The sequence below is a fragment of the Budorcas taxicolor genome, chromosome 18 (assembly GCF_023091745.1).
Source record: "Budorcas taxicolor isolate Tak-1 chromosome 18, Takin1.1, whole genome shotgun sequence".
NCBI lineage: Eukaryota > Metazoa > Chordata > Mammalia > Artiodactyla > Bovidae > Budorcas > Budorcas taxicolor.
The window spans coordinates 53568741-53640559 of record NC_068927.1 but is presented as its reverse complement, the minus strand read 5'-3'; the positions used below and the strand labels follow the sequence as shown (position 1 = coordinate 53640559).

Here is a 71819-nt window from a genome sequence, read left to right as displayed (position 1 = left end):
GGCTGCAGAGCAACTAAGCCTGTGAGCCACAACTATTGAGCCTGTGCTCTGGAGTCCAGGAACTGTGACTGTTAAGCCCATGGACTGCAACGAGTGCATGGGAGTCCATGGAAGTCCATGGAAGCCCGAGTGCCCTAGAGCCTGTCCTCTGCAACAAGAGAAGCCACGGCAATGAGAAGCCTGTGTACTGCAGCTAGGGAGTAGCCCCGGCTCACCTCACCGCAGCTAGAGAAAGCCCACACAGCGATGAAGACCCAGCACAGCCAAAAATAAATACATGAGCAACTTAAAAATGAGGTAGAATTACAAAGAAACGAACACATACAGTAAAACTAAAGGCAAATAAAACTTTCCCAAAGAAACAGGCCAGAGGTAGACCATCTTCTCTCTTCTCTTCCCTTGTCTGTGTCTTGGTTTAGGTTAATTCACAAAACTTCCATCTTCCCCTTTCAGGAAATCATTAAACCTGCCGCCTTCCCCAGCCATCACCACCTGCAGTCTCCCAAAAGTCTCCTGGCCCTCCCCAGGCTTGGAGCTTCAATATTTTCTAGGGAGAAAAACACCAGTCTTAGGTCTCAGTCCAAGATGTCAGCTCTGCCACTTTCTAGGTATATTTATTATATATTGCTGTGTAAACAAATTGCCCCCAAAGGTGATGGTTGTTCAGTTGTTAAGTCCTGTCCGACTCTGCAACCCCATGAACTGCAGCACGGCAGCCTTCCCAAAGGTATGTGTGTCTGTGTGTGTGTGAGCTTAGTCACCCAGTCATGTCCAACTCTTTGTGACCCCATGGACTATAGTCCGCCAGGCTCCTCTGTCCATGGGCTTCTCCAGGCTGGAGTACTGGAGTGTGTTGCCATTTCCTCCCCCAGGGGATCTTCCCAACCCAGGGATCGAACCCAGGTCTCCCACATTGTGGGCAGATTCTCTACCGTTTGAGCCACCAGGGAAGCCCAAATGTAGCGGCTTAAATAAGAAGCAGTGATATCACCCCTGTGGGAGTGGCATGGCTAGTTGCACCTGTGTGAAGGGTCCTAAACCAGAACCACCCCACGGAGCCCCTCCTCCATTCCTGACCCATAGAAGCTGGGAGAGAGAGTAATGTTGTTGTTTCAAGCTGCTCGATGTTGGGGTAATTTGTTTTGCATCAGTAATAACTGGGGCACTAACCCAGGATGCCTTAAAGAGAAAAGGAAGGAGGAAGGGAGTGTATGCTAGGATGCAGCACCTGTTGCGAGAGGGGTCAGCCAGGCCTCAGAAGAGAACGGAAAAAGAAACAATGTCAGAGCACCATCAGTGCCTGCACTACCTCGCCTCTGTGTGGCTCTGTCCATCTTTCTCCTCCTTTCCTGCAGCTCTGCTTTCCCTGTCTGTCAGGGCCTGGCATGGAGAAAGCAGGCTTCCGCCAGCTCCATGTTTTTTTTTTTTTTTTTTTTTTTAGTTTAATTTTATTTGGCCGAGCCATGGGTTCTTAATCGCCCAACCAGGAATGGAACCCATCCCCGCTGCGCTGGAAGCATGGAGTCCTAACCACTGGACCCCCAGGGAAGTCCCCAGCTCCTGTTTCATAACTTCTCTTTGAGAGGCTGAGCCAGAATCTCTTGGTCTCAGCCCCAAATTCCCTGGGAAAGAGACTCTAGTCAGCCAGTGCCAGTCAGGTGTCCAGACTGGGATTTTGAAGTTGCACAGGTGTGCTCGCCCCTGCCCCAAGGTGGCATCTGGCCGCTACTCTCCCTGCCAGGCTGGAGATCTGATTCAAAGCTGGAGGAAGGGCACCGGGTGAGTTTGGCATCCCCAGAAACAGCGCCTATGACCAGGATTCAAGGGCATGTGGTTGATTTGGCTGCAGGATCCCCGGAAGCACCTGTAGAGGGTGGTGACATGGGAGGAAAGGGAGGCAACCCTAGGGGTACTGATGAGCAGGTGACTGCTGGGGACCTCTGAGAACCATAGCATGACATCCCCTCAGTCCCCTTCCTCGGGAGCAAGGTGGTTGTTATGGACAAAACCTTGCTCCCTGACCATGAAATTCATATGTTGAATCCCTCACCTTAAGGTGACTGTATTTGGAGATGGGGCCTCTTTACAGGTTCTCCTTTTACCCTTGGTCATGAATAAGTAACTAGTGGGGAGATGCTTTGATACTGTATAAATCTCCTGTTCCTCATCACACATTTGCTTTTTGAGTGAATTAATTTATTAAAATCAGTATTTATATATCAATATGGACATGTGGCTTCCTGTTGATCCCTTACATTATCATCTGCTATCATGTATTACAGGTTGAGGTGTGTACCCACCCCCAATTTAAAATCTAGTGAAGTCCTTACTCCCCAGGACTTCAGAATGGGACCTAATTTGAAAATGGGGTCATTAGTTAATATAAGGTCAGACTGAAGTAGGGTGGTCCCTAGTCCAACATGTCTGGTGTCCTTTTAAAGGGGAAATTTGGACAATGACCTATGGGGAGAATGCCATGTGAAAATGAAAACAGATCAGGGTGAGGCTGCTACAAGCCGAAGAAAGCGAAGACTGCCAGCAAGCCATCAGAAGCTGAGAGAGAGACGGGACAGATGTTCCCTCAGAGCCTCAGAAGGAGCCAGCCCTGCCAACGCCTGGATCTTGGCCTCCAGGCCTGTGAGACAAATTCGTTTCTGTCGTTTGAGCGACTCTATGGCACTTGGTTAAATCAGCTGTAGAAATCAAACAAGTTGCTATGATTTCTTTTGATGTCCCAGTTATCCCTTTTTAGGCCAGAGGACATCAGGTGACTTCTGCATCCTCTCGACATGACCCCATCCTTCCTTGTGCACGTCTTTACTTTCCGGCATAACAAGATGTCTCAGACTCACCTTGAACTTTTGCTGCCCTGGCTTTCCCTGGTGGCTCAGATGGTGAAGAATCTGCCTGCAATGCAGGAAACCCAGGCTCGATTCCTGGATTGGGAAGATCCCCTGGAGGAGGGAATGGCTAACGCACTGCAGTATTCTTGCCTGGAGAATGCCATGGACGGATGCTACAGACCACGGGGTCGCAAAGAGTCAGACATGACTCCCCTCAAAATGAGTCCATTCTACAAAGATCCCTGGTTCTCGTTAGTGGTTAATGGTACTTCGAGGCAAATATCTCTGTGCTGAATACTGTTTAGTGCACACACACGTTTACGTCACCTGTATCTCTTGACAACCTGTGGAGAACCTCAGGTCCACGCTGATGCCTAATTCCAGCCTACAGCCGCAGTGTCGTGCTGGCTTTCTCCCTTCCTGTTTCAGACCTCGCCACTCTGACAGTGCCCTGTAATCGTGAATCCATTTACTTACTCGATGGACCCTGCTGCATGTTATGTGTGGCCTTCTCCCATGCCTGCTCCCTGCCTCCGTGTCTCCTTCATGCTGGGCAGACTCTGACTTCCTTCTCTGGGCCAGCTGGCCCTCCCCCAGCCCCTGCCTACTAACTCTGTCCCACCTGATGGCTTTTGTCCCAGAGTGTTCAGGAAGAGGCAGGAAATGACCACTGTGGAATCGCCATGTCTACCAAGTGGATATCAGGACTCCAGGGGCACAAGCTGACCCGATGTCGGTTTTTTTTTTTTTTTTCCCTTCCTTGTTCCTGTGGATAACTACAAGGACAATTCCTCCATGCCCTTTGGACACAACATCAGGCAAAATGCAAATGTTTCAGATCCTCTTGAGTAATAAAAGGCCCTGAAACTGCCTTTTGTCCCAAGAGCTGTCTCAGCTCAGTAATAAAATTTTGCAGCACCATTTCATCATGACAGCTCAGAACATTACCAAGATTCTTGCTTCCCCAAGGCAGCTTCAGACTCGGAAGCTGAGGACAGAACCAAAAGGGTGGGTCTGCTGTGCAGTAGCTGCAGACAGCGGCCGCCTCAGTTGCGTCTGCAGCCGGTTGCCTTAAGGGACCTTGGAGACAGCCCTTTCCGGGGGACATTCATGACGGGCCTGCTGTCTCCGGTCTAGGCTCTAGACAGGTAGGTGCAGTGCCTTTGGGAAGCCCCAGGGCATAGTGGCCGGTGTCCACATTGGGCAAGTCATAATGTCTGTCCGCACCAAGATGCAGAACAAGGAGCATGTGATGGAGGCCCTCCACAGGGCCAAGTTCAAGTTCCCTGGCTGCCAGAAGATCCAAGACGTGAGGATTTACTAAGTTTAAGGAGGATGAATTTGGAAACATGGTATCAGAAAGGCGGCTCATCCGAGATGGCTAGGGGTTAAGCATATCCCTAACCGTGGCCTTCTGGATAAACAGCAGATCCTGCACTCACGAGAACCTTGGCACTGTCCCCTCCCTACACATGCTCACCAGTAAATCCTCTTCCCTGTCAGAAAAAAAAGAACGGAATATTCTCCTCTATTTTCTCTGCTTGGGATGCTGACCCGCTCTCTCCTCACTCCCTCTTTAGAGCTGAGCCCTGACATGCGCGCATGCTCAGTCGTGTCCGACTCTCTGCGACCCCACGGACTGGCCCTCCAGGCTTCTCTATCCATGGGCTTTCTCAGGCAAGAATACTGGAGTGGGTTGCCATTTCCTCCTCCAGGGGATCTTCCCGACCCAGGGATGGAGACCGATGCTCCTGCATTGCAGGTGGATTTTTTTTACTGGAAAGTTCTGGATGGCTGGGCCCAAGTGGGACAGGCTCTGGCACTACTGTTCTCCCCTCAGGGGGCACTGGAGTTCAACCCAGTCATCCAGCACCAGAACCCATGTGCCTGCCTCCACGTTATAATCACAATGATAAACAATATGCCAGGTACTGTTCCCAGCATTCCATGTGTGCCTCGGGCTGGGTGCTCTGGAAAGCTGACATCAAGACTGAGTCAGTAGTGCAAGAGGTTTGGTAGGAAGACACACCTGTGACAGGAGAGAAGAGAGGGACACAGACCATGTGCTGACTTGACAAAGTCCCAGCCAGCTGGGGAGGAGCTCTGGAGCCAAGACAGTCCCTTGAAGTCTTGCGCTGGGCAGAAATATGCAAGCTCCAGTGGCTCCACCAAGTTCAATCGCTGAGGATGACCATCCCTCAAATAGCGTAAGTGCAGTTCAAACCTGAGACAGAGCCTTCACACAGAGACATGGGCATGAATGTCCACAGCAGCGTCTTGTCTGTCCACGCATTATTCATGACAGCCTCAACTGGAAATCATCCAAGTGTCCGTCAAAAGATGAACAGAGAAACAAAATGTGGGCCATCCACACAGTGGAGACCTCTTGGCAGGAAAACAGAATGAGCTCTTTTTTAAAAAAATGTTTTTATGGAACTAGAGTTGATTTGCAACGTGTTACTAATTTGTGCTCTACAGGAAAGTAATTCAGTTATGTATATACACCTTCCGTGTTCTTTTGCTTTATGGTTTATTGCAGGATATTGAATATAGTTCCCTGTGCTAGACAGTAGGACATTGCTGTCTGTCCATTCTATATGTGACATTAATAGTTTGCATCTGCTGGTCCCGAACTTTCAATCCCTTCATCCCCAGTCCCCTTCCTCTTGGCAGCCACCAGTCTTCTCTATGTCTGTGGGTCTATTTCTGTTTCATAGAGAAGTTCATTCGTGTCATATTTTAGAGTCCATATACAAGTGATATCGTATGGTATTTGTCTTTTTCTTTCCAGCGTACTTCATTTAGTATGTTAATCTTTAGGACCATCCATGTTGCAAATGGCATTATTTCATTCTTTTTTACGGCTGAGTAGTATTCTATTGTGTGTGTATACACACATACACACACACATATATATGTACATATATATATATATCACATCTTCTTATCCATTCTTCTGTTGATGGGCATTTAGTTTGCTTCTGAATCTTGGCTATTGAAAAAAGTGCTGCTGTGAACTTAAGGGTGCATGTATCTTTTCAAATTATAGTTTTGTTGGGATATATTCTCAAGAGTGGGTTTGCAGGAATCCATAACTCTATTTTTAGTCTTTTGAGGAACGTCCATGCTGTTTTCCACAGTGGCTGCACCAATTTACATAAAACAGATCGAGCTCTTGATTCACAGAGTAACTTGGATGAGTCTCAGATGCGTGATGCTGAGCAAAATATGCTGGATAGGAAAGACCATATGACTTATGATTCCATTTCCATGAACTTTCTAGAAAAGAGGCCCCAGAATATCCCTGACTGTGGCACCAGCTGGCTTCAGGGAGTCGTTCAGTTCAGTTGCTCAGTTTTGTCTGACTCTTTGTGACCCCAGGAACTGCAGCACTCCAGGCCTCCCTGTCCATCACCAACTCCTGGAATTTACTCAAACTCATGTCAGTTGAGTCGGTGATGCCATACTACCGTCTCATCCTCTGTCATCTCCTCCCGCCTTCAGTCTTTCCCAGCATCAAATGAGTCAGTTTCAAATGAGTCAGGAAGTTGTATCTGGGACTTAAAACCAAAGAGTCTGGCGCCCTCTGGTGGCTGCCTTTCAGAGGCATAAAATCAGTGAGAAGTTGTCAGTGAGGATAATTAAGAATGTTAATATACACTACATGTACTATATGTAATTATATGTTATAGTCACACATCATATATATGGCAACATGAACTTGGGAAGACTCCGGAAAACGGTGAGGGACAGGGAGGCTGGTGTGCTGCAGTCCACGGGGTCGTGAAGAGTTGGACACCACTTGGTGACTGAACAATAGATGACAAAAGACCCTGATGCTGGGAAAGATTGAAGGCAAAAGGAGAAGAGGGAGGTGGAGGATGTGATGGTTGGACAGCGTCACTGGCTCTGGACATGAGTTTGAGCAAACTCGGGGAGATAGTGAAGGACAGGGAAGCCTTGTGTGCTGCAGTCTATGGGGTTGCAAAGAGTCAGACACAACTTAGCAACTAAACAACAACAAAAATATGACAACAAACTCAAAGCCGTACTGTGGGTCAGGCAGTGTTCCCACCAGAAGGAAAGTTAGTATTATCCCTCTTGTGTGTGAGAACAGATAATGAAACTGAGGGTCATAAGGGTATAGCAACTGGAGATCACACAGCTTGTGGGGTGTGAAGTGGAATTTGAACCTGATCCATCTGAGTTCAGGGAGATGGAAAGAAGCCACACTGAGGGTGTGGGGGCCCTGGCTGCTCAGGTCTGTGAGACCAGCCCTGTCCTGTCTTTGATTTGGAGGCACCCTTTAGTCTCCTGATAAACCTCTTTTCATTTGGATGACTTCATGTTGGACTTTCCTGTCCTGTGAGGCCAGTAGGCATGGGCCTCCTCAGGGACCCCAAACCCTGACTTGCTTTGGGTGCCCATCTCTGGGGGTGGTTTGATTCGTTGAATGTGGGGTCCATCTGGTGGGGCAGTTTCCTCAGCCTCTTGGGAGTGGCTCGCCTCTCCCTCTCTTGTGGTCTCATGGGGCCTCCTTGGTCCATTGCCCATTGACACCTAGTTCATGTCTCATGACCGAGGGTGTGAAGTGGGGATGACCCACAACACAAGAGCTCACAGCTTTTTTTGGAGGGGGACCCCTTCTCTCAGAAGGCCCAAGCAGCCTCGACTGGCACTGAGAGCTGGAAAAGTATCAAGATGTGTTTGTCGCTCAGTCATGTCTGACTCTTTGTGACCCCATGGACCGTATCCCACCATACTTTTCTGTTCATGAAATATTCCGGACAAGAATACTGGAGTGAGTAGCCATTCCCTTCTCCAGGGGATCTTCTTGATCCAGAGATCGAACCCTGGTCTCCCGCATTGCAGGCAGATTCTTTAGGGCTGTGCCTTAAAGCAGTCCTGGCTGGGTGTGACTGTTATCCTCCATGACCTCAGGATTGTCACCGAACCAAACTTAGGTCTGCTTACTTGAGCACAGGAAAGCCAATCTCCTGACATCAGGTTGTGCTGAGAGAAAGTGCAGCATTTACTGTAGGCAGCAAGCAAGGAGTACACCCAGCAAGGCAGCTAATGCTCAAAATACCCAAACTCTCCAGTGGCTTTCAGGGAAAGGTTTGCAAAGACAGGGTGAGGAAGTGGGGTGTGTGATCAGCTTGTGGACATTCTTCTGTTTGGTTGATGGGGAGGTAGTAGGGAGGTAGTGGGGAGGTGGGGGGTCTTCCCAGGTTGGGGGATGCTTCCCTGGTGGTGCTAGTGCTAAAGAACCTGCCTGTCAATACAGGAGATTTAAGAGACAAGGGTTCAGTCCCTGGGTGGGGAAGATCCCATGGAGGAGGGCATGGCAACCCACTCCAGTATCCTTGCCTGGGGAATCCCATGGACAGAGGAGCCTGGCGGGCCACAGTCCACGGAGTCACAAGGAGTCAGACACGACTGGAGCGACTGAGCACGCACGCACGAGATAATTGGGAGTCAGCATCAACAGCCTTCTGGTTCCAAACGGTTTGGAGTCTCTGTGCTTGTGGTCAACATGAAGTTAGCTTCTTCGAGGATATGGCTCAGGTTATTATCTGTAGACCCTGAGGAGGAACTAAAAGTCCTTGCCTTTGTTGAGTGGCTGCTGCTGCTACTGCTGCGAAGTCGCTTCAGTTGTGTTCGACTCTGAGTGTCCCCATGGACTGCAGCCCACCGGCCTCCGCCGTCCCTGGGATTCTCCAGGCAAGAACACTGGAGTGGCTTGCCATTTCCTTCTCCAATGCATGAAAGTGAAATGTGAAAGTGAAGTCGCTCAGTCGTGTCCGACTCTGAGCGACCCCATGGACTACAGCCACCAGGCTCCTCCGCCCATGGAATTTTCCAGGCAAGAGTACTGGAGTGGGGTGCCATTGCCTTCTCTGTGTTAAGCGGCTAACCTATTATTATTTTGTCTTTTTTGACAGTTTTCCTTTGTTTCCACACTTTTTCACATCTCTGATTAAATTTACTCTTTGGAACTTGAGGAAGACCTAGAAGGCTACCGTTTTTCTACACTTAAGAGGCAGGCAGAGGACTTCATAGGGGAGGGGTCCTGTCGAAGGAAGGCTCCATGGGGTCCTGCTTGGTGACAATCTCCCCTTTCTTTGATATTCCTCAATCTTGAGGGGGAACCAGTTCAGGAAAAGAAAGGGAAAGAAAGTTTATTTATTTAGTTATTTAAATTGGAGGATAATTACTTTATAACATTGTGATGGTTTTTGCCATACATCAGTATGAATCGGCCATAGGTAAACATGTGTCCCCTCCATCCTGAAACCCCTCGCAGGTCCCTCCCCATCCTATTCCTCCAGGTCGTCACAGAGCACCAGCTCTGGGTGCCCTGCTCCATACATCAAACTCACGCTGCTTATCTATTTTACATGTGGTAATGTGTATGTTTCAATACTATTCTTTCAAATCATCCTACCCCCTCCTTTCCCCACTGAGTCCCAAAGTCTGTTCTTTATGTCTGTCTCTCCTTTGTTGCCCCGCACGCAGGACCGTCGGTACCATCTTTCTAGATTCCATATAAATGTGCCTTAATAAACGGCATTTGTCTTTCTCTTTCTGTTTGACTTCACTCTGTATAATAGGCTCTAGGTTCATCCACCTCATTAGAACTGACCCAAATGCATTCCTTTTTTATAGTTGAGTAATATTCCATGCGAAGAGTTGACTCATTGGAAAAGGCTCTGATGCTGGGAGGGATTGGGGGCAGGAGGAGAAGGGGACGACAGAGGATGAGATGGCTGGATGGCATCGCCGACTCTATGGGCATGAGTTTGAGTGAACTCCGGGACTTAGTGATGGACAGGGAGGCCTGGCGTGCTGCAATTCGTGGGGTCACAAAGAGTCAGACACAACTGACTGACTGAACTGAACTGAACTGAATATTCCATTATGTACATGCACCACAACTTCCTTATCCGTTCATCTGCTGATGGACCTCTAGGTTGCTAAGAAAGGGAATAAAATTTTGAATAGACAGATGAATTATAAACTGGGCAGAGGAACTTGGTTTTAGGAGGACTTGGGTACAGGATTAATTCACACAGCTTGGGTGCATTCTTATCCCTTTCAGCTGAATGTAATAATACAAACATCTCCAGGAGATGTTCTCAGAGCTTTGCCGTCATCTCTTGGATGTTCTGTGGTGGACTTCCAGTGTGCATCTGGGTACCTGTGAGCTATTTTCTGGGCCCACAGAAGGTCACTCTGCCTGTCTGGGCCAGACTGGGAGTGCCAGGAAATTAACACCCTATGAGAATAGCCTTGCAGCAATAACTAAGAGAAACTGGAGCAAAAGTAGCACCCTTGCCCCTCAGGTGTGCGCTGGGCCCCTCCTCCCAGACTCTCCCAATGGCCTGCTCTCTGGTTACCTGCAGTGGCAGCTGGCAGAGTGACTACCCTTTATTATTTAATTTCCCTTCCCTGTATCACCCCACCAGTGCACTCTTTCCTGCACTTCCCAAGTTGACCGACTGGTTTCACTGTCATCTTCTGGGAGACTCTAAACTAAGAAAATAGCTGATACTTTTGAGCCCTTCTTGGTGCTGGGTCTGCTTCCAAGCACGTATGATTTCATTTAATTTTCGAGACAACTTCAGGGCTGAGTACCACTGTCACCTTCATCTGAAGGATGAAGAAGCTGAGGCACAGAAAGGCAACATCTATCCAGCTGTGCTCGGCTGAATAATGGCCCCCTAAACGTGTCCATGTCTTAGTCCTGGAACCTGTGAGTATCTTAGTTCACATGGCAAAAGGGACTTTGCAGATATAATGAGGTCAAGAATCTCAAGTTGGAGAGATCATCTTGGCTTACGTGGATGGACCCATGTGATCACAAGAGTCCTTGTAAGGGAAGCAGGAGGATCTGAGTCAGAGAGAGAGACATCACGATGACATAGAGGTCAGAGTGATGCGAGGAAGGAGCCATCAGCTAGTAGGTGGCCTCTTCTAGCAGCTGGAAGAGGCAGTGAGATGGATTCCCTTCTAGCACCAGAAGGAATGCAGTCCTGCCAAGCCACTTAAATTTCTGACTTCCAGAACTGAAATAATACCCTGGTGTTCGTTTAAGTCACAATGTTTGTGGCAATTTGATACAGCAGCCACAGGAGACTGATACAGCAAGAGAACCAGTGGAAACTCCATGAGCTTTTATAACCTCACCAGGAAAGTCGTGCAGTGTCAACTGTATCTTGGTCAAAGCAGTCCCGAGCTGGCCTAGATTCCAGGGGAGCGGTCCTCACCTCTCTGTGGGAGTAGTGACAAAGAATTTGCAGCCATTTTAATATCTTAACAACCTCATGATAAAACTATATTGTAATCTCTTTTTTATCAGATGAGGAAATGGAGGCTCGGAGAGGTCTCTAGTAATTTACCCAAGATCACTCAGCTGGAAAGTGGTGAGCCAGAATTCAAACCCAGAGCCCCTACATGAAAGCATTTCCAGTTTGCTCTCTGAATCAGTATGTTCAGAACCCTCTGCTTCCAGAAGCCAGGCTGTTGACACCTCTCACTTCCTTTTTAAAATTTTTATTTTATTAAAGTATAGTTGATTTACAATGTTTGCTAATTTCTACTATACACAAAGTGATTCAGTCATATACACATATATATATTTTCATATTCCTTTTCATTATGGTTTATCACGGGATATTGAATATAGTTCCCTTTGCTATACAGTGGGACCTTGTTTTTTTATCCATTCTATATATAAACATTAGCATCTGCTAATCCCAAACTCCCAGCCCTCCCCTCCCCTCTCTCGCTTCTTTTATTCCTTCCCTCCTAAGTGAATCTGGCCAGGTGCTGATCACACATGATTCTGGTGTCAGTTCCTAGAGGCCAGCCTCAGTTCCACGTGTATTTAGGAGAATAACACTACAGCACAAAGACTTAAGAAAGCCAGTGGCGTATAATAAAGAGAATGTCATCACCTGTTCCAAACAGCAGAATAACTGGAGCAGACAGTACAGGATGTGAATGAATGTAAGCTTGATTTTCTCTAGTAGATGACAGAGCGCGGGGAGTAGGAAGCTGGAGGAGCACAGTTTTAGAAGGACGACCCCACCAGAGGCATTTGTTGTGAAAAATATGACAGCTGAAATGGACATCATAGAATGCACCCTCTTCTAACCACTAGACTACCGGGAATGCCCTTGTCCTGCTATTTTATATCACTAGCTCTCAATTCAAAGTCCAGGGAGGGCAGGTCAGGTTGCCTGACCCCTGGTCATGTGTCTGTTTCCTGACTCAGAGGAGGATGGGAGAACAAGCATCTGACCTTTGAGGCTTCCATTGGAAAGACTAGAGATTGCTTCAAGAAAATTTGAGATGCCAAGGGAACATTTCATGCAAAGATGAATACAATAATGGACAGAAATGGCAAGGACCTAACAGAAATGGAAGAGAGAAAGAAGTGGCAAGAATGCACAGAAAAACTGTACAAAAAAGATTGTAATGACCCTTATAACCAGGGTGGTGTGGTCACTCACCTAGAGCTAGACATCCTGGAGTGTGAGGTCAAGTGGGCCTTAGGAGGCATTAGTACAAACAAAGCTAGTGAAGGTGATGGAATTCCAGCCGAGCTATTTCAAATCCTGAAGGATGATGCTGTTAAAGTATTGAACTCAATATGCCAGCAAATTTGGAAAACTCAGCAGTGGCCACAGGAGTGGAAAAGGTCAGTTTTCATTACAATCCCCAAAAAAGGCAATGCCAAAGAATGTTCAAACTACTGTACAATTGCATTCATTTCACATGCAAGCAAAATCCCTCAAGCTAGGCTTCACCAGTATGTGAACCGAGAACTTGGGTCAGCCATTTTTTGGGGGGGATGGGTAACTTTTAGTGGAGAATAGGATTAGGGACCAAGATCAGGGTGTACTCATTACTACTGGGGTGTCTTTGTTTCCAAGACATTTCAGGGAACAGAACTAGGCTTCCCTGGTGGCTTAGTCAGTGAAGAATCTGCCCATAATGCAGGAGACCTGGGTTCAAGCCCTGGGTCAAGAAGATTCCCTGGAGAAGGAAATAGCAACCCCCTCCAGTACTCTTGCCTGGAAAATCCCGTTGACAGAGAAGCCTGGCAAGCTCCACAGGGTCACAAGAGTTGGACCTGACTTGGTGACTAACCACCATACGCACGTACATACACGTATACACACCTATATGCATGCATCGTATATAAGTACACTTATGCATACATAGACACAAAACTATGTATATTTTCAAAATCATGAGTTTGCACCAATACCGCAAACTCCAGGTTCTTCCTTAACTTCCTCCATTCCATAATTGTGTGCCTCTTCTTTCACAGTGAGAGTGCTGGCTCCCAACAACATTAGCACACTTACTCGCATGTATGTGCGCCCAGTCTCTTCAGTCATATCTGACTCCTTGCAGCACTAGGGACTGTAGCCCGCCACGCTCCCCTGAACGTGGGATTCTCCAGGCGAGCATACTGGACTGGTTTTGCCATACCCTGCACTAGGGGATCTTCCTGACCCAGGGACTGAACTTGCATCTCTCTGTGTCTCCTGCATTGCAAGCGGGTTCTTTACTCACTGAGCCACCTGGGAAGCCCCAACACATTTACTTATTTGCTCAATATAACAATTTCCTCATGATAATGCATCTAAACTATTTTTTAATTGCTTAACCTATACCGCTACAAAAAAATCCTACTGAAAAGAGTTCTGAACTTATTTGCAATTCTCCTGCCAAAAAGGGAGCATATATAGTCAAATAGTATGTTTACAAATTACCTGGGTTATCTCTCCTCACACCTTCTTCCCTTCCTTTCCCCTCAGTATGACTTTGATATTCATTTGAAGTGCAAATAGGTTTATTTGCTTTAGTTTGCTTTTCATTTTTCGTTCCCTTTTCCAACTCTTAATGATTTAATTTAATTTCTTGAATACGTAGAGTAGTATTGTGATTCCAGTAGTCAACGGTACACCTAAAGATGTACTCAGAGAACTGTCCCTCACTCCCAAATCTCTTCCATCCTTGTGGGCAACCAGCTCCATTGTTTTCTGGTTTACCCTTCCTATCTTTTTGTAAAAATAAGCAGATATGTGTATGCTTTCTCATTATCTCTTTTTTCTTATACAACAGATAGCATATTGTGAATGCTGTTTGTACTTTGCTTTTTTTTTTTAACTTTACAGAATATCTGGGAAATCACCGGATGTCAGTTCATAGAGCTCTTCCTCATTTTTACAAAATAGCTGCATGGTACTCCCTTGTCTCTAGGTGCCACGTGTATCCAACCGCTATCCTATGCTTGGGCATTTAGGTACTTTCCAATATTTTTCAATGGCAAACAGTGTTGGAACAAATAGCCTGTGCACATGTGTTTTCACAGTGTTGGAAATGTTTCTTCAGGCTAACTTCCTAGGAGTAGGATTGCTGGTTTGAAAAGTTAAAGCAGAATAACAAGCATTGATGAGGATGTGGAGAAAAGGGAACCCGTGTCTCTCTTGGTGGCAATGTAGATTGGTACAGCCATTGCGGAAAATAATATGGAGGCTCCTTAAAAAATTAAAAGTAGAACTACCATTTGTTGTTCAGTCGCTCAGTCATGTCCGACTATTATTTGTGACCACATGTACTGCAGCACGCCAGGCTTCCCTGTCCTACACTATCTCCCGGAGTCTGCTTAAACTCATGTTCATTGAGTCAATGATGCCATCCAACCATCTCATCCTCTGTTGCCCCTTTCTCCTCTTGCCCTTAATATTTCCCAGCATCAGAGTCTTTGCCAATAAGTTGGTTCTTCACATCAGGTGGCCAAAGTATTGGAGCTTCAGCTTCAGCATTAGTCTTTCCAATAAACATTCAGGGTTGATTTCCTTTAGGATTGTCTGGTTTGATTTCTTTGCTGTCCAAGGGGCTCTCAAAAGTCTTCTCCATCACCATAATTCAAAAGCATCAGTTCTTTGGTGCTCAGCCTTTCTTATGGTCCAACTCTCACTCCTGTACACGACTACTGGAAACCTTTGTTGGCAAAGTGATATCTCTACTTTTTAATACACTGCCTAGGTTTGCTATAGCTTTCTTTCCAAGGAACAAGCATCTTTTAATTTCATGGCTGCAATCACCCTCTGCAATGATTTTGGAGCCCAAGAAAAGAAAATCTGTTACTGTTTCCACTTTACCCCTTTCTATTTGGCATGAAGTGGTGGGACTGGATGCCACAATCTTAGCTTTTTGAATGTTGAATTTCAAGCCAGCTTTTTCACTCTGCTCATTCATCCTCATCAAGAGGCTCTTTAGCTCTTCTTTACTTTCTGCCACTGGAGGGGTATCATCTCCATATCTGAGGTTGTTGATATTTTTCCCAGCAATCTTGATTCCAGCTTGTGCTTCATCCAGTCCAGCGTTTCTCATGATGTACTCTGCATTTAAGTTAAATAAGCAGGGTGACAATATACAGCCTTGTCATACTCTTTTCCCCAGTTTTGAACCAGTCCATTGTTCCATGTCCGATTCTAACAGTTGCTTCTTGAGCTGCATACAGGTTTCTCAGGAGACAGATAAAGTGGTCTGGTATGCCCGTTGTTTGTTTCTACATCTTCACATTTCCCAATCGTTAACTCTTTCTTTTAAAAAGTTTTTAAAAATATTTGTTTATTTGGCTGCTTTAGGTATTAGTTGCAGTTCACAGTCCTCTCTGATTGTGGTGCAAGGACTTTGTTGCCCCGAGGCATCTGGGATCTTAGTTCCCTGACCAGGGATCGAAACTGTGTGCCCTGCATTGGAAGGCAGATTCTTAACCACTGGACCACAAGGGAAGTCCCCTAATCATTAACTCTTGAGTCAGCCTTTTACTTCAAAAGACACGGACACAGAGGCTTGTGTACAGTTTCAAGTCCTATTTCCTCTTCCTCAGTGGGATGGTGGATTTATGGGTAGGATGGAAGGAAGTGTTCACCATTGACTGGATAGATGTATGAACAGCTGAGTTGGTGGGAAAACAGATGAACTTATGAACAGGTGTATGGACAGGTGATTGGGTGGACAGATTATTAATTAGAAGAATGATTGATAAGGGTACTGAATTCTACCCAGGCATTCTGTCCCTAAGCCTATGACCTGTAAGGACTCAACATTTCTACCTCTTCCTAATTTCCCTGCAGAGACACTTCCCCAGCCCAATGTCACAGTCAACAACTCAGCCCCAGGAGCATGTGGAATCCATCAGCCTGCACAGCTTGAACCCAAAGAGCACTGTGGCCATCCAGGGGTACAGCCGGGACCAGAAGCTCTTCACGGGGGGCCACAGGGAGCTGTCCTCAGACCATAGCACACTGTCTCTATGGAACATCACAGGAATGACTCGGGCTTCTACCAGTGTGAGAGCTGCAACTCAGCCACCAGCAGCATCAGCAACCCTATTCTCATCAAAGTCACTTGTGAGTTGAGGGTCTTGCTAAAAGGTGGGTGGGGACACCACAAGAGTGTGGCTGAGGGGTGAAGCAGGGATTGAAATCCAACTGGTTCTGTTGGCCAAGCTGGTGGTGTCTGCCCTAAGGCAGGGGGCTTGTATTATTTGCATAAATGCCTCATATTAGTTGAGGACCCTGTTTGAGTCTCTCCAGGCCAGAGATGCTCCATCCCACTGTGAGACATGTTACTGACTTCTCGGGAGCAGATGGTCCATCTGAGCACTTGGAAAAAGCTTGCAAACCCCATTTGCACGATATGAAACCCTAGCTCCGCCAGCAACGTACAACTCCCCTGGGTGGGAGACTAGGCCATGGATCTCTTTTCAGCACCCAGGTAGGTTCTCAGTAAATATGTGTTAAATAGATGAAATTTTACATTTTTTAATTAATTTATTTATTTTTGACTGTGCTGGGTCTTCACTGCCGTGTGCTGGCTTTCTCTGGTTGCAGTGAGCAGGGGTGTGTTGCAGTATTTGGGCTTCTCATTGTGGTGGAGAGCAGAGCGCAGGCTTCATTAGTTGTAGTACACAGGCTCAGTAGTTGCAGCTCGCAGGTCCTAGAGCGTGAGCTCGGTAGTCATGGCACATGGATTTAGTTGCCTCACAGCATGTGGAATCTTCCTGGACCAGGCATTAACCCGTGTCCCCTGCACTGGCAGGCAGACACTTATCCGCTGCGCCACCAGGGAAATCCCAGATGAATTTTTTTTAATGGCTTATTTATTCTAGGATCAAGGAAGATCTCTGTGTGTGACTTAAGACGTGGAGTACTTTATGGCGATTTCAAGGTCTGAGGTCTCATGCTAAGAGTGGAGGGCTGGAAATTGGGCTGGCTGTATGAGTTGATGACTGAGAACACAGTCTGCGATGTTAGGGAAACTTGAAGTTGCATCCCAGTCACTAACCTTGGGCATGTGTGTTAATTTCTCTAAACTTCTAGCTCTTCATCTGAAAAATGGTGCTACTAATATTTTCTCAGGGACCTTGTGAGAATTAAATGCATGGTAATTTATGAAAGCCTGGCATGCTGCAATCCATGGGATCACAAAGAACTGGACATGACTGAGCAATTGAACTGAACTGAATTTATGCAACAGGCTTCCCTGGTGGCTCAGTGGTAAAAAAAAAAAAGAAAAGAAAAAAAAATCCACCTGCAGTGTAGGAGATGCAGGTTCGATCCTGGATTGGGAAGTTCCCCTGCAGAAGGGAATGGCTATCCACTCCAGTGTTCTTGCCTGGAGAATTCCATGACAGAGAGAGGAATCTGGTGGGCTACAATCCATGGAGTCACAGAGTTGGACGCGACTGAAGGACTAACACTAGCTAGCCAAGACATATCCCAAGCATCATGAGACCAATGTGGTCCAAACCAGTCATCTCCCCCAACCTACTTCTTCTCTATTCTGGATGTATCTGCTGTTCTAATGGCCCTGAGATTCATCCTGGCCCTGGTCTTCCATACAAAAATCACAAAAGCACAAAGGTCTCGGGCTTCCTCCCAGTGCCTTGTCTGTATGAGCTCATTTACTCCACCCGCTTCATTGGGAGGTGCCTCCTACGGTACCTCCACTTTATAGATGGAGAGAGCGGACTTCGCAGAGGTGAAGTGACCTGCCAAGGCCACACAGCTAGTGAATGGTGAGGCTGGGATTGGAACTGGGATCCCTGGCTCGAATTCTGTCTTGCATGCTCTTGGGAAGCCATGCTCATCACTCCTTCCCACAGCGGCCACCTTAGTCCAAACTGCCCAGGTGGCATGTCTCGCCCGGACACCTACAATAGCCTCTTCTTTACTGGTATTCCTTTTCTGTGGTGCCATCCTTCCACCCTACCTACATCAACTCTGCAGCCGGAGTGAGCTTTTAAAAGTGCAAGTTGGGGGACTTTCCTGACAGTGCAGTGGTTAAGACTGTGCATTGCTACTGCAAGGGGCACAGGGTCAATCCCTGGTTGGGGAACTAAAGATCCCACTTGATACTTGGTGCAGCCAAAAAAGAAAAGTGCAAGTCAGTGGCCTTGCCTTCCCATTGCTCTTAGAACATATTCAGAACGCTCAGGGGACTTCCAGAGTCCTGCAGGCCTTGGCAGCCTGTGACTCCACTCTGGCTTCTGCTCCCAAACTCCTCTGACTGGAGCCCTCTTCTTGCCCCATCTTGTCACTTCTCATCTCTGTCACTCCCCTGCAAATAGGTCCTGTCCAGGCCCATGGCCCAGCCCTATGCCCATGAGTCTTCTTTGTATATCCAGCCTGGTCTTCTCGCTGAGCTCCCACTCAGTTGTATTCAACTGATATATATTCACTTGACACCTCCACCTCCACTTGGAGTTCTGATGGGAATCTCCAGCTCAGTGCAGCCCATACTGCACCCTTCACTCTCCTCAAAACCCACTCTACCGACTTCTTTTCCATCTCATTTGATGGAAACTCCATCCATGCAGATGCTCAGGTCATATTTGGACTCTGTCTTCCCTCTCTCCCCATATCCAATCCCATTGGCTCTACCTTGAAGATATATCCAGGGACTTCTCTGATGGTTCAGTGGTTAACACTTGGTGCTCCCAATACAGTGGGGCTTGGGTTCAATCCTTGGTCATGGAACTAGATTCCACATGCTGCAGCTAAGACCTGGTACAGCCAAATTAATAAATATTTAAAAAGTATATCCTGCCAGACTCCTCCATCCATGGAATTCTCCAGGCTAGAATAGTAGAGTGGGTTGCCATTCCCTTCTCCAGGGGATCTTCCTGATCCAGGGATTGAACCTGGGTCTCCTGCATTACAGGCAGCTTCATTACCATCTGAGCCACCAGGGATGCCCCAGACAATTAAATATTTACAAAAATATATCCAGAACCATTTCTTACCTCCTCCCTTGCCTCCACCTTGGTCTTGCTTGGCCCATGGCAGTCTTCCAGTTTCCACACTCAGCTTCTATGGTATGTTCCCCTCACCTCCAAACTCAACTCTCATGACTCTCCTCTCGCTCTCAGCCACACCAGCCACTTTGTGGTTCCTCGGACAAGCCTGCCGTACTCTTGCCTCAGGATTTCTCTTCCCCTCGGTGATGTCCTCAGGCTCCCTCCCTGTGTTCAGGTCTTTGCTCAGAGGCTCCTGCCCTCACTACACTCTTGGAGATTCTAAACTAGCCCACTCTCCTTCTCCTCCTGGTCTCTTCTGCTCTGCGGTTCCTTTCTCTGACCCCTGCCCTTATCTCCTAACACAGTAGATAATTCATTTAGTTATCATGCTGATTTTTTCCTCAGTATTTTTTATTTTAAAAAATTGAGCATCATCACCTTCTGCTGTGTAGCAAAGTGAACCAGTTCTATGTACCCATATACCCACTGTGCTAGATTCTTTTCCCATATAGGCCCTTAGAGTGCTGAGTCCCCGTGCTATACAGTAGGTATTTGCTATCTATTTTGTATATAGTGATGTGTACGTGTCGATCCCAACCGCTCCCGTTTTATCCCTCCCCCTCTAAACCTCTTGTAACCCTAAGATTGTTTTCTACATCTTTAACTCTGTTTTTCTTTTGTAAATAAGTTCGTGGCTTCCCAGTAGCTCAGTGGTGAAGAATCTGCCTGCCAATGCAGGAAACTTGCAGAAGACGCAGGTTTGATCTCTGGGTCAGGAAGATCCCCTGGAGGAGGAAACGGCAGCCCACCCCAGTATTCTTACCTGGGAAATCCCATGGATAGGGGAGCCTGGTGGGCTACAGTCCATGGGGGTCACAAAAGAGTCGTTCATGACTGAGTGACTAAACAACAACAAATAAGTTCATTTGTACCTTTTTTTAAGATTCCACATTTAAGCCACATCATGTGATATTTTGCCTTCTCTGACTTCACTTAGTCATGCTGATTTGTTTTAATCATCCGTCTGCCCATTAGATGGTCAGATCTATGAGGGTAAAGACCTTGCTTACCTTGTTGCCTGTGCCCTTGGTGACTAGAACAGTTTGCTGAATGAATGAATGGAACTCTAGTCACTCTGCCCAGGAGACTCACCCCTAGACCTACTGATCTTGGGTTCAACCTTTGGATCTCAGTTTAAGTGTCATTACTTCCAGCTCGGCTGCCCTGATTACCCCTGGTTAGAGCTGATCTTCCTGGAAGGACCTCAGGGAACATTCCATTCTGCTCCTTTATCACACTGGTAAAACTTTAATAATATTTACTTGCCCCACTGTGTGCTTGGGGTCTCATATCTCTCGTAAAGTGTAACTCCAGGATGGCAGGGGATTTCTACCTGCTCTGTTCCAGCTGTATCTCCAGTACCTAAACAAAGTACCTGGCACCCAGTAGGTACTAAACAAACGTCTACTGAATGGGGGAATAAATAAATATGATCCCCAGAGGCTGAATAATGGAGGGATTCAGACTGTGAGCTCTGGCAATTAGTGTGTTTCAAATTATAACTCTACCATGTATGTGATATTGGTTAGGTAGTTTGACCTCTCTGTGCCTCAGTTTCTCCCTCTGAAAAATGGAGATATTAACAAAACCTATCTCATAGTTATGTTAAGCAATAAATGAGATCATATACTTTACTACTCTTAATCACTGTTAGCCATGACTGTTATATGGTATCTATTCCTTCTCTGGGCCTCAGTTTTCAAATCTGTACAATGGAGGGAGAAAAGGGCATACAAAAGGCATGCCCAGTCCAGAGGACCTGAAACTCAGAGCCCTTCTACCTTGCTCTCCCTCCCAGTCTCTCCCTTTCTCTCTCTCGCTTCCCCTCTCTCCTGCAGAGGCTCCAGAGAACAACATGCAGCCAGTCTTCCTCAGCACCACCATTCCTGCGGGGGGCATCGCGGGGATCCCTCTGGGTGTCCTCATCAGTGTGGCACTCACAGGGGTGGCTGGCTACTTTGTCAGGGTCATGAGGTCCCAGGTATCAGCTCTGGGCTCTTCTGAGGTCACGGAGCTGAGACTGAGCGTCTGGGGAGTTCAGAGGGCTGCATTGCTGGAAGCCATGTGGGCAGGGAGCTGGGGGATCGCCTAGGGCAGGTCTGTGGGGAAGGAATGTGCCTGAGGACCTGGAGACCAGGACTGGGGCTGGAGGTGGGCACGTCTCACTTGTTCCCAGTTTAGTATAGTGATTAGATCCTCCTAGGCTCCCCAGTTAACAAAAGTGAGCTTAAATACCCGGTCACCATTTTCTAGCAGTGGTACTTTTGGAAAAGTGACCCAACTCCTCCTGCCTCAGTTTTCTCATCTGTGAAATGGGGATAAATGTAGCCATAGCAGGCTCTGCTAGTGGCTCAGTGGTAAGGAATCCACCTGCAATGCAGGAGTCGAAGGTTCAACCCCTGGGTCAGGAAGGGCATGTCCCCTGGAGGAGGGCATGGAAACCCACTCCAGTATTCCCACCTGGGAAATCCCATGGACAGAGGAGCCTGGTGGGCTGCAGTCCATGGGGTCGCAAAGAGTGAGCACAACTGAAGCTACTGAGCACACAAGCACATAGCCATGGAATTGTCATGACGGTTCACTGGCATCACTGGGGCTTAGCCAGCGTCTGGACGTGGTAAATGGTCACTAAGTCTATTATTATTAATAACATTGTTAAAGTAAACGACAATTTATAGCTCATGTAGTGCCCACTAACTTCTAGCTATTTTAGTATTATAATTGCTCAGTGTGCTCAGTTGCTCAGTCATGTCCGACTCTGCAACACTTTGGACTGTATAGCCCACCAGGGTGCAGGCTTCTCTTTGCGGTGGCCTCTCTTGCTGTGGAACAGGCCCTAGGGCGTTCAGGCTTCTGAGTTGCAGCTCCTGAGCTGTAGAGGTCACACAGGCTTCTGGTGGTCACACAGGTGCCTGGTCACACAGGCATTCAGGCTTCCGGTTGCAGCTCCTGAGCTCTAGAGCAAGGGCTCAATAGTTGTGCACGGGCTCAGTTGCTCTGTAGCATTCAAGATCTTTAGCTGAGGCATGTGGGATCTAGTTCCCTCCCCAGGAATTGAACCCAGGCCCCCTGCATTGGGAGCATGGAGTCTTAGCCACTGGACCACCAGGGAAATCTCTCATACAGTTATTGAAATGCAGGAAGCAGGGGATGGCTCCTTGAGACCTTGCCTCCATTTTTTTTCCCAGAAGTGAGTTAATTTCCAGGAACCTCTGGAGGTTTGCTTGACCTCCTTCAAGTCATTCTCAAAACTGTGAGGCCGAGCCAGATCACCGGCTTCGGTCCTACATTCTGCGTGTCCACCACAGCACTCTGACTCCCTTGCCCTGATCCCCTGTGACTCCATTACTTTCTAACATCATAGATAATTCAGTTATATATTATGTAGCTTGCTTATTATTTGTCTCCCTCCACCCTTCCCCCATCCCTGCATAAAATGTAATTTCTTTAAGGGCTGAGAGCTATATTTCATTGCTAACGATGTGCATCTTATCTAATTAGGACAAACAAAATTGGGCAAATGGTGCATATTGTATGAGATCAATATTGTAAGGCCTGCTTTTGTAATCAAAACTGAGAGATTGCAGAGCACTGTACCAGCCAATATCCCTCCTCTTTTAAAAATCATGTATGAACTTGTTTTCGTGGACTAGCTAGTCAGAATTGGCAGGTCCCCACATTCTGTTCAATTTAATCAATACAGGCTTTTTTTTTTTTTCCCAGTGAGCTTCCCTGGTAGCTCAGCAGGTAAAGAATCTACCTACAATGCAGGAGACCTGAGTTCAATCCCTGGGTTGGGAAGATACCCTAGAGGAGGCCATGGCAACCCATCCCAGTAGTCTTGCCTGGAGAATTCCATGGACAGAGGAGCCTGGCGGGCTACAGTCCACGGGGTCGCAAAGAGTCAGACGTGACTGAGCAAGCCACACAGTACACACAGTGATGGGTCAGTTTTGTGATACCAATACAGAGAACTTGACACAGTATTTGTATCTTTACAATGTTTAAAAATTAATTTATTTTCTTTATTTTTTGGCCATGTGGCATGCAGGATTTTAGTTCCCTGGTCAGGGATCAAACCTGTGACCCCGGCAGTGGAAGTCTGGAGTCTTAACCATTGAACCTGGTATTTGTAGCTTTTAAAAAGCACCTAACACAGTGCTTGGCATGTAGTGGAATCAAATAAGTCTTTGCTGAATGAATGGTGGGGGGCAGCCCTAGGGCAGCAATACAGGTTGGAAGGTGAGCTGCGGTCACTCATGGAAAGACATAACTGAGTCAGCCCGGCCGGCTGACACCACTAGGAAAGGGTGTGGAGGCGAGAAGGACCTGGCTTTATTTTCACCTGTTGGAAAGAAAGTGGAAGTTATGCTATGGGAAGGACCCAGAAAGTCCCTCTTTCTTGTGGAACAGGGAAAGACAGAACCTTCATGGGGGTTGGGGGGAGGCTGGGTAGGTGGGGATTTAGGGAGAGAAAACCTTGTTCCTTATAAAGAGGCAAATTCAGGAAGCCTACTCCAGTGGCAGCTGTGTCCTCTTGGGTGGGGCAGAGGAGAGGAAGGAAGTGGGCCCCAGGTAGGTGGCACAGATCAGAGAAGGTCAGGAGAGGAGTGGGTGGGTGGTCAGAAGACTCAGATATTCCAGGAAGAACAGGGTAGATGGTAAAGACCTTGAATGCTGACTTCTCTACCCCAGGTGCCCTCAGCCCAGGGAACCATAGAGTTTAAGAATGTACTGGAGTGATGGGGTCACAAGCATTGACTGATCAAGGTGTACAGGCGCTGTTCCCGGCATTAACTTGCTTGATCTTCACAGGCATTGTGTGCAGGGAGACAGTTGGTTATGTCCAGTCTGCAGATGAGAACACTGACACCCACGGGATGATATACCCTTCTCAAGAAACCACTGCGGGGGCATGGAGAGCTTGGACCGCAGCCCCTGAAGAGGCAAAACCATCGCCGTCTTAAAGCTGAGGAAAGTGATGACCGGACAGGGGGACTGGCATGCCCAAGGCCGCACAGCTCGCAGGGAGAGGAGCCAGGACTCCAGCCCCTGCAGTCTGGCTCCAGAGCGGGGTTGCTCAGCCTCAGGCTTCACTGGAGCAGATCCTTGGTGAGTGCTGTGGCGTGGATGGGACCCAAACAGGAGCAGCTGCTGTTGGAGGTGAGCTGTGATGGCTTTCCCCTGATGCCAAACTGCCCCGCCTGGCCTAAGTAATCACAATGGAGTGTTCTCAACCTTATCTTGAACCACCCACCCTCTCACTTCCTCTCTTCTGGAGCCACTTGAATTTTCTTTGTGCCTCCAACTCAGCACCTTCTCACATCCCGCTCCCTCTGCCTACCAGACTCGCCTCCTGGCTCATCCCTGCATCCTCATCTCTGATGCCCTCTCCTTCAGGAAGCCATCTCTGACCCTCAGGCTGGGTCAGGCACCCACTCTGGGCTCCCCCACCCCACCCCCACTCACTCCGGGTCATCACTGACTGGGGACAGGTCTGTCTGCCCTGCTGGACCTTGAGCTTGTGAAGGCAGAACTGGAGATTTCTTCTGTATTATTATATACTATTAGGTCCAGGAATCAGCCCAGAGGAAGAGTTTGGGGAACAGCTGTTATTATGAAGGAATGAATGAACTGAAGTAAAAGAAATAGGTTGAAGATAGTTCTCTGACCGGGTCGATTACATTCAATCTTGGTTTTCTACCGTTCCCAACAGCATGTCTTACTCAAAGGGAATTTTTTTTTAATGAATTAACACTCAGATACAGGGTTTGTTTGTTTTTTTTTTTAATCCTCCAGGTCTCAGCTCAGATGTCCCCTCCTCCAAGAAGTCTTCCCTGCCTCCTCCCGGAAGGCTGAGTCAGGTACCCCTTGGGGATATCCCCACCCAACTCCGGGCATCCCGCCCTTCGGACTCCAGCGTGTTTGTGACCAGGACTCCATATCACGTGTCACTTCAGTTCATTTTGTATTTCCAGGCAGCTAGTGGTGAACTTCTAGAGAAGAGAATGGCAACCCACTCCAGTATTCTTGTCTGGAAAATCCCATAGACTGAGGAGCCTGGCGGGCTACAGGTCAGGGGGGGTCAAGTCGGATGCGACTGAGCGCATGACTGAGCGCATGGTGAACCTGGCGCTGTTTTATTAAGCTCTGGATAACCAGGAGCCATCATTATTGACTTTATTTTTGTAGCTGTTGACCATTATAATCTCAGTTCCTGGTCCCTTTAACGCTGACATTCTTAAATTGCCCCTCCCTGGCACTGCTTCTCCCTGGCACCGCTTCTCCCTGGCAGCGCCCACACCCCCATCCTAGTGGGCCTTGAATGGGAAGAGGCGTAATTTTCAAGGGGATCCGGGGCCAGAGGGCGGGGCTTCTTCCTCCTTCCGCGCCTTGGGGGAAACCCCGGGGTTCCGGGGACATCGGGACTTTGGTTCTCTCCGTGCTGGGAGGAGGAGGAAAGTAAAGCCTGGGGTAGAGGGCTGAGAAAGGTGCAGCCAAAGTTCCTCCCCTGCCACCCTCGCTGTCTGTCCCGGGAGCCACTGTCACCGAAGTGCCTGTGAGTATGCAGCTGGGCAGAGGGGAAGAGAAGAGAGCTGGAGAGGCTGCGGACGGAGTGAGGACCGGGTCATCGTGCGGAAGCCGGGAAGATAGCTTGGCGCTCTCGAGTCGGGTGTCAGGACCCATGGAGTGCGCTGACCCACGGGGCCACCGCTGGGCAGGAATCCTGCTCTCAGGTGAGTGTCCGGCTCCCTTCAGGTGGGGAGGGGAGGGTGGGTGTGTACATGTGCACGAAAGAGACCCAAATAGAGACAAGAGAGAAACGGAGATAGAGGCAGGATTAAACACAAACACAAGAGGTTGACAGAGACCTCCCCAGCAGTCTAGTCCACGCTCCCAGCTCCCAACGCAGGGCGCCCAGGCTCAATCCTTGGTCAGAACGCTAGATCCCACATGCCTCGACTAAGACCCAGTGCAGCCAAATAAAATAAGAGAGAGATTGACAAAGGGGGACAGAGAAAGAGGCAAAGACATACACAGAGGAGCAGAGAGAGATGGAATCAGAGCCATAGAACCAGAGAGAGGCAAGAGACAGTGAAAATTACAGCGGAAACTGTACCAGAGGGAAAGAGAGAGCAGAGAGGGAGACTGAGGACAAAGAGCCAAAAAACTCCTCAGGGCTTCTCTGGTGGCTCAGTGGTCAAGAACCGCCTGCCGATGCAGGAGACGCAGGTTCGATCCCTGACCTGGGAAGATCCCACATGCTGTGGAGCAACTAATGCGGTGTGCTGCAACTGCTGAAGCCCACATGCCCTAGAGCCGGTGCTCCACAGCAAGAGAGGCCACCACGCTGAGATGCCCGAGCACCGCAGCTAGACAGGAGCCCAGGCAGCAACGAAGACGCAGCACAGCCGTAAATGCACGCATGTTCAAAGTCAATTGCTTTTAAAAAGAAAGCTTTTCAAGATACATACAGGTAAATAGATTCAGGGGAGTCGGGGCGGGGAGAGACAGAGAACCAGAGCTGGAGTCTAACAGACAGGAGTGAGACTGGCAACGAGAGGTTATGCCAGCCCTGAAGGGCACGCCAGGCTCCTCTGTCCCTGCCTGTCACCTGGAGTTTGCCCACATTCATGTCCATTGAGTTGGTGATGCTGTCTAACCATCTCATCCTCTGCCACCCCTTCTCGTTTTGCCTTCAATCTTTCCCAGCATCAGGGTCTTTTCCGATGAGCTGGCTCTTCCCATCAGGTAGCCAAAGTATTGGAACTTCAGCTTCAGCGTCAGTCCTTCCAATGCATGAGCCTATGGACTTGACCTCCAATAGCACTGAGGATAGAGAACTTCAGATGCTTTTCCATTGTCAGTTATTACAAGCACAGGAAGTAACAATGACAATAATAGTAATAATAACTAAGTGCTAATAATAGTGACTAACACTGTGAACTGTCACGTCTGATATCAGACCTCACAATAACCTGGTGTGCTAAGTTCTACCGTTCCACCGTTTTGCAGTTGAAGAAACTGAGGCTCACAAAGAGAAAGCCGCTTGCCCATGATAATAGACAAAGTCCACTATCATTATCAGAGTCCATATTTGCTCCTAAGAGCCCTTGTCTTTAACCCAAATGAGCAGGGGATGGGGCAATGCTTGATCTAAATTGGGGTCATCTGAGGGCTGGAGAAAGGCATGGCTGCCTGCCTTTGTTAATTGGGCTGATGGTTAGGGCAAGGACAAGAGTTTCAAGGTCGGCGGCACATGACCATAGCTGCTGGAGTTGGGCATCCTCACCTATGCCCACAGTCTCTGAACGTCCATAAAACTGTGTGCAGAATGGCCAAATGGAAAACTGAAAGCTCATGCTATCTATTTCCCTTTTCTCCCCTCTGCCTGAGGGCAAGTGGTTAATTTCTCCCATCAAAGATAACAGAAGAAGTTCCCCTTTATTGGGGGCTGGCTCTGTGCCCATCCCTGGACCAGAGGAACTGCACAGTGTTGAGAGCAAAGTCTTTAGGAACTGGCAAGCCAGGTTTAAGTCTAGCTTCTGATGCTTACTATCTAGTCTTGGAAAGTGATTTCACTGATCTGAGCATTTGTTTACCTCTCAGTGGAAGGGAGAGGCATCTTCCATGGAATGAGCATCACTGGACAGAGCACACTGACCCTCAGGGGACCCAGTTAAAATTGGTCAGTGTTCATTACCACCCACTCCAATCCTAAGAGGCAGACGATATTATTCCCATTTTAGAGCTGGGAAAACTGAGGCTCGGCGACGATAAAACATGTCTCAAGTCACATAGCCAGGAAGTAGTGAGTAAAAGTTAAGCCTCTAGGGGTGGAGGGCCCCATTCATGACCTCAGACCTCCCTCCACTTAGAAAGACCACAACTGGACACCCCCAATGCACCTTCCTCCCTGAATGCCTCCTCTTTCTCCCTCCAGCCTCACTTTTGACTGTGTGGAGCTTGGCAGCTGCAGCCCAAATCTCCCGTGATGCCATCACCCAAAGTGAGAAGGATATTGTTCTGTCTACATTTGGGGCCCCTTGGTTACCCCAAACTCACGGTAGATTCAGGGCACAGAAAACAAGGCTCTCATTCTGGTCTGTATATCCACCCTCAAGTACTCATCAGGGTTCCATGCCCAAAGTCCCAACAGGACAAACCCGATTGGCCCAGTCAGGCAACAACTGGTCCAATCGGTTGTGTTGGAGAGGGGGGCGGGGGTTGTGAAGGGGTGGCTGTCCTGGCTGGGGCTAGGGAAAATTGGTAGAGGGACCTGGTTGTTATCCCCAATACAAGCTTGACTTCTTTGCAGCCAGTAATAATTGACCCACCATCATGCCCCTGACCTTCTGTTTTATTTGCAACATCTCATTTACTGGGGGAGAGGAGACTTGAGGGTCCCAAGATCACACCTAGAATGAGAACTAGATCCAGCATTGGAGGCCAGTCATGGAGCTGAGGGGTGTCTGCCTGCAATTCCAACCTCTCCCTGTTTCTCGGGGTCCCTCTGTGACTGTATTTTGCCTGGTCTGTCCTTCACCTGTGTCTCCGCTTCTGTCTCCGCCTACTCTGTTTCTCCCTCTGTAGAACCTCTGGCCAAGCCCACCCTTTCAGTCAGCCAGGGCACAGTCATAGAGCACAGGGAAAATGTGACCTTTTACTGTGGCACCCCGGACGTCAACATCACCATCCACTGGGTCTTCAACCACCAGCCCCTGCCATCCAATGAGCACATACAGCTGTCCGCAGATGGCAAGACCCTCACCATCCTCACTGTCCAGCGGCAGGATGCTGGGATGTACCAGTGTGAAGCTTGGAGTGTCCGCGAGGTCAAGAGCAGTGACCCCACCTACCTGACTGTGTACTGTGAGTCCCTTTCCATTCCCCCCAGCCCCTCAGCAACACCCACTTCCTCAGTGATGTCATCCAGTCTCACAGCCTCACATATCATCCAAATGCGGACTTGTCCATCCTTGAACTCCAGACACATAGCTGTTTGACATCTCTACTTGGATTCTCCTGGGAACGTCCAATGTGACATGCCTAAAATTGAGCTCCTTAACTTTCGAATGTTTGATCCAAAATAATGCCTAAGTAGTCGTGAGGAAAGAGCACTTGCCGGCATGCTTTATGTTTTTATGTAGTTTTTATTTTTACTGCTCTGGGTGACAGGGGGGCTTCTCTTGTTGTGGAGCACAGGCTCTAGCGCACCTGGGCTCAGTAGTTGCAGCGCAGGCATAGTGGCCCCACGGCATGTGGGATCTTAGTTCCTCGACCGGGGATCAAACCTGCATCCCTGCATTGGAAGGCAAGTTCGTACCCAGTGGATGGCCAGGGAGGTCCCTTGCTGGCATGCTTTAGGCGTGTCTTTCACTCCTGGTTTACCCAGGGAGGTACGTGACATATCCTCACGGTCAGACTCTTAACATCTCCTTTGTAATGGTTCCAGAGTTTGAGGGGAGAGAAGAGAAAAGTTCCTGCCTGGGTCCCCCAAGAGGGCTCTCTCACTGATGCTGTTGTTGCTGCTACAATTGTTCTTGTCCTTCCAGATGGCCCTGACTCAGTCACGATCAAGGTGGAGCCTGGTGTAGACAACGGGGACACGGTTGAGGTGATGGAGGGCTCCGATGTGACCTTCTCGGCAGAAACTGAGTCTTACCCACAAGCCTCATATTCATGGGTTTTCCCCAATGACTCCAAGCCCATCACGAGCTTGTTCCTCAACATGAGCAATGTTACCATCCATGCCATGTCCAAGGAACACGAGGGCACCTACAGATGCTTGGTGTCCAACACTGCCACCCAGATGTCCCTCGAGGGTACTGTCGAAGTCCACGTCCTTGGTGAGTCTCTTTCCCCCATTCCTCTCCTTTGTGTCTCTGAGAATCTGGGCTGCACTGACGTCCTAGAGCTTGAGGAGGACGGAGTGGAGTGGGGCTTTCCCTTGTGGCTGGTGGCAGATTGTGGCTCTGGTCACAGGGTAGGACTTGGGTCTTTGTTTGGCACATCCTCCAGAAGGCTTTGGAGGCTGTCTGTGGGGTGTCTGTCTCTTTATTCTCATTAAGTGTGGGAGGCGATTCTGTAAACATACAAATACTAACACAGCACTCACACACCCCATACACGCATGGACGCACACACATAACAATCACACATGCAGGGGACTTCTCTGGTATTCTGGTGGTTAAGAGTGCGCTCCCAGTGCAGGGGGCCTGGGTTTGATCCCCGGTTGGGGAACTAAGATTCCTCATGCCGCATGACACGGCCAACAAAAAAGAAACAGTCATGCATGCATCGCAGATACACATATGTGCACCACAGACACATACAACTCACACACAACACACAGCTCACACACCACACACAACTCACACACCACACACAACTCACACACCACACATACAGCTCACACACAACACACAACTCACACACAACACACACACAACACATACAGCTCACACACAACACACAACTCACACAACATACAACACACATACAGCTCACACAACACACACAGCTCACACACAACACACAGAGCTCACACAACAACACACAGCTCACAACACACACAACTCACACACAACATACACACAACACACATACAGCTCACACACAACACACAGCTCACACACAACACACACAACTCACACACAACATACACACAACACACATACAGCTCACACACAACACATACAGCTCACACACAACACACACACAACACACAACACACACAACTCACAACACACAACTCACAACACACAACATACACACAACACACACACACAACACACACAACATACAACACACACAACACACAACTCACACACAACACAGCTCACACACAACAGACACACAACAGACACACAACACACACAACATACACACAACACACACACAACACACATAACACACACAACACACACAACATACAACACACACAACACACAACTCACACACAACACAGCTCACACACAACAGACACACACCAGACACACACACAACACACAACTCACACACAACACACACAACACACACAACTCACACACAACACACACAACTCACACACAACATACACACAACACACATACAGCTCACACACAACACATACAGCTCACACACAACACACACAACAGACACACAACACACAACTCACACACAACACACACAACACACACAACTCACACACAACACACACAACTCACACACAACATACACACAACACACATACAGCTCACACACAACACATACAGCTCACACACAACACACACACAGCACACAACACACACAACTCACAACACACAACTCACAACACACACAACATACACACAACACATACACACAACTCACACATAACACACACAACACACACAACATACAACACACACAACACACAACTCACACACAACACAGCTCACACACAACAGACACACAACAGACACACAACACACACAACATACACACAACACACACACAACACAGCTCACACACAACAGACACACAACAGACACACAACACACACAACATACACACAACACACAACTCACACACAACACACACAACTCACACATAACACACACAACACACACAACATACAACACACACAACACACAACTCACACACAACACAGCTCACACACAACAGACACACAACAGACACACAACACACACAACACACAACTCACACACAACACACACAACTCACACACAACACACACAACTCACACACAACACATACAACACACACAACTCACACACAACACAGCTCACACACAACACACACAACTCACACACAACACACACAACTCACACACAACACATACAACACACACAGCTCACACACAACACACACAACTCACACACAACACACACAACACAGCTCACACACAACACACACAACTCACAACACAGCTCACACACAACACACACAACTCACACACAACACATACAACTCACACACAACGCATACACACAGCATACAAAAGCCCATAATACACACACACGACATATAACATGTACCCAACAGACACACATAATACATGAAACACACAGGACATAACACAACACACACACCACACATACACATAAAGCCCACGACATGTGCATAGACGTGCTCACACACAGGCAAAGCACATGCACAGTACTCACAAAACACAGACACACATCTCAAATATGCGACAAACAATACCACAGACACACAACATATTCTCTCACAAAACACGTATACACACAAAACATAGCATGCGCACAATAGACACCCACAACACATATCACAAGACACTCGACATCCTCATGTCCAACACAGAAAACACCCCGCATACCACACATTTGACACCCTCAACACGTGCGGAACACACACAGTACATAACTGTACTTCACACATAGTAGTCACCTACCAGGCATGTAGGCATGTACAGACATGTGCTGTGCTTGTAAATACACAGGACAACATATACACAGAGCACGTGCATTACCACAGACACATAACATATGCTCACGTACAGAAGATATATACACACACAACATGTACTCACTTGCACACAAAGCACGTGTGTGTATATATATATGTATGTATGTACACACCACCATGCCTCACAGCCACAATACTTGTATACACAACACACACATGTAGATGGACACAAAAGGGACTTCTCTGGTGGTCCAGTGGTTAAGTCCAGTCGTCAGCGCAGGAGACAAGGGTCCAGGCCCTGGTCTGGGAAGATCCCTCATGCCAGGGAGCTACTAAGTCCGTGTACCACAGCTACTGAGCCACACGCCCTAGAGCCCGTGCTCCACAACAAGAGAAGCCGCCGCAACAAGAAGCCCACGCACCGCAACTAGAGCGCAGGCCCCACACAGCACAACTAGAGAAAGCCCTCATACAGCAACAAAAACCCAGCACAGGCAAAAATAAATAGACACAAAGCACACACTCACACACAAAACTCATCCATATACCACACTCTCCATACACACAAAACCTGTAACACAGTCACATAATTGTCACACAGCACACGCTCATACACAAAAGACTTAGATGCACCACCCACACAGCGCAGTCATATGCAAAGCACACACACACACACACACGCCACACACCACATAAACACACATCCCTGGGAAATCCTGTGGGCCCCATATGGGCAGGAGGCTGGCATAGGGTGTCCCTGGACCCTGTCCCATCTCTCTGTGTGTTTCCAGAAAGAGTGACCAAGCCTTATGTCATGCCCCCTAACCGGACTCTTGTGGAGCACACCAGCTTGGTGGTCCTGACCTGCCAGACCACCCATGAGGGAGTTGGAGTATGGTGGTTCCTGGGGGACCAGCTCCTCCTGCCCAGTGAGCACCTGGTGGCCAACTACAGGACCCTGAGCATCCATGGCCTTCGGCGGAATGACACAGGGCCCTATGCATGTGAGGTCTGGAACTGGGGCAGCCAGGCACGGAGTGAAGCCCTGAAGTTGAACATCAGCTGTGACTCATCCCTAGCTTGGACCTTCCCCTCCTTCCTCCTCTCTCCCTTGCTGAAGTTCTTACTTCCAGCCACTCATCCCATAATTATCAAACACCTGCTCTGTGACAGGCATATCTGAGCAGGGGACAAGGCCACCCTCACAGAGCTTTATGTTCTAGTTGGGGGAGACAGACCATACACAGCTAAACAAGGGGAAATCCATGCTGTGTCAGATGGGACTAGAGGCAGTGAGAAAGACAGGCAAGGCTGGGAAGCTGGGGAGGTGTTGCAGTCCTGGCTGGGGTGGTCAGGAGAGGCTTCCTGGAGGAGGCGATATGTGTACAGCAGGAGGTAGGGAGAGAGCTGTGCAGGTGACCAAGGGAAGTGAGTTCCAAGGCTGGGGAGGTGGGACTCTGCTTGGCCTGTCAGAGGAATCCCCAGAGGCCAAGATAACTGGAGAGATAAATTATAGGGAGAATGGAACAGAAGAAGCTGGGAGAGTGGGGGTAATAGACCACACAGGGTCCTGTGGGCCATGGTGAGGACACTCGAGCTACAAAAGGCTCTGAGCCGAGGAGAGAGCGGATTAGACTGGGGTTTGCACAGAGTCTCTCTGGCCCTTGTCTAAAGGGTGGGAACAGGGGAGAGGGAGGAGGTGATGCAGTTGTTTTTGTCTGATTCCATGGAGAGGCAGACCCCAAAATGGGATTCAGTGGGATTATACATGCAAGGATTTTCTTAAGGGAATGCTCTTGTGCAAAAAATGTAGGGAGGGAGCCTCAAAAAAGTGGGATTGCCCTCAGACCGAGGTACTTGGAGAGAGGGAGGAAGACAGAGTACAGAGTTGGTGGGAGCATGTAGACCACCATGGAGTCTAAGCAACGTTGTCAGGACTCTCGGGAGCCCAGGTCTCCCAGGAAGGGGTCTCCCTTACTTTCTCCAGCACTCTCAGGTACTGGCAGGGTGCCGCCCAGGAGAGGTCTGGGAGTGAATTGTGGGGTACTGCAGCTGAGCCCTTGGTCAGTTCCACTCTTACCCATGGAGGTCTATGAGGCGTCCTCTCGTGGTAGCCACAGTCATCCATCAAAAAATGACGAGGCTGAGCCAGTGCCAGCTGTAGCGATCAGGCCATGAATATATTTTAAATATCAAAGTCACAGGGTTTACTGCTAGTTGACATGAAGCAAGAGAGAAAGGGAGGAGTCAAGAATGACTCCAAGATTTTTTTTTTTGGCCTAAGCTACCATCAGAACTATAAGAACTATAAACATGTTGGAAGTTAGGGGCTACATGTCACAGGACACAGCAACAATTTCTGAAGCCTGAATATCTTATGAGGCTCCCTTGTTAGAATTCACTTTTGCAAGGGCAGGGGTTTTTGTTTCTGATTTTAATTTTGTTTTGTTTTGTTTTGGACTTGGCCCTTCCGTGTTGTGGATTACATTCTGCTTGCTCAGCACCTAAGGGATCTCTTGCCGAGATTCCTTTCAGCAGCAGTTGGAAGAGCCTTTGACTCCCAGGAATTCCCTCAGTTAGAATTGAGAAGGGGGAAAAAAGAAAGCAGAACTTCACATGTGGAACTGAATGGGACAAAATAGGTTATCTCACCGGTGGAGGATGGAGCATAATATTTGGCTCTGCACGCAGATGGCCCCGATCGAGTGTACTTCACCACAGGGTCAGAGACCCTGGTGGACACCACCATCAGTGCGAAGCTCAACTCCAGCATAACCCTGAAGTGTTGGGCTGAATCCCAGCCGGATGCTGAGTTTAACTGGACCCATGACAACACCAGTGTGTGCAAAGGGGAGCAGCTGGTTATCGAGACCCTGACTTGGAAACACCAAGGGAATTACAGCTGCACAGCCTCTAACTCTGTCACAATGCTGACCTCCTCTGCCTCAGTCATGGTCAGCATCACAGGTGAGGGTCCAGGTGACTTTCTCTGATGCTGGCCTTAGCACTCTGATCTTCCCTTACTAAGGACTGGAGTGTGGCACCGACTGTCCTGCATGGGCGGGTTCCTAGTCCAGAGCTGTTGAATTCCAGCCACTAACACTCAGACTCAGGACTTCCCTGGAGATCCAGTGGTTAAGACTCTGTGTGCTTCCACTGCAGGGGGCAGGGGTTCAATCCCTGGTCAGGGAACTAAGATGCTGTATGCTGCAAAGTGGTCAAAAAATGGAAAAAAAAAATTCGTGATCTCATTTCATCTTCAGAACATCCCTATACAGTAGGTACCATTTCCCCCACTTTGCAAATGAGGGAATGAGACTCAGAAAGAGTAGTTACTTTTGTCTGTGTCCACAGGCCCCCAGAGAGTCAAAGGTGACTCAGGTTTCCAGTTGCCAGAGCCCTTTGCTGTGATGACCATATCTGATTCATCATCTTAATCAGTAACGTCATCACACCAACACTGACTGATCACTTTCCATGGGTCTAAATACTTCACCCACATCGAACATATCGAACCTTATATTTACTGAAATGAATACATATTTGTTTAATCTTTTCAGCAACAATATGGAGTAGGCTTCATATTATCTTTCTTTTTACAGAAGAGCCAAAGGAAGCACAAAGAGGTAAGTAGCATGCCCAGGGTCACACAGCTGAGATGTGAACTTAGAACATTTGACTCCAGAAATGATTCTATTACTGCTACAAACTTCTGCCTCCCAATGAATGCTCATCAAATGACAGTGGAGATAAAGCCCCAAGATTGGGAATGAGGTTGGGGACAGGGATGAGGTCCTGATTCTTTCTCCTTGCCCAGGTCACCGGTCATCCCTGTCTGTAGGGGCCATCATTGGCATTACCATCGGAATCCTGGCTGTCATTGCCCTGGCCATAGGGCTGGGCTGCTTCATACACACTGGAAAGGCCAAAGGGTAAATCTCAGAATGGGGTGGGGGATGTGGCCTATGGAGGACCTGCCCAGTAGGAGGGTTGCTGACCATGGTGCTGAGTGGTGCCTGTTGGGAACTGAGAAGGTTTGGGACGTTGCCCAAAACGGACATAGGATATGGGTAGAGCCTGTGGAGATGGGCAAGGACTAGAGGCATAGTGAACAAGGGTCTTGGGGTTTCAGGCTCTCAAGGAGAACAAAAGAGGATAACGTCTATGAGAACACGACACCCACTTCTGAAGAGGGTCAACCTGAAGAGCTCGATCGCAGTAAGTGACTCCATAGCTGATACCCAGGGCAGCAGTGAGGTCTGGAGAAGAGGCTGGTGCAGAGAGCCCAGGCTTCTGCTCCCAGCTTCGCCCCTGGGTCACTAGGACATCGTGGGCAAGCCCTGTAGTCTTGGACCCTCTATGCACCCATCTGGAAAGTGGATGAGATCAGGGTCGAGAACTCTGAGGAGTTCTGCCTGTCCCAACAGCCACAACATAAATAACGACAACGTACCGCCATTCTAGTCTTTCTCGCTCTCAGAAAACTTTGTTAATGGATTGCTGTAAGCAGAGAGAGTCAGTCATGACATGCCTCACTACTAAATTCAAAACAAGTCTCATTGTCCATCTCAATATAGTAACTCATGCAGCCTTCTCTGACCAAAGGCAAAACAAAACATCTTTGCTATATCTGGTCTAAGATTCTGGTAAGATGGGCTCCTGAAGCAGAAGTCCTCTGGAGACTGTCCAATTCAGCTCAGTTTTACAGAAAAGAAAACCAAGGCCAGGAAGGATATATGATAAACACAGGCTACAGAGGACCCTGGTGTACCTGGGGCTTGGTTTAAGACTTCTGCCCTCATCTGTGTCATCAAACAGCCTTATCGAACCCAGAATTTGATTTCCAAGACCTTCCCAGGTCAAGATCACTGGAGATGTGATGGGATAGTCCTGGGGATAAAAGAAGGAAGGTTTCTACCACATCCTTCCTGGGGATAGAAGTGCTCTGCCTGGACAAATCGCCCCTTCCCTCATGCATGCGTGCATGCTCAGTCGCTTCAGTCATATCTGGCTCTTTGCGACCCCATGGACTGTAGCCCACCAGACTCCTCTGTCCATGGGATTCTACCAGCAAGAATACTGGAGTGGGTTGCCATGCCCTCCTCCAGGGGATCTTCCCAATCCAGGGATCGAACCCATGTCTCCTGCATTGCAGGTAGATTCTTTACTGCTGAGACACTGGGGAAGCCCCTTCTTCCCTCATATCTCTCCCTAACTCCAGCCTTGGGCTGGCATTCACTTTCTCTAGACTGGCCCATGCTTATGTATGCCAATGTACCTGCCATTGAAGGACAGATACCAGTCAAAAAGGTGGGTAATTCTCCAGAGGCACCCCATCTACTCCTGTGACTCTCTGGCACTTCCCCAGCCAAGCAGGGCTGTTTTACGTCTCACCTCGTGGGGTGGGGGTGAAGTTCAGGCATGTTCTCTTAAGGATGCCCAGCCAGTGGTAGCTTGGGTCCCTACTTTCTCTGGGGATCTCAAGACCTTCCATGGCTTTTTCATCTCTCCTTCTTGTTTTCTTTCTCTTTTGCTTGACAATGCCTAACCTGGAGCCCCCTCTGGGAATCAGAAGAGATGTAACTGCCTCTGAGGCCTAAGCTATTTCCAAGAATTTCCAGGGGTGATCTTTTATCCCAGGCCTCAGGACCTCTTCACTATTTTCTTTTCCCCCCAGATGCTGCCAGTAGACCCTCCAGAGCAATTATATGAGGTAGGTTGGCCTTGCTTGATTTTATTAAAGAAGTTGCAAAGGAATACAATCTGAGAATGTTATATTTGACAAATATGAGAAATCATCTTGTCTAGATCTTTCATTGAGCATTGCTGGGCCAGGAATGGGAAGAAAGTGCCTCTAGGCCTCACAGGGAGCTGGGCTAGATTCCTTTTAAAAATATATTTATTTGTTTATTTATGGCTGTGTCAGGTCTTAGTTGCAGCACGCCAAGTTTTCGTTGCAGCGTGTGGGATCGTTGTGGTAGTGTGGTAGGTTTCTCTGTAGTTGTGGCTCGAGGGCTCCAGAGTGCATGGGCTCAGTAGTTGCAGTGTGGGCTTAGTCGCCCCAAAGCCTGTGGGATCTTAGTTTCCCACCAGGGATCGAATCCACATCCCCTGCATTAGAAGGCGGATTCTTAACTACTGGACCACCAGGGAAGTCCCTGGGTCAGAGCCTAGGATTCTAGCTCCTGCCCGATGCTGCTTCCGCTTCCAGTGCTTGCAGCGGGGTTGCAAATAAGCTAATACCGGCCTCGCAAGTGACAGGATGCAAAGGAAGTTTTGGAGTAGAAGTTGCAGACGTAGCCCGGTGAAAAGGAAGAGTTCTGGTCTTAGACCTACTTCTGCTTCTGATCCTTTGAGAGAACCTGGTTGGGAATCTCTTTGTCTCTGGATCTCTGAAGAGTGCACGTTGGCACTTTCCAGATGCTGTGGTTCTAAGACAAACTGCTTGTGGGCCCTAACTGATCTCTTTGTTCACTTGCAGCAGATATCATCTTCCGCCATCCACGACGGGTATTCTCATGGCCCCAGGAAGCCATCCTCCAAACTTGCACCGCAACCCTTGGTCCCAACTCCACAAAAAGAAAATGCAGAGTCAAACTATGAGGTATTTTTATGCCACACAGAGTCTTTGGACAGACAGAGAGCTGCCACCAATCTCCCTTTTCCTCCTTGCTAAAGAGTCTGTTAGGATAACCTATCAAGAGATTTCCTTTCAAAAATCTTTTCAATCCCTTTGCACCCCCTTCCATCCTATCACTTTCTGGTTCATTTCATTTCATTCCCTTCCTGTCCATCCATTTCACTCCATCCCGTGTTTCCATCACACTTATTTTCACTCTACCCGTTTAACTTTCTATCCATTTAATTTCATTTATTCTCATTTTATTCCAACTGTTTCCTCTCCAGTCCATTTCTGTTTTTTTTTTTCATTCCATTCCACTCCCTCTCATTCCATTTCTTTCCATAAAATTCCTTTTATTTCCTTTCCATCTCTTCTGTTCCTCTTCTTACTTCCCATTCCATCCCTTGTCATCGCTTCCCACCACTCAGTGCATTCCTATGCATTCCATCCCATTCCATTCTGCTTCATCCATTGTGTCACGTTTTTTCTTTCTTCTTTCATTCCTTTCTTCTTTCATTCCTTTCCATTCTTTCCCACGTCTCCCTATTACCTTTTTTTCCTTTTTATTTTTCCTTTTTAATCCCACCTGTTCATCTCTTCCACATTTCATTTCTGTCTATTTTAATCCTGGTTATCACTTTTCCATTTCCATACCATAACTTTCATTTATTACTCTTATTATTTCACTTTCATGTCATGATTATTTCATTTCCATTCTTCTCCTTCCTGTTCCCTATCATTCCTGTTCTTTCCACCCACGTATTTAATCCACTCCTTTCATTCTGTTCCCTACTAGTCCACTCCTTTCTAGTCGATGTCCTATTTACGTTCATTTCCATTTGGTCAGCTTTCATTTCATTCCACCACATTCCATTTCTTCTCAGTCTGTTTCTTTTCATTCCCTTCTTTCTTTCATTTCCTCTTCCTCATGCCTTCCCCTGCCATTCAGTTCTGTTTCATTATTTTCTGTTCCCTTTCATTGCATTGCCTTCCATTCTATTTCTACTTAAAAAAAAATTATTTTATTGAAGTCTACTTGATTTACTTCACTAAGATAATGTGGTGTTATCTTCTTTACAGAAAAGTGATTCAGTTATACATATATATTTGTATATATATGTATCCATACACACACATATATAATAGTTTGCATCTGCTAATCTCCAGCTCCCAATCCACCCCCACCCCGCCCCACTCTTCTGTTTCCTGTTCATTCTTCTTAAATCCATCCCACCCTGTTGTACCACATTCCATTCTGCTCCATTACCTGTCATATGAACCATTCTCAAAAGCTGTGAATGTCTAAATATCTTCAGGATTTTTAATAAGAAAAACAAACCCCTTGACAGTAGTTCAGGTTAATTAAAGTGGGGATTAATTGAGAAAACACTGAGAAATCTCAGGTAACCAATGTCAGAAATTACTTGTGGGCCTCGTGGGGATTAGAATCAGGAAGTTTTTCTCTCTTATGGCTGCTCATTTTTTTTTTTTAAATAAGGAAAAGTATTTATTTGTGCCTTGTACATTGTAATAAGAGTGGTTGCTCATTTTTGCTGATCAATGAATTTGTTCCATTTTCTTTGGTTCGGCTTGAACTCCTATGCAAGCTTCCTGGTCACTGCTCCTCTATAGCTTCAAATTATATATGACAACACCCTCTGCTACTGTCTACAGGTTTCTAGGTTCAGATTCTTCAGAGGAGAAGTACAGTTGTTCAGGCCATTGTATGGATTGTGCTGACGTTTGTCAGCTCTCTAATTAGCTGTGAACTGGTACAAACATAGCCTCTTAGGTCCCTCTTTTCATCAGGATCTAAGAGAAAGGAGTCTCATTTGTTCCTTTTTATCAGTGGAGCAAAAGCTCTTCCACTAAACTTCCTCTTATGTCTTCTTGGGTCGGGATGCTGTCGTGTGGCACTTGTTGCAAGGAAGGCTGGGAAAATTAGCTGTTATCCTTCCCAGTCTCTCCAATAGAAGCAGGCAAGAGGGAAGATATAGGAGGAGTGTCAGCTCAGCCACCTCAGCGTCTGCTACCTTCTGAAGGGATGAGACGGAGCAAACAACGTAGAGGGTTTGGAGTAGAGTGTTCTGAGTTGAGGAGCATCAAGGGAAAAGGTCCTGAAGTGAATGTATTTTTTATCTATTGCTGCATAAAGAATTACCACAAGCTTAGCAGCTTAAAACAACACACATTTATTATCTCACAGTTTCCTGGATCAGGAGTTCAGGCAATTCTCAGATGGGTCTTCCCCAAGGCTGCAAAAAAGGCGTTGGCCAAGTCTCAGGTCTCATCTGAGGCTCTACTGGGAAGGGATCCACGTCTGAGCTCTTACGGTTGTGGGAAGCATTCAGTCCCTTGCAGGCTGTCATAATGAGGGCCTCAGTGTCTTACTGGCTGTCAGCTGGAGGCTGCACTCAGTCCTTTCAGTGCTTTCCATAGGCAGCTCACAACATTGTATCTCGCTTCCTCAAAGCCAAGACAGATGTCACACTGTTATATAACAGAATCACATAATGTAAGCAGATACCTCCTGTCACCTTTGCCATATTCAAATGGTTAGATGCAAGTCACAGGTCTTGCCCTCAAGAGGAGGTTTGCATCAGGGCATGAAAACCAGGGGACTTCCCTGGTGACTCAGATGGTAAAGAACCCTCCTGCAATGCAGGAGACCCGGGTTTGAACCCTGGGTTGGGAAGATCCCCTGGAGAAGGAAATGGCGATCCACTCCAGTCTTCTTGCCTGGGAAATCCCATGGACAGAGGAGCCTGGTGCACTACAATCCATAGGCTGGCAAAGAATCTGTCATGACTGAGGGACTAAGCACAGACACATGCATGAATACCAGGAGGTGAGGATTCTGGGGGTCACCTTAGACTCTGTCCTCCACAATGGGGAAGCAAAGGCCATCCCAGGTATGGAAGGGTGTCAGCATGACTGAAGTACAATGAGAAAGCAAGATTTCCGGCATTTTCAAGGTTGAGAAAAGAGAATGCCAGAGAGTTTGAGCCCCTACAGCAAGTAGCCCAGGAAAGCCCACTAGAACTGGAACTCACCTCTTCTCTTTGTGTAATAGGTGCTTGTGAATCCAGAACACAACATCTACTGCCAAATCAACCGTCCCACCTAATGGAAGCAGAGATCCTTTCTCCAGAAATCCTAAAGAAGTCACGCTCAATCATATATTCAATGATGTTTATTACATACACATTATATTCCAGCCATTCTCTTTGCAAACCTTGTGACATTCTGTTTTGATGTCTTTTTCAGGCTCTAGACCCTAGCTCTCACCAAATCTTAAGCTTTGGGCTCATGTTTCTTTAAAAGCAATAGAAACAAGTCAAAAGCCATCCAGAATTAAAGGACCAAGGTCTGATACCCAGAAGCTGGGGATGTCATAGTGTTTACTACATATATCGTTGATGGACACAGCAGGCAGGGAGAAGTGTGAGCCTGAGTCAGCCGGAGTGGAGCATGGGATGTACCCACGGGTCAGACAAGCAGTGTCTTTTCAAATCATGGTAGAGGATAAGGAGCAAGGAGCTGTTAAGAGATGACAAGAGAAAACACAGAATGAAGCATGGGAATGAGGCACCTAGGGAGGTGCAGGCACAAGATGCTTTGAATCCCAAGAGACTCAGGGGTGGAGATGTGAGGATGAGATTTGCTAAAGGGAACAAGGAGTCTAGGATGACTCCCAGGTTTCTGGCCAGAGCAACTGGATGACAGTTTCTTCAGGCCACTTTCTGAAGCGACAGTGGGGAAGGAGTAAATCTGGGACAGAGAGAGAAATCAAGAATTTGGTTTGACATGTCAGGGATCAAGCAGAGCAGGCAAATGTTCATAACAGTCTAGGTAGCTCCCTTTCCAGCTCCAGCCCCAGACGCAGCAGCCGTCATGATGTTGATGCCCAAGAAGAAATGGATTGCCATTTATGCACTCCTTTTTAAGGAGGGGGTGATGGTGGCCAAGAAGGATGTCCACATACAGTATCACCTGGAGCTGGCAGACAAGAACGTGCCCAATCTGCACGTCTTGAAAGCCACGCAGTCTCTCAAACCACGAGGCTATGTGAAGGAACAGTTTGCCTGGAGACACGTTTACTGGTACCTCACCAACAAGGGCATCCTCCAACCTGTCCCCTGAGATTGTGCCTGCCACCCTGCACCACAGCCATCCTGAGACTGGCCGGCCATGGCCCAAAGGTCTACAGGGGGAGTGACCTGCAAGGCTCACGCAAGGGGAAGCCGACAGAAACACCTACAGACGAAACGCCGTGCCCCCTGGTGCCGACAAGAAATCTGAGGCTGGGGCTGGGTCAGCAACTGAATTCCAGTTTAGAGGTGAATTTGGTCATGGATGTGGTCAGCCACCTCAGTTAAGTTGAAAGAGATTGCTTTATGTTGAGAAACCTGTAAATAGAAATTAAAAAAAAAAAGTCTAGATAGAGCAGGGCTGGAAATATACATTGGGAATTGTCAGTGGGATTTGAAGTTATGGAGTTAGATGAGATCTTGTGTCAGGGGTCCCCAGGACCACCCTCAGGCTCAATGATTTGCTAAAAGCATTCACAAGACCTCCAAGTTGTTATGATCATTGTTATGGCTCATGACAGCAAAAGGACAGAGAGTAAAATCAGCAAAAGGAAAAGGTACAGGTGGTGAAGTCTGGAAGAAACCATGTTCCTCAGTTTCCAGGAAGTTGACCAAGAACTAGTCCTTGGAAATAGGCTTTTTGAGGGAAATAGGTAGGGTTTGAGCAATTCAGACCTGCTGAATTAACCTTTTTCCCTACAGATCCCAAAGAGAGTAGATGAAGACAGAGATGAGTAGGGGCTGACAGACTAAGCACTGGTCCCTCCAACATTTATAGTTTGAGGCAGATTCAGCAAAGGAAAAGGACTGTCCTTTTTATCCTGCTGAGAACTTCCTCCTCGCTTCCCCGGATATCAGAGAGACAGATTACACTCTCCCTCTCCCTTATCTTTGTCTTTGAAGCAAATGAATTCAAAACTTGTTTGCTCTTCCGTAGTTGTTGAGCCCTCACCCAACTCCTGGCCAATAGAACCTCAGTATGAAACTTGGGTCTCAGCCAATCCTCAAACAACTGAGAGAGAAATCTCTGGGTTAGATGGTCATCTGTGTAGAATGAGTTTCTGTTCCTCAGGAGTAGCTATTCCAAAGTCTGTGATATTCAGGTTAGGTCAGGGATTCAGGTGCTCTTGCAAGTAGATATTACCATTTTATTCGTTTTTAAAGAAAAAAAAATGGCAAAACAGAAGACAAAGTCAGTTTTAAGCTATATAGTACTAGTGCTTTAATGTCTGAATATCTTGAAGTGAAAAAAACAATGAAAATGAAAAAGTGAACAGAAAAAAAGAGAAGATAACACTCCAAAAACCCCATCGTGATTTTGTCTTATTTTACTAAATCTGTAGATCAATCTACAATATTTGACCTCTTTACAACACAACCATTGTAATGTAGCATTTGTATGTCTTTTATCTCAGTAGTTTCGAAGGCTTCTACTAATGTCTCTATATATTTTACTAAATTTGTAGGGCTTTTTTTTGCTTCTCTTATAAATAAATGTGAACCTTTCTCTGTCTTTTTTAAAAATGATTTTATTTACTGGCTGTGCTGGGTCTTTGTTACTCCTTGGGCTTTTCTCTAGTTGTGGTGAGCGGGAGCTACTCGCTAGTTTTGATGCGTGAGCTTCTCTTGCTGAGCGTGGGTTCTAGGGCCAACAGGCTTCAGTAGTTGCAGTTCCTGGGCTCTAGCACAGGCTCAATAGATATATTCCATGGTTTGTGGGATCTTCCTGGGACAGGGATTGAACCCATGTCTTCTGCATTGGTAGGCGGATTCTTTATTGCTGAGCCACCAGGGAAGCTCCTTTATCTGTCTTGTTTGTAAACTGAGAATTGCTTATGTAGAGGAAAGATCCTGGTATGTAGGCAAGGGGCAAATTGCGTAATACAGAAATTAAGAGCATGGATTCCAGAGTCAGATTTTTCTCTTTTATTGTGGTAAAAGTCACATAATTTAAAACATACTATCTCAACCATATTTAACCATACAGTTCAATGGCACTAAGTGCATTGATATTATTGTGAAAATCTCACCGTCTTCCATGTCCCGAATTTTTCACCTCCCTAAACTGAAACTGTCCCTCCCCATCCCATGTTTCTACCAATGTACTTTGCAGAGTCAGACTTCTTGAACTCTAATACTAATTCTGCCCTTACAATACAACCTGTTAATATTACTGGGCTTCAGTTTCATTTTCTGTAAAAGGGAGTATCTGGTTTAAAATACCGGTAAGGAAGAGATGAAATTACTATCTGTAGATGACTGGCTCACTAGAGAAGCCAGGAAAATCAAATGGAATACTGTAAGAATTCAGAACATTTCAGTAGGTTAACCAGATACAAAATAAATACTTAAAAAAATCAATCACAATAACCAGCTATAAGAAACTTTGGGGGTAGAGATTACATTTCAAACAGCAGTAATTTTTTGTTGTTAAAGTCAGATTCACGTGAGGAAAACTACAGTTTCTTGACAGTATTAAAGGAGAAAGCTTAAAAATAAAGCTGTATGAAAATACGTTTCCAACCGCATCCCGTTTTCACTGTCACTCCTGAACGTCAAGCCGAGCCTAGGGCCGGCCTTTCCCAAGACAGCCACTTCCCATGCATCGGTTTTTTGGCCTCCATTTCCGATCTGGCTCCTAGTCTCAACGCCGCGCAAAAACTCGGACCCGCACACTCGCACCCCTCAGCCGCTAATTCAATTTTGACACCTGGTTCTAGTGTGGCCGGCCACCTCCCGAGTCCACCCCGGGTATGAAGCTGGAACCACCCCCAAATCACCGCCCGCATCGCCGAGGCTTCTGGGAATTGTAGTTCCGGCTCGCAGAGTCCAAACGCACTTCCGCGTTCGGCCAGAAGTGCAGCCATTGTCCCGCGCGCGGACGCTTGCAATCTCCGTGCACCTCGGCCCTTTGGCGGTTAAGCTGAGCGGCCTTGTGGATGCCGACTAAGGGAGGGGATAGAACTAGCTTAAGGCTAGTCTGTCGTGTGCAGAGTCGTGGCAGAGAATTGCCTAACCGAGCTCGTCTTGCCGCAGAGCAGTGGTGGGCACCGAAGCTGTGACAGGCCCTGCCTGGCCCTCGAGCTGGTGGACGCTCAGGTTGGTGAGGGGGCGGGGCAACGCCGGGTGCCTGGTGCGCGCATGCGCAGGGTCTAGGCGGGTGGCTGGGACTGAGTATGTGGGTGGGGGATCTGGGACCTGCGTGGGCGGTGCTTCAGCCTCAGATCGCAGAAGTTGGTGGTGATGCTGGGGCAACTGCAGATCCCGGTACTGTGCTCTGCGCGCGTCCCAGGTGCGACGCACGTAGGGGCTTGGGGAGATTGGTGGAGAAAGCGGTTTGGGTGCAGGTTCAGGGTACAGCTGCATTATGAACTCACACTGTACTGTTTGAGTGAGGATCCAGGGGGGCTGAGGGATGGGTAGAGAGAGCAATGGGGCAGGGATGGCTTGTGGAGGCGGGGATTTGCCAGGAGCTGTTCGAGTCTCAAACCCAGAAACATCGAGCCGGTACACAAACAACAGGTCCACATTCAGGGCCTAGGAGGGACTAGCAGGTACTGTGTTTGTCAGGGCGACCTCCAGCCCCATGCTGGCCATGTTTTGGATTCAGCGGTGATGGGGGGTTGATGGGGGGCCTAGGAGGATTTTGAGTGGTGGGGAGTCTGGCCTGGCACTCTTCTGGTAGAGGCCCACCGATCCCAGGAGGGAGGAGGTCGTGGGTGTAGCTGAGCTCTGTGCTTATGCTTGGCTTTTTGAACAGGAAGTGAGAGGCAGTCGACAGGTGCTGGAGGGTCAGTGGAAGGATAGGATCCTGGGAGGGGCACGGCTAAGTAATGAACTTCACGCAGTTAATCAGGCGTTTGGGTCATCAAGCCCAGGGGGCTACATGGTGGCTCTGCTAAAGAATCCACCTGCGGTGCAGGAGACAAAGGTTCGATCCCTGGGATGGGAAGATGCCCTGGGAAGTGAAGGGCAACCCACTCGAGTATTCTTTCCTAGGAAATCCCATGGACAGAGGAGCCTTGTAGGTTTACAGTCCATGGGGTTGCAAGAGTCGGACATGACTTAGCAAGTAAACAACACCATCAAGCCCAGAGCCCTGCTGTTTGCGCTAGGAAGAAGTGCTGATTTGGGTCTGCAGATTCAGGTTGAGGGTGGCAGGTGGACACTAGGGGATCCTCAGTGTGCTGGGTGTTTTTAGGAGTGCAGGGCGGGATGGGGGGTTGGGTCCCAGGATCCAGTGGGACATAGACTGATTCATGCTGCAGATTTTGGTGATGGGTGTAGGGTGGAGCTTGGGCACATGGTGGGCTTCCAGGTGGGTGGTCCAGAGGCCCCAGACACTGGAACATCCAGTGGAACTGCAGAGTCTTGGCCTGGGAGAGGGGCTAGCGACTAGGTACAAGCATAGCTATTCAGGCAAGACTATCTGGGCAGGAGCTTCTAGAAACACAGTTGCCATGGAGACTGCATCCCTGAAGCAGAGGCTGATAGTGGGGTGTGGCCCACAGTGGACCTACAGGAGGATGCTATACTCAGGGCTTCTCCTCTTGCAGCTCAGGATCTCAGGCCCCTGCCTGTGCCTGAAGGAGAGCATGGAAGAGCAGGATGAAAAGCCCCAAGGGTCCCTGAAGGCCTGCATGCAGGTGAGTGGAGCTTCCCTTCTCCTGGGAGACTAGAGTTTGCTCCCCCTATGCCTCACAGTCTGATCCTCTGGGCATGGGAGGCTGTCTGGCTCTCTTTGTCATGTCTTGGGGCTTCTGGTCCCTCCAAGTCAGCAAGCTTCTAACACTTTTTATTCATTTTATGGAGCTCCCTACACTCCCTCACCCTTGTAACCCAAATAACTCTTTCTGGAAGGAATTTGGCATCTCGTATCAAAAGCACTGGGCTTCCTTGGTGGCTCAGTGATAAAGAATCTGCCTGCCAATGTAGGAGATGTGAGTTCAGTCCCTGGGTGGGGAAGATGCCCTGGAGAAGGAAATGGCAACCCACTCCAGTATTCTTGCCTAGAGAATTCCATGGACAGGGGAGCCTGGCGGGCTACAGTCCGTAGGGTTGCAAAGAGTTGGACACAGCTGAGCAACTAAACAACGACAGTGCAAAGCCCTTAGGGTGCGGTTTCCCTCTTAACCAGCAACTCACAGCTTTGCTTGGGAATAGCAATTGGAAAGAAATTTCAAGAATATTCAATGCAAGAAGAGAGTTAAATGAGTTATAGTAAAACCTTGAATGGAATTCAGTGTAGCTACTGATAGGCTGAAAAGATATTTATGATCTGTGTTAAGTAAATAGCATTTCAAAATGCTTTTTATAAAGGGGTGTAATTTGCATGTACATGGAAAATATGTTATAAATTTATCAGTTAACAAAGATTATCTGTAAGTTGTATTCCAAGTGACTTTCTGTTTTCATTTAGCTCTATTTTTGTCCTTTTATGCAGTGCATTTTAAGTCTAGGAAATAAACAGTTTAAAGCATTTTCCTACAGGACATATTCTTTGAGAACATTTCATTTCTTTAAAATGTTAAATTAGGGGACTTCCCTGGTGGGCCAGCAATTAAGACTTCTCCATCCAATGCAGGGGAGAAGGCAATGGCACCCCACTCCAGGACTCTTGCCTGGAAAATCCCATGGACGGAGGAGCCTGGTGGGCTGCAGTCCATGGGGTCGCTAAGAGTCGGACACGACTGAGCGACTTCACTTTGACTTTTCACTTTCCTGCATTGGAGACGGAAATGGCAACCCACTCCAGTGTTCTTGCCTGGAGAATCCCAGGGATGGGGGAGCCTGGTGGGCTGCTGTCTGTGGGGTCGCACAGAGTCAGACACGACTGAAGCGACTTAGCAGCAGCAGTAGCAGCATCCAATGCAGGGGGTGTGGGTTCAATCCCTGGTTGGAGAGCTAAGATCCCCCATGCCTCCCAGCCAAAAAAACCAAAACATAAAACAGAAACAATATTGTAATACCTTCAATAAAGACTTTACAAATGGCCCACATTAAAAAAAAAAATCAAACTTAAAAAAAATTAGTTAAATTAGAATTTCGCCTTTCCCTTCCTGAACAGTTCAGTCCTGAAGCTGTTAGGTGGGGCAGAGCCAGGTAGGTGTCAGCAGCTAAGGGAGGGCTGCCTACCGTGGGGCGTCACAGCCTGATCAGGGTGACGAGGGTGTCCATGTGTGGGGATGTCAGTGACCAAGCAGGGTGAGGAGGTGGCATCAGGAGTCTGAGCCCAGGTCAGGTGAGGTAAGTGCCCATACAGAGGAGGAGGTGCTCGTTTGGGGTGACAGGAACAGAGCTGGTGAGAAGGACTTCCCGAGAGTGGATGCACCAGTGTGGGTAGCCCAAGTGCAGTGGGGGTGTCCATGCAAGGGCTGGTCCAGCTTGGGGTGTCTGAGCCACAGCAGGGTGAGACAGGCACCCGTGTTTGGGGGTGGAGGTGCCTCCTGGTGTGGCATGTCACAGCCTGAGCAGGCAGAGAACATCTATACATGCTGCTGCTGCTAAGTCGCATCAGTCGTGTCCGACTCTGTGCGACCCCATAGACGGCAGCCCACCAGGCTCCTCTGTCTCTGGGATTCTCCAGGCAAGAACACTGGAGTGGGTTGCCATTTCCTTCTCCAATGCATGAAAGTGAAAAGCGAAAGTGAAGTCGCTCAGTCGTGCCCGACTCTTCGCGACCCCATGGACTGCAGCCTACCAGGCTCCTCCATCCATGGGATTTTCCAGGCAAGAGTACTGGAGTGGGGTGCCATTGCCTTCTCCGATCTACACATGAGAGTGCCCCAGTGTAGAGTATCAGAGCTCAGGCAGGATGTTAAGGGCATTGACGCAGAGTCCACATCCAAGTGGCACGTGAGAAGAGGCCTGCAGAGTCAGAGCCCAGGCAGCATGACAAGGGCTTCTTGGCAGAGGCCAGCCTCCTGTGGGGCAGCAGAGTCCTGGTGGGCCAAGGGGTGCCTGTGTGGAAGAGAGCGTAGCAGTGGACATGGGAGATCAGTTACTTACAGAGGAGTTGATCAGATAAGGAAATCTAGAAAGGGTCATGGTGAAACCACTTTAGGCCCATCCTAAGGGAAATCAACCCTGAATATTCACTGGAAGCACTGATGCTGAAGCTGAAGCCCCAGTATATCGGCCAGCTGATGTGAAGAGCCGTCTCACTGGAAAAGACCCTGATGCTGGGAAAGATTGAGGGCTGGAAGAAAAGGAGGTGGCAGAGGATGAGATGGTTAGACAGCATCACCAATTCAATGGACATGAATTTGAGCGAACACCAGGAGTCAGTAGAGGACAGAGAAGCCTGGTGTGCTATAGTCCAGGGAGTCACAAAGAGTCAGACATGACTTACGACAGAAACTGCTGGGTGGCATTTCTGGGGCTCCGAAGAGCTCCAGTTCTTTATATGTCAGCACAGTGAGGCAAAGTGATAGCTAAAAAAGCAACTTATTAGGATAGGACACTTGTGAGGCTTATAAGCAGGCGGCCGAGAGGGGACCATGCCCCTGAAACTTAGTGGGCTACAGTTTTATAATCAAGGGAAAAGTGAGGAGCGGGAGAGGACCACCTTCCTCCTTCTTGAGTAGACGTCATGCTTCCATCATCAACTCCTCCTCCACATTGGGCAGGGAAGTTTTCTTGTCCCTACATGGTCATAGGACTGTCACGGCACAGTGGAAATGAACAAAAGAGATTATGCTCTTTTGCATAAGCGTAAGTAACATATGCTAATGCTAAAAATGGTGCATTGTCTCAGGTTTTAGTAAACAGAATGTCACCATTTGCTTATATTTTTGTTTTTGTGCACACAGAGGAGCGTGTCATAGGAATCATTAACTTACTGAGCTCGCCTATCAGGATGTGGGTCTCACACCACCATTGTTTTATTCTTTGGGGGACGTGTCTCATATGCTCCTCCTGCCCGGTTTTGTTGCTAGGCAAGCCTGCTTTCTTGAGTGATCATTAACTTACAGGGGTCTCCTATACTTTTTTCTTTACTTACAATCCCCTAGTGGGATTAACTGTTTAATTGCCTACTTTGTCCCTTTACTCTGTCCCGTATCAGTGGGAGGCACATGAATGTTTTGGTTTCCCAGTGCATATCAGAGTTATGTGTACACTATACTGGAGTCTGTTAAGTGTGCAGTAGCACTGGGTCTAAATAAGCAATGTTTTTGTTGTTGCTGAGTTGCATCCAACTCTTTTGCAACCCCATGGACTGTAAACCCGCAGGCTCCTCTGTCCATGGGATTTCCCAGGCAAAAATACTGGATTGGGTTGCCATTTCCTTCTCCAGGGGATCTTTCTGACCCAGGGATCGAACCCCAGTCTCCTGCATTAGTAGGCAGATTCTTTACCACTGAGCCACCAGGGAAGCCCCGTAACAATGTACACACCTTAATTTTAAAATATCTTATTGCTAAAAATTGCTGATCAACATCTGAGCCTTCAGCAAGTCATAATCTTTTTGCTGGTGGAGGGCCTTGCCTCATTGGTGGGTGCTGACCGATGAGGGTGGTGGTTGCTGAAAGTTAGGGTGGCCATAGCAATTTTTTAAAAGAAGGTAACAGTGAAATTTGCCTTATCCAATTGCTTTGTTTGTTTATAAACAATATCTCTGTAGCCTGCAGGTGCTGTCTGGTAGCATTAACCCACATAACTGAAAATATAACTTCTTTCAGAATAGCAATCAATCCTCTCACCCTCCTGCTGCGTTATCAACTAACTTCAGGTCATATTCTGATTTCTTTTTTTTTTTTAAGGTTTTCTTTCTTTCTTTTGGCTGCACTAAGGTCTTCGTTGCTGTGCACAGGCTTTCTCTAGTTGTGGAGAGTGAAGCTACTCTCTAGTTGGGGTCCGTAGGCTTCTCACTGTGGTAGCTTCTGTTGTGGAGCACAGGCTCTAGGGCCCTCGGGCTTAGTTGCCCCACAACTTGTAGGCTCTTCCCGGACTAGGGATTGAACCCATGTCCACTGCTTTGGCAGGCAGATTCTTAATCTCTGGACCATCAGGGAAGTCCAATACTTTGTTGTCATTTCACCAGCATCTTCACCAGGGATTGATTCCAACTCAAGAAACCACTTTCTTTGCCCATCCATAAGAAACCATTCCTCGTTCATTAAAGTTTTTTTCCATGAGATTGCAGCAATTCAGTCCCACCTTCAGGCTCCACTTCTAACTCTAGTTCTCTTGATATTTTCACTTCATCTACAGGGACTTCCTCCACTGAAGTCTTAAACTCCTCAAAGTCATCCATGAGGGTTAGCATCAGCTTCATCCAAACTCCTGTTAATATTGGTATTTTGACCTCTTCCCATAGGTCTCCTGGAGGAGGAAATGGCAGCCCACTCCAGTATTCTTGCCTGAAAAATCCCATGGACAGAAGATCCTGGCAGGCCACAGTCCATGGCGTCACAAAGAGTCAGACATGACTGAGCATGTGTGCATGCGCGCGGGAGCACACACACACACACACACACACACACACACACACACACACACACACATATCTCCTTAATGGTATCTAGACTGATGAATCCTTTCCAGAAGATTTTACACACACACACACACACACACACACACACACACACACACATCTCCTTAATGGTATCTAGACTGATGAATCCTTTCCAGAAGATTTTACACACACACACACACACACACACCTCCTTAATGGTATCTAGACTGATGAATCCTTTCCAGAAGATTTTACACACACACACACACACACACACACACACACACATCTCCTTAATGGTATCTAGACTGATGAATCCTTTCCAGAAGATTTTACACACACACACACACACACACACACACACACATACACACACACCTCCTTAATGGTATCTAGACTGATGAATCCTTTCCAGAAGATTTTACACACACACACACACACACATCTCCTTAATGGTATCTAGACTGATGAATCCTTTCCAGAAGATTTTACACACACACACACACACACACACACACACACACACACACACACCTCCTTAATGGTATCTAGACTGATGAATCCTTTCCAGAAGATTTTCGATTTTCTTGGCCCAGATCCACCAGCAGAATCACTGTCTTTGGCAGCTATAACCTTGTGAAATGCATTTCTCAAATAATAAGACTTGAGAGCTGAAATGATCCCTCTTCATGGGCTGCAGAATGGAAGTTGTGTTAGCTGGCATCAAAACAACATTAACCTCATTGTACATCTCCATCAGAGCTCTCAGGTGAGCAGTAATATTTTGAAAAGAATCTTCTGAGCAATAGGTCTCAACAGCAGGCTTAACATGTTTGGTGAACCATGTTGTAAAGAGATATGCCATCATCCAGGCTTTGTTTTTCCATTTATAGAGCACAGGCAGAGTAATTTAACATAATTTTTAAGGGCCCTAGGATTTTCAGAGTGGTAAATGAACACTGGCTTTAAATTAGTCACCAGCTGCATTGGCCCCTAACAAGAGTGTCAGCCTGTCCTCTGAAACTTTGAAGCCAAACATCGATTCTCCTCTCTAGCTAGGAAAGTCCTAGATGGTATCTTATTCCAGTATAAGGCTGTTTTGTCTACATGGAAGATCTGTTGCTGAGTATAGCCACCTTCGATAACTACCTAGCTAGATCTTCTGCATAACTTGCTGCGGCTTCTTCATCAGCACTTGCTGTTTGACTTTGCACTTTTATGTCACAGGAAACAGCTTCTTTCCTTAAACCTTATGAACCAGTCTCTGGTAGCTTCAAACTTTTCTTCTGCAGCGTCCTCACCTCTCTCAGCCTTCACAGAATTTAAGGGATAGGACGTTCCTGTGGATGAGGTTTTGGCTGAAGGGAATGTTGTGGCTGGTTTGATCTTCTCTAGACTACTTACTTTCTCCATATCATAAATAAAGCTGTTTTGCTTTCTTGTCATCCGTGTGCTCACTGGAGTAGCACTTTTCATTTCCCTTAAGAGCTTTTTCTCTGTATTCAGAACTTGGCTAACTGTTAGGTGCTAGAGGTTTCGCTTTCGGCCTGTCTCAGCTTTCACATGCTTTCCATATTAAGCTTAATCCTTTCTAGCTTTTAAATTGAGAGACATGAAACTCTCTCTTTCACCTGAACACTTAGAGGCTCCTGAAGGGCTATTGATTGGCCTAATTAAATATCGTTGTGTTTCAGAGAATTAAGGAGTCCTGAGGAGAGGGAGAGAGACAGAGGAAGGGCTCGTCAGTGGAGCAGTCAGAATCTACACAACATTTATGGGTTAAATTTGCCCTCTTATATGTGGACACGATTCTTGACATCCCAGAACAATCACAGTTTTGTTGTTATTTAGTAGCTGAGTCCTGTCTGACTCTTTGCAACCCCATGGACTGTAGCCTGCCAGGCTCCTCTGTCCATGGGATTTCCCAGGCAGGAATACTGGAGTGGGTTGCCATTTCATTCTCCAGGGGATCTTCTGGACCCAGGGGTTGAACCCAAGTCTCCTGCATTGCAAGAGGATTTTTTACAGCTGAGCCACTGGGAAGCCCCAAACAATCACAATAGTAACATCAGAGATCACTGATCACAGATCACCATGACAAATACAGTAATGCTTAAAAAGTTTTAAATGTTTTGAGAATTAATGACACGTGACACAGACAGTGGCCAGATGCTGTTGGCAAGATGGAACCAATAGACGCACTTGATGTGATGTTGCCACAGACCTTCAGTTTCTAAAAGGCAGTATCTGTAAAGTGCAATGAAAAGAGATAGGCCTGTTCTTGAAGGAACTGTCAGTTGACGGATTGAATCATTAGACTCCGTAGTAAAAACTTCAGGAAGCCACAAAGGAATTGCCTTGTTTCAAAGTGATTATTCAAGAGGAAACATTTTTTGCTGTTTTGTTTCTCTGTATTGAATATAGGAAAACACATGTCATTTAAAAATGGATACAGTGTTGAAACACAGACTGTGAGCCTGTCCCTCAATTCTGCATTTCCAAAATACAACTGCTTTTAATGCTTTTGAGACTGTCTTTCCAGATTTTTCTGTGCTTGTTTATATTCTATAAAAATTTATTCATAGTCCATATTGCTGTCCTTAATTTTTTTTTTACTCAACAATATGTTACAGACATCTTTCTGTCATTTGTATGCCTCAATCCATACAAATCTATCTTTTCTTCTCTTGGCTGCTGAAGAGTAGTCAGTTACCTGGATGAAGCATAATTTATTTAAATAGTCACTTACTAATGGACACTTAATCCCTCCTCCCATTTTTGCTATGTTAATGTAACTTTTTAATGAGCTTTCTTGTATATGTATTTAAATGTACTTTGTTTTTTTCTGGGGCTGGGTGGGGGAGGGTGGGAGGGTGGGACTGTTCTGCACGGCTTGCAGGATCTTCGTTTCCCGACCAGGGACTGAACTCAGGCCACGGCAGTACAAGTCCTAAGTCCTAACCACTAGACTGCCAGGGAATTCCCTAAGTGTATTTTCTATTATTTCCTAAGGAAATACTTTCAAGTAGACTTACTGGATGTTACATATTTTTAAACATTACCATTAAAAAATAAGCATAAAGGCAAAGAGTATATATAAAAACTGATAAAATCGGGATAAAGTGTGTACCTGAGTTAAAAATGTGGCTCTAATATCAGTTTCGTGGTTTTGACAGTGTGCTCTGGTTGTATACGATACTATCATTGGGGGGAACTGGGTGAAGGATACACAGGAAGTCTGTTCTATTTTTGTAACTTCTTGTGAGTTTTAAACTATTTCCAAGTAAAATGTTATTTTAAAACATATATTGCCAATCCAGGAAGGTTGTATCAACTTAAAACTCCACTGAGCGTATATGAATATGAATCTCTTAAATCGTGGGCCACCAGGGGAGGGGTCATCAGCACAGGCTGAAGAAATAGTCCATGTGGTTGGGATATTGGTTACATACAGGGGTTTGAGCAAAGAAGTAAATATAAATAGAATAATGGGAGCCAGGGAAGGAAGGTAAAAATGTAGAAAGCAGGGAGGCCAGAATAAAATGTGTTGTTAAATTGGAAATGTCAGTGTGAATTTATGGTCTCTAATGCACAGAGATAGTTATAGAAATAGAGATATGATTTTTATCTGATTGAAAGAGATGAGCATCTTTTTGTGTATTCACTGGCTGTTTTATTTCTTCATAGTTGAGTTGCCTGTGCATTTTCCTTTGTCCATTTTTCTGTTGAAGCGACCTTTTTCTTTCTTTCTTTTTTTAAAAAATATGTATTTATTTGGCTGTGTTGGGTCTTAGTTGTAGCAGGTGGGATCTAGTTCCCTGACTAGGGATGGAACCTGGACCCCCTGCGTTGGGAGCTCAGAGTCTTAGCCACTGGACCACCAGGGAAGTCTCTACCGTTTTCTTCCTGATTTGGAAGAAATTGTAACAGTATAGATTCTTATTAGTGGTGCTCTTATCGGTGGTATTTTTTGCCAAACATTTTATGAAGTTAATTTGGTGTTCTTTTCCTTTATCATTCTTCAGTCATGCTGTATTCCATCCTATTTGCTTACGATTCTGTGGTCCAGGAATTCAGGCAGGGCCCAGCTGGACAGTTCTTTCCTTCTATATGGTGTCTGGGGTCACTCAGCTCCATTCAGCTGCTAACTGGGCTGGTCTGGAAGATGCACAGAGATATCAGGCCATGTCTCATGCTTCATTGCTCCTCTGGGTATCCCATATCTCTCCCCACGTGGCCTACCTGAGCTTACCGGTGGGAAGGAGCAGAAGTTTTGTCAGTGGGATGTGTTAAAACAGGTGGTCTGTTGGGTCCTAGCCAACTCACAGTAGGCATGTTGAGCCCTGATTATTCTCCTTTTTCTCATCTGCTCTGCCTTCTCAGGAATCTCTCCTTCCTCAGGAGATTATCATCAAGATTGAGGGAGAAGATGCCCGGTCACTGGCCGTCCCATCCCAGGTGAGTTGGACAGGGCCTCTGTGTCTTTCGATTGAGAAATGTGCATGGCTGGCAGGCAGCAGAAGCCACATTGAAGTGAACTGATTAGAAAATGACCAGAAAATGAGGAAATTGAGATGAATGGACACCTTTTACACAAAGTTGGTTATAACTGTATGGAAATTTGAGAGTGTGGGTTGTCATTTTCTTCCCCCTAAACGTTTGAAAGAATTTGGCTTGGTTTAAATGGTTGCAGGAAAGAGGAAGTGAAAAAAAAGTTCAGGATCAGGAGAGAGAGAAGCTACAACTATAAAGCAGAACTCACAGATACAGAGAACAAGCTAGTGGTTACCAGTGCTGGAGGTGGCAGGAACTGAGGGGAAGAATTGGGAGGTATAAAGTATGGAGTATAAGACAGGCTTGAGGGTAGATTATACAACATGGGCAATATAGCCAATATTTTGTAATAACTGTAAATGGAAAGTAACCTTTCAAAATTGTATAAAAATAAAAAATAGCCATTAAAAAAACAGTCCTTGATTAGTGTCAGGGGAATTAATTCAGAACATAGAGGAAGAAGGGCTCATATAAGAAAAGTGAGGTTGAGGGTATTATTGGAAGGCTTGCATTTTTCTCTGTGAACCATTAGGTGAAATTATCTGTTGAGCATGAGGGTGGTAATCAGAATGGAGAGATGTTGGATGAAGAGTGGAGAAGGCTTAAAGTTAGTAACTTGGATTAGGGGAGACAGGCTGCTTCAGGAGGTACAGTGGGGTTTGCTGGTCAGTCCCAAAAATTCATTCTGAAATTGTTGTTTGGTCGCTAAGTCGTGTCGCCTCTGCAACTCTGTGGACATGCCAGGCTTACCTGTGCTTCAGTATCTCCTGGAGTTTGCTCAGACTCATGTCAGTTGAGTTGGCGGTGCTGTCCAGCCATCTCATCCTCTTTCACTCACTTGTCCTCCTACCCTCAATCTCTCCAAGCATCAGGGTCTTTTCCAATGAGTTGGCTCTTCACATCAGATGGCATTCTGAGATAGTGGCCATTAGTAATAATGGAGGGCAGGTTGATATTTAGATGTATTTAGTTACATTCAATGGAAGCCCCACAGCCCACAGGTTTAAGGCAGTATTTGAAAGGGAATTTTTGACTATATCAAATAGAAAGATTAAGATGAATGATCCATAGACTCTCAATTGAATAAGTAAGATAGAAAAGATAAAAAGGATACTAAACAGAAAGGAAAAGACTACAGACTGGAGAATAGTAATAGTAGGTGTTTCAATAGAATGAAGACCCCAAACCATCTAAGAATAAGAAGAGTAAAGGGGACAGTTGAGCAAGTAAAGTGGAGAAATCTGATGTTGTAATGAAAGAGTGAGCAGTTCTCTGTGTGTGACTTGAGAGGTGGAGTACTTTATGGTGGTTTCAAGATCTAGGGTCTCAGGCTAAGAGTGAGGGGCTGGAAGTCAGGCTGGCTGTACGAGTTGATGACTGAGAACATAGTCTGTGATGTTAGGGAAACTTGAAGTTGCATCCCAGTTACTAACCTTAGGCATATGTGTGAATTTCTCTAACCTTCTAGCTTTTCCTCTGAAAAATGGTGGTGCTAATAGTATTTTCTCAGGGACCTTGTAAGAAATCAGTGAACAGTAATTTATGCAGTGGGTTTCTCTGGTGGCTAAAGTGGTAAAGAATCCGCCTGCCAGTGCAGGAGACACAGGTTCAATCCCTGGGTCAGGACACCTGAAGGAAGAACTGGCACCACCCCCCCAACCCAGTATTCTTACCTGGGAAATCCCATGGCGGGCTACAGTCCACGGGGTGAAAAAAGAGCTGGACACAGCGACTAAACAACAAGAACAAATTTTTGCAACAGGTTTAACACGTTGCCTGACACCGCACAGAGTGTCAGTTATTTTTCTGTTATTACCAGAGAACTCTACAAATGGATGCTATAGACCATCCAAGACAAGACAATACAAGTTGTTGAATTAGAGGATAAATCCTAGGTGTTACTAATATAAATCTTCAGTGGAATGGAAGGGAGGTGGTGTTCAAGTTATTGGTAGAACAAAGCTCCAAGAAGTGAGGTAAATGGCCTGAGTTTCAGGGTTTCTGGGAGGATACACACTCTTTTCCACCTTTGATGCTGAGACCCCTGGATGGGAGAGCATGACCACCCTGAGCCTGTGAGGTCTGCAGAGGAGGGAGTCCTTGGGGGGAAGTGTAGGTTTCTATTAGCTCAGGAATGGGGCATGCCTGATGGGTCAGTGGTAAAGAATCCACCTGCCAGTGCAAGAGACGTGTTTGATCCCTAATCCAGGAAGATCCCACGTGCCGCAGAGCACCTAAGCCTATGTGCCACAACTATTGAGCCTGTGCTGCGGAGCCCACATGCCATGACCACTGAATTCCGTGCCGTGGCCCTAGAGTCTGAGATTCCATGCTCCACGACAAGAGAAGCCGCTGCAATGAGAAACCCACACACTGCAGCTATAGAGTAGCCCCCACTTGCTGCAACTAGAGAGAAAAGCCCAGCAATGAAGACCTAGCACAGCCAAAAAAAAAAAGACTACTATACTTATTAAAAAAAAAAAAAACACAGGGATGTAGAGAGAATATTTGGTGAAGATGTAGGATTTCATTATTATAGAAGAATTCCCAAACTGAAAGGTTTGGGAAGGAATTTTGAGCAGTGGGGAGCTGGGGACAAGTAGATGAAGTATAGAATAAGAAGGGATAGAAGTCCAGAAAAGCCAGTATCCATACTTAAGGGACTTTTTCTAATGAGTATGTGATAAGCCTTGTGAGATTCAGGTGAACAGGGAGGACTTAAATCAGAATTTGAACCAGGATTATTTTGATGTATTACAAAGTCTGTTGATATACTGTTGATTCACTTACTGAAATAAGTTACCAAATATGCATTTAGTCTGTACTATACACCAATACCATACTAAGCACTGGAGTTAAATAAATACCTTGTCGCTGCCATCATGGATTACAGCCTAGTAACCAAGATTTCCACTATGCAAATGATAAGAAAGAGTGGTGGGTCTTATGATAGAAATTTCTGGAACTTTGAGAATATAAAGCTTGAGGTGGAGAGGGGGTGATAATCTAGTCTAGTATTATTTGACATCTGAAGAAGTTTGCTATTAAAGGGACCTACATTAAACACTGAAGGGGCATGTTAATGAAAAAGAAGCATGGGGCTTCCTTGGTAGCTCAGTGGTAAAGAATCTGCCTGCCAATGCAGGAGACACAGGTTCGATTTCTCTGGGAAATCCCACATGTGGGCCTGTGAGCCACGACTACTGAGCCTGTGATCTAGAGCCCTAGCCCTGCAACACGACAAGCCACTGCAATAAGAAGCCCAGGCATCACAACTAGGGCGTAGCCCCCACTCAGCACAACTAGAGAAAAGCCCACATAGCAACAAAGACCTAGTGCAGCCAAAAAATAAGTAAGTAAATTTAAAAAAAGTTTTTAAAGGAAGCATGGATTGGAAGTTGAAAAACAGTACCTATAGATCCATGTTGAACACAGGGAGCAGTTTTCTGAATCTCATTTTGGGCTCATTATGAAAATCTTTGAGATTTTTAGTGAAAATTATGAGCCATAGCTTAGAAAAATGCAAGTACAGTAGCATTTTGCATCAAGTTTCATGGGCTTCAGGGACCTTGTGTCCTATTCATGAACCACAGCTTAAGAACACTCCATCTATTTTAAAATGTCTTGGCAAGTGGCATTCGACTTCAGTGGCTTTAGCTGCCTTTGGGTAAGAACAGATCACATCCAGTACTTTTTTGGGACAAAATTCCTGCCCAATAGTCTTTTTTTTTTTAACTCAATTAAAAAAAAAATTATTGGAGTATAGTTTGATTTACCACCTAATAGTCCAAAAAGGTGAAGAAGGAAATGGCAACCCACTCCAGTATCCTTGCCTGGAAAGTTCCATGGACAAAGAAGCCTGGTGGGCTGTAGTCCATGGAGTCGCAGAGTCGGACATGACTGAGTGACTAAAACACACACACACAAACACACACACAGAGTCGTAAAAGGAGGGTTCTTCCTGCTTACAGGAGGCAGCTCAAGAGACCCCCTTTACATGGCAGTAATGACAGGCTCTGTGGTGCAGCTCATAGTGTGGGCAAAATAGAACTGTTTTCTGGAGACTAAGAGTTCAGGATAAAGGTCTCTCATTGACTGTCATTTAATTTTTCAGTGTTCTCAAACCTAAGCATCCTGATAATTACCATCCTTTGTGTTTTGTTCAGTAAACTCTGCTAATGGCTTTTGATGTATCATTACAATTTAATTCACTCAACAACATAATGAGTTGGGTATGGTTAAGCCTAATAAGTAGAAATGGAATAACCTCACTATTAAAAGACAGTCAGATTAGATACATTAAAAAAAAATTCAGACATATGCTCTTAATAGAGGAAAAAACCCAAGTCTCTTTTCCAAATCCAGTGCTCTTAGCTTATACATCCTGCCTTTCATTAAGGCCCACGTTTCATTTTCTGTCCCACATTTCATTCTCTGCATCAACAAAGCTGTGTGCCAAATCTGGCCCATCACCTGTTTTTGTAAGTAAAGTTTTATTGTAATATAGCCACAACCATTTGTTCATATATTTTCTGTGGCTGCTGTCGTGCTATAGCAGCAGAGCTGACTAATTGTAATAGAGGCTGTATGGCTTGCTAAGCCTAAAATATTTGCTCTCTGACGTTTGGCAGTTAAAAATTTGCTGAACCTGTTCTGTTAGTTTCTTGATAATTTTGAGGGAATTGCTAAGTTGGAATTCTATATTCACCAACACAAAAATCAGAATTAGCATTTTCTTTAAGGTCTACAAAAAAGAAAACAGTGTGTCAGTTCTTTCTGATGTTCCTCTTTGGGGTTATATATAAACAGGTCCAGCATCCAAAACCCAAAGGGGCTTGCCTAAAAGGTACTTATACCCCTAGAATCTTTTAAATGTTGACTATCTCAGGACTGTTTCCAGGCCATCAGGTTTTCCTTCTTCCTTCTGTCAAACTTTTCCTCTCTGAACACTGGAAGGAAATGATACCCAGCTGAGTAGGAATGTGTGTCCTGTTTTAGGAGGGAGTGAACTTCAAAATAGTGACTGTGGACTTCACTCAGGAAGAAGAAGGCACTTTGAGCTCTGCTCAGAGGACCCTGGACAGAGATGTGATCCTGGAAAACCACAGGGACTCTTGGGGTAAGAGTACAGTCCCTTTTAATGGTATCTGTATATTGAAATAATTTCTCATTTCCACAGATCAGGATCTAGGGAGTTCAGAGGCCAGAATGATTTTGGCCACATAAAGATTAGTATGCTGAAGATATAGTTTTAGTTTGTAGGGTAGCAAAGGTACAACTTTGTGAGTTTGAGCTTATTCAGTCTTCTAGGTTCCTAAGAGCCAAAGACAGGGACCAGATTCTGCAGTGACTTTCTTTTGTCCCCAGTCCAGACACCCAAAGTTCTGTATCTTTCCTCTCAGCTTTCCAAACTAGATGTAATCTAGTTCGAACAAGAGGATGAATATAAAAAGAATTTTCCCACATGCATATCCAGGTGAGAAATAGACATTTAGGAGTCATTACAGGTATAGACTTCCCTGGTGGCTGAGTGGTAAAGAATCAGCCTGCCAATGCAGGAGATGCGGGTTCAATCCCTGGGTCAGGAAGATCCCCTGGAGAAGGAAATGGCAATCCACTCCAGTATTATTGCCTAGGGAATCCCATGGACAGAGGAGCCTCGTGGGTTATAGTCCATTGGGGTTGAAAAGAGTCAGACACAACTGAATGACTAACACTTTCACTTTCTTTCACAGGTGATTTGTATGAAAAATCCCCATAGGGCATGCCACATTTTCTCTTTTCTCCCACTCGAAGAGGACTATATACATTACCACTTTTTCCCAAATGTACCTTCTGTTGCTTGGCCTAATAGCCACTCAGGCTTCTGTGTATGAGCATATCTCCATCCTCTCTCACTTGGGACCAAAAGAATCCATGGGGCCATATTAGCCTCTAAGGCCTTTAGGGAACCTGGGATAACAGTGCACTCATTATTTTTGCCTGGTTCACAAAGTTGTTTGACTTCGTCTTACTAACACCACTGTACTAACAAGTTTCATGCCTTCAGAAAGTCCTAGAAATGCAGACACTAATTTCTATTTCAGTGAACATGTGTCTAGCACTAAAGAGGATAGAAAGGATCCTCTGTGTTTTTACTAAGAACTGCAGAATTGTTTTGCAATCCTGTAAGTTCTGCATAGATGATCCTATTTTGAAATATGGAGATATTTGATATATAAAGTCTTTATTCAGCAACACTAAGATTGAAATAGTTTCATATTAATTCCTTGTTATGCTATCTGACTGTGGTAGTTCTCTGCTTACTGCTCATCTCATCCTTTTGCTTTTCAATTCATATTATAGGTCCATAGCTGAAAATAAATCCACATATAATTTTCATACTTTCTTGTCAGCTTTTCCCCCCCTATTCCAGCTCTAACAATTTTTGGCTAGGTGTTCTGTTTTGCTTTCTTCCAGACTCGGCAACTGCACTTGGAAGAAGAGAATCGAGATTGAAGCAGAGCATTTTTGATGACAAACTATCCCATAGCGTGAAGATAGAAAAGTTGACAAGAGATGATCCTTGGTTATCTTCATGTGAAGAATTTCAAGATTGTAAGGAGCTGTTGGAGAAGCAACAGGAAAAACAAGAGAGACTTTTGAAGGAAGTGACATTTACTCACAGGAACGCCATTACTCATGAGAGAGACTGCAAAAATGATAGCCCTGAGGAGAAGGCTGGTCTGAATTCCAATCTTCTTTCATCACAGTTGATACCTATAAGAAACCGTTTTCATAAACATGCTTCACATGTTAAAAAATTACATTATAATTCTATGGTAAACACTCATCAGATGATTACTGATACAGAGAAACTCTGTGAAAATAATGAATTTGGAAACCTCCCCCAGAGTATTCATTTTATTCAGTTTACAAGAACTCAAACAGAAGATAAATCCTATGGATTTAGTGACAGTATTCAACCTTTTAACCATGGTACACCCTTAAACATACATGAGAAAATACATGCACAAGGAAGATCCTTTGATTTTAAGGAATGTGGGCAAATTTTGAACCACAGCATATCCCATAATGAACAACAGAGAAACTCCACTGGAGAGAGTCAGTATAAATGTCGTAAGACCTCCGAGAGTTCATCCCTTGCTCAAAACATGAGAAATCATTCTGAAGAGAAGCCGTTTGAATGTAATCAGTGTGGGAAATCCTTCAGTTGGAGCTCTCATCTTGTTGCACACCAGAGAACTCATACAGGGGAGAAACCTTATGAATGTAACGAATGTGGGAAATCATTCAGCCGCAGCTCTCACCTTGTTTCCCATCAAAGAACTCATACTGGAGAGAAACCTTATAGATGTAATCAGTGTGGGAAATCCTTTAGCCAGAGCTATGTCCTTGTTGTGCATCAGAGAACTCATACTGGAGAGAAGCCTTATGAGTGCAATCAGTGTGGAAAGTCATTTAGACAGAGCTACAAACTTATCGCACATCAAAGAACTCATACTGGAGAGAAGCCCTACGAATGTAATCAATGTGGGAAATCATTTATCCAGAGCTATAAACTTATTGCCCATCAAAGAATTCATACTGGAGAAAAGCCCTATGAATGCAATCAATGTGGAAAGTCTTTTAGTCAAAGTTACAAACTTGTTGCCCACCAGAGAACTCACACAGGAGAAAAACCCTTTGAGTGTAATCAGTGTGGAAAATCCTTCAGCTGGAGCTCTCAACTTGTTGCACACCAAAGAACTCACACTGGAGAGAAACCCTACGAATGTAATGAGTGTGGGAAATCTTTCAACCGCAGCTCTCACCTTGTTATGCATCAGAGAACTCATACTGGAGAAAAACCCTATGAATGTAATCAGTGTGGGAAGTCCTTCAGCCAGAGTTATGTCCTTGTTGTACATCAGAGAACTCACACTGGCGAAAAGCCCTATGAGTGCAGTCAGTGTGGAAAATCCTTCAGGCAGAGTTCATGCCTTACTCAACATCAGAGAACTCATACTGGAGAGAAACCCTATGAATGTAATCAGTGTGGAAAAACATTCAGCTTAAGTGCTCGACTTATCGTACATCAAAGAACTCATACTGGAGAGAAACCCTTTACGTGTAATCAGTGTGGGAAAGCTTTCATTAATAGTTCTAAACTTATTAGACATCAGGCAACTCATACAGAAGAGAAACCCTATGGATGTAACTAGCCTGGAAATCTTTCAGCAGAGTATATCCCTTCCTCCTTGCCTCCCTTTCTCCCTCCCTCTTTCCCTTTCTCCCTTCAGCCCCTCATTCCCTTGTTCCCTCCTTCCATTCCTCCAGGATTACATGTATTGGAAAGAACAAGTGTGAAAATAGTGTGTGTGGGAAAAAAGCTCTCCATTAGCTCTCTCGAACTGTGTATCTGAAAACTCTGGAGAAGAAAGAAAAAGTATGAATCATGTATTTTACTTAGCAATTCCATGTTTTAAAAAAAGTCAAACTTGACCCTTGTTAAACATTCCCATGAGAGTGATAACTCTTGGCACTTTTCCTTGCAGAAAGCACTTCGACCTGAATTTGAGAGAATTATCATTAAATGGGCAATATGGTATGGAGTGATTGCCAGTGAGGTAGACTTCTTTTTCAATAAAGAATAAATGAGAGGGGACATATATACACCTATGACTGATTCATGTTGATATATGGCAGAAACTAACACAATATTGTAAAGCAATTATTCTGCAATTAAAAAAAAAAAAAAAGATAGTAGATCTAAAGAGAATAAAGCTGTGGCACCCAAAAGAAAAAAGGAATTAAAGAATGCTAATACTGGTCAGCTTGTTGAAAACGTTGGGAAATTGCTGTAGTTATTGCAAACCACTCCACTATTCTTGCCTGGAGAATTCCATGGACAGAGGAGCCTGGTGGACTATAGTCCATGGGGTTGCAAAAGAGTCGGACATGACTGAGGTGACCTAGCACACAGCACATTAGAACTTAGACTGGAAAACAGAATTTCAGTGTATCATTTTCCAACATGATTTCTCCAGCACTACTTGGTAATTTGTTTCATAAGCACTTTCTCTTATCTATAAAGATTTTGTAAAAAAAAAAAAAAAAAAAAAATAGGGAAATGGCTATGATGTGAACTGAAAATTGCAGGGCAAGAGTATAGAATATTTATTTCTAGAATCATGAAAAGATATATTTGTGCTTGGATCAGAATCTAAAGGTATTCTAGGTGTATCTGTTTTAATTTTAGATTTATGCTTGGTTTTCTTTTCTTTTTTGGACTGTGTGCTTTTTTATAACACTAGTGAATGATATGAGGAATAATTAGTCCAAAAATACAAAAATACCTATCTCCTTTGACCATTTAGCCAGATAGCAGAGATCCCTCATGCTTCTGAGAGTTCATTTGGATTAGCATGAACAGGTCACTCCTTAGGACCTAGATTCCCAGGAATATTCCTTATTGAAAATAAAATATTTCAGGCTTCTGTGGTGGCTCAGTGGTGAATAATCGACCTGCTAATGCAGGAGACATGGGTTCCATCCCTGATCCAGGAAGATCCCACATGCCAAGGAGCAACTAAGCCTATGTGCCACAACGATTGAGCCTGTGCTCTAGAGCTTAGGAACTGCAGCTATTGAGCCACATACCCTAGAACCTGTGCTCAGCAACAAGAGAAGCCCACACACCACAGCTAGAGAGTAGCCCCCACTCTCTGCAACTAGAGAAAAGCCCATGTAGCAACGAAGACCCTGCACAGTCAAAAATAAATAAAATCAGAACGTAAATATTTTCCTGGCAATGTGGAACTGGAAATTTATGTTAGAGAATTAAATGAGAATTCATGGGTAGTATGGAGGACAAATGATTTTATTTTTTTCTTTTAAACCCATCTTATCCAAAGCAGTATAAAAGAGCTCTGTTTTTAAGGGTTTTTTCCTTTTTCTCTCCTCATGTAGTATTATCTTTTTACCCTCCAGGATATGTTCCCTAATTCGAGAATCCTCTGAGTGGGAAGATACTGCCCTGGCTAAGTGCTCACCACCTAAATTAAGTTCACAAGAATGCTTTTAGTAAGGCAGTAATTGTAGTTTCTCATTGGGTTTTTTGTGTTTTTTTAAAAGATTTGGTTCACAAGTCTTTCTGGCCCTTGCCCCTAAATCATGAATTCTAATCCTATGGATTATCATGGACCTGAAAACTCTGATCCTGGAGAGTTACTGAAAAATAAACAGAGTTGAACTGAGCACAGAATAGAGGTAAATTCCCTGAAGAAACAAAAAGCTAAAATGACATCTGATAGGGATTTGTTGTTTAGTGTCCAACTCTTTTGTGACTTCATGGACTGTAACCCACCAGGCTCCTCTGTCCATGAGATTTTCCAGGCAAGAATACTGGAGTGGGTTGCCATTTCCTTCTCCAGGGAACCTTCCTGACCCAAGGATCAAACCTTGGTCTCCTGCATTGCAAGCAGAATCTTTGCCACTGAGCCCACAGGGGAAGCCCTGATAGGGTTTCTCCATAGTATATTCTGTCCCCATGAGATGACCCTAAGTGGAACTGTTTTTAATGAGGATTAATCCAGAGACTGCAGCACACCTGGCAGTGACTGAAGTTCTGGAGGAACAGTTGTTGATGGCTGGAAAACTGGCTCCCCACCCCAGGAGACTCTTCAGTCAGTGCATGATTGCATAGGTGGAGGAACAGAAGGGGTGCTCCATGCACTGCCGTTTGGGGAAGGACATAAAATAGTGGAAACTCTAATAATGGGATCTGGTTAGGCTCCTTTTTCTCCAAGTTATAGATAAAGCAAGTAGATGATTTTCACTGGGCATGTGGAATCTAATTTTGAAGGCAAGAAAACAGGATTGTACAAACAAGTATAAAACCAACTGGGCTAAGAAAGCTCTGAAGATTCAAATTTGGAAGGGATTTATTGCAAAGTGATCTCTTAAGTAAATGTTTAAAATATTTCATTGGAAATATGAAGTGGACAAAACTGCTAAGAAATTTTGAAGTGAGTATTGTTTGTGTGTTTCTTGGCCAGGTTGAATATATGGGTCATCTGTGTGCACTAAGTTATATTATGTCAGTTCCTAGGTGGTGAACTATGATTGCCAAGCGTTTTGAAGTAAGATAGATCCAATGGATAAACAAAAATGATCATTTCTCTTATTTGCTCATTTATTTCCCTTTGTAGAAAAGGCATTCTTCTGAAAAAAAAAAAATCAAAAAAATGAAGAGACATTAAAGTGACAGCTTACCAAAAATATGTAATTAAACTTCTGAACCTAAAATTTAGGGTTAAAAAAGGGAGTTAGTAACTTGATTTTAATGACACACATATGACATATTTAAAATGACATATATCCCTTGCATAAAAATTTTTGTAAAATTCACAAAAATAAAATTATACTTTGCAACTTCCCTGGTGGTACAGTGGATAGAAATCAGCCTGCCAGTGCAGGAGACGTGGATTTGATCCCTGGTCTAGGAAGATTCCACATGCCTTGGAACAACTAAGCCCGTGCAACACAGCTGCTAAAGCCTGAGCACTCTAGAGCCTGTGCACCACAATGAGAGAAGCTACCGGAATAGAGAAACCCATGCACCGCAACTGGAGAGTTGCCTCCACTCTCTGCGACTAGAGAAAGCCCACACACAGCAACAAAGACCTAGAGCAACAACAACAACAAAAAAAGATCATACTTGGACATAGAAATATGCATAGTTATTTTACAGGCCAAATTTCTTTCACCATACTTTGGTAAAATTAGAAATAGGTGAAGAGTGGCCAGATGTTTTTATGTATTTATTACTTTGGCTACAAAGCACAGCTTGTGGGATCTTAGTTGCCTGACTAGGGATTGAACCCCAGCCCCAGCAGTGAAAGTACCAAGTGCTAAGCACTAGACTGCCAGGGAATTCCCCAGAATGTTTTTAAATACATGGATGTTAAGGGATACTTTCCTAGAACCAAATTTTTAAATACTTGAGTGATAGGCATATATAAAATTTCATATGTAAAGTACATATATATAAAATATGTATCAGTAAATCTTACGCATAAACTTATAAATTACATATTATAAAATATTTATATCTATATCTGTGTGTTCAGTCACTTCAGTCCTGTCCCAACTCTTTGCAACCCTGTAGACCGTAGCCTGCCAGGCTCTTCTGTTCATGGAATTTTCCCAGCAAGAATCCTGGAATGGGCTGCCATGCCCTCCTCCAGGGGATCTTCCTGACCCAGGGATCGAACCCAGGTCTTTCTCTATATGTAATTTACACCAAAACATCAATAATGCTTTTGCAGCCTGTGAAAGATTGTGGATTTGTTCGAGAATATTGTCAGACTTTCTGCAATGTGAACATGTTAGTACTAAGTGGTAACTTTAAGAAAAGTACTTGTTTAGCTGCTAAGTTGTGTTTCACTCTGTGACCCCATGGACTGTAGCCTGCCAAGCTCCTCTGCCATCTGCTATTTCCTTCTCCAGGGGATCTTCTAACCCAGGGTTCAACAGGTAGGTTCTTTACCACTGAACCAACCAGGGAAGCACAATAGCAAATCCCCAGGCTAGAATCTCAGCCTGACACTGAAGGGTTAGCTGGCCATGCAGAGGCCATTCCCTAACCTTGATCTTTCCTGTGGATACAGCAGGTACCGTGGTAGGTGATTGTTGTGCAGCCTCATTTCTCTTACTCAGTCCCCATCTTTTCATGCTGCCTTCATGCTTTCCAGAGAGTAGCATACCCAGAGGGAGCAAGTGGTCTCTGGAGTGCCTTCTCTCTGATAGAGACAGGCAGTGTAAGACAAGCAAGCCAGTAGTAGACAGTTTGTTCCAGAAGGTTGACTCTATCCTCTGATGGATTTCTCACTTACCTCCAATATTCTACAGATTCATGGCCATAAACAGGTTCATGTTACCTGAACCTTAAAAGAGAAAAGATAAGCCAGTAAAGAGTGTCAGACAGCATGGACACGTTTTTCAGGTCACATGGAATGCTGCAGTAAATACAACAGTCTGCTGGCTCGCCAGCAGTGACCTGGGTATGTTGAGATTTTTATGTCTCCAGACCTATCCATATTGCCTGATTGCTCCTGAATATGCTCACAGAACACACAGCCACAGATGGAGCCCTTTGGAGGTTCAGCTCACACGTACCCAGCCTCACAGTTGCCCTGGGAGGCGTTGTGATGAGAATGCCCACTAAGTGTGGGCTCTGAGACCAGGCTTGTGTGCTGCAGTCCCAGCTCAACAATTCCTCAGGCATGCTGGAGTAAACTCAGCCACTTACCCTCTCTGTGCCTGGGTGTTCTCTGTAAAATGAAGATCATGACAGTTCCTACCTCCATGTTCCTCTGAGAGGTAAAGAAGTTAGTATGTGTACCTCTTTGGCACATAGAAGTGTTGTAATGGTGTTTGACGTTATCAACAACAGCATTATTAAAGTAAATGTCTGTGTAAAATATTATTCAGAATTTCTTTTGGGGGACTTCCCTTGCGATCCAGTGATTAGGACTCTGCACTTCCACCCTGGTGGTGCAGGTTTGATCCCTGGTCAGGGAGCTAGGATCCCGCATGCAATGTGGCGTGGCCAATGTGTGAAAAAAAGAAGAAGCCCTACAGATGTGTAGAGTGTGGGAAAGGCTTCAGGTATAGCTCAGGTTTGTGAAATCATCAGAGGGTGCATGTAAGCGAGAAGCCTTACAAGTAGATGTGAGTCAAGGTCTCCAGTTAGAACTTTGCCTTCATCTCAGAGCCAAAACAAGAGAAGAGCATTATAGACGTGATGTGTGTGGAGATCCTCAGGAAGGGCTGATGTTTTCATAGCCACTTATCTGCCTAGGAAGGGAAAAACTGGAAGTTTGGTAAGTAGGGAAAGCACTTCAGTCACAAACTTCAGTCTTCAAGAGTCTGTTGCACAATTGAATACTCAAGGCAATCACCTGGCCAGCGGCTTCAGTGAAAATGGTCACCTTCATCAGAGCTGGCCTAGGAGGGAGATTTTACAAATGATGACAATAACAAGAATGTATCCTAGGAGCAGATTATGGATACACAGTCCTCGTGGTGGGGGGAAATACCTATGAACAGGACAAATGTAGGAAAAACATTGTCCTCTTACTCAAACCAATAATGTCCATACCTTTTAGGAGATGGTTTTTATAGGGACTTTCCTGGCAGTCCAGTGATTAAGACTCTGCACTTCCAATGCAAGGGTGAGGTTTCCATCCCTGGTCAGGAAAATGAGATCCCATGTGCTGTGTGGCACAGAAAAAAAAAAAAAGATAGTTTTTATAAAAAGTAAAAGGTAATGTTGACATTCATTGAGGCAAGTTACCTTTAGAAGACCAGGAATGGCTTCAAGGAGAGACATTCTCTTGGCAGGCCTGGGTAATGTATCTCTAGCACATTTTCATCATGCTTCTGTGATGGGATTTTATCT

The 71819-nt window shown here is 46.0% G+C and overlaps 2 protein-coding genes and 2 pseudogenes across 2 annotated transcripts; all 4 read left to right on the top strand.

Annotated features, from left to right (window-relative positions):
- The first annotated feature begins 3816 nt into the window (after positions 1-3816).
- LOC128064209 (uncharacterized) lies at positions 3817-3936 on the top strand (annotated as a pseudogene).
- Positions 3937-25921: 21985 nt separating this feature from the next.
- On the top strand, positions 25922-42398 carry CEACAM20 (CEA cell adhesion molecule 20). Its single transcript, XM_052656431.1, has 13 exons — positions 25922-25973; positions 28181-28246; positions 28831-29109; positions 29793-30086; positions 33441-33713; positions 35341-35616; positions 36252-36275; positions 36467-36581; positions 36782-36867; positions 37898-37959; positions 38327-38362; positions 39131-39253; positions 42345-42398. The coding sequence occupies exons 1-13, from the start codon at positions 25922-25924 to the stop codon at positions 42396-42398; spliced, it is 1740 nt and encodes a 579-aa protein (XP_052512391.1).
- A 770-nt stretch (positions 42399-43168) lies between these two features.
- Positions 43169-43655, top strand: LOC128063981 (40S ribosomal protein S10-like; annotated as a pseudogene).
- A 4010-nt stretch (positions 43656-47665) lies between these two features.
- On the top strand, positions 47666-65853 carry ZNF180 (zinc finger protein 180). The gene is made up of 5 exons (XM_052656804.1): positions 47666-47680; positions 47919-48008; positions 57203-57277; positions 62372-62492; positions 63833-65853. The coding sequence occupies exons 1-5, from the start codon at positions 47666-47668 to the stop codon at positions 65575-65577; spliced, it is 2046 nt and encodes a 681-aa protein (XP_052512764.1). The 3' UTR covers positions 65578-65853.
- The last annotated feature ends 5966 nt before the right edge of the window (positions 65854-71819 follow it).

What these genes read in the sequence shown, in the direction of transcription:
- CEACAM20 (XM_052656431.1), top strand. Translation starts at nt 25,922, where the DNA reads ATGGAGTGCGCTGACCCACGGGGCCACCGCTGGGCAGGAATCCTGCTC. An exon ending in GCCAAAGGAAGCACAAAGAG is followed by an intron (nt 36,276 to 36,466) that starts GTAAGTAGCATG and finishes CTCCTTGCCCAG; the next exon opens with GTCACCGGTCATCCCTGTCT. An exon ending in CTCCAGAGCAATTATATGAG is followed by an intron (nt 38,363 to 39,130) that starts GTAGGTTGGCCT and finishes GTTCACTTGCAG; the next exon opens with CAGATATCATCTTCCGCCAT.
- ZNF180 (XM_052656804.1), top strand. An exon ending in CCCTGAAGGCCTGCATGCAG is followed by an intron (nt 48,009 to 57,202) that starts GTGAGTGGAGCT and finishes CTGCCTTCTCAG; the next exon opens with GAATCTCTCCTTCCTCAGGA. An exon ending in AAACCACAGGGACTCTTGGG is followed by an intron (nt 62,493 to 63,832) that starts GTAAGAGTACAG and finishes GCTTTCTTCCAG; the next exon opens with ACTCGGCAACTGCACTTGGA.